This window comes from Lycium barbarum, chromosome 9 (genome assembly GCF_019175385.1).
Source record: "Lycium barbarum isolate Lr01 chromosome 9, ASM1917538v2, whole genome shotgun sequence".
NCBI classification, from domain to species: domain Eukaryota; kingdom Viridiplantae; phylum Streptophyta; class Magnoliopsida; order Solanales; family Solanaceae; genus Lycium; species Lycium barbarum.
This window is the reverse complement of record NC_083345.1, coordinates 28658560-28730648: the sequence shown is the minus strand read 5'-3', so window position 1 is coordinate 28730648 and position 72089 is coordinate 28658560. Positions and strand designations below refer to the sequence as shown.

General features: G+C 36.3%; 2 protein-coding genes across 7 annotated transcripts; both read right to left on the bottom strand.

Annotated features, from left to right (window-relative positions):
* Positions 1-18108: 18108 nt before the first annotated feature.
* On the bottom strand, positions 18109-29755 carry LOC132610855 (uncharacterized). 3 transcript variants are annotated; one of them, XM_060325260.1, is made up of 3 exons: positions 29541-29755; positions 29038-29090; positions 18109-20976 (listed from the first exon to the last, which is right to left on the bottom strand). In XM_060325260.1, exon 3 carries the CDS (start codon positions 19369-19371, stop codon positions 18217-18219), a length of 1155 nt encoding a protein of 384 aa, XP_060181243.1. In that variant the 5' UTR covers positions 19372-20976; positions 29038-29090; positions 29541-29755; the 3' UTR covers positions 18109-18216. The 3 variants fall into 3 exon arrangements, with proteins under 3 accessions (XP_060181243.1, XP_060181242.1, XP_060181241.1); XM_060325259.1 differs by having other exon boundaries at positions 29038-29081; XM_060325258.1 differs by lacking the exon at positions 29038-29090.
* Positions 29756-54108: 24353 nt separating this feature from the next.
* Positions 54109-58976, bottom strand: LOC132610875 (type I inositol polyphosphate 5-phosphatase 4). 4 transcript variants are annotated; one of them, XM_060325275.1, is made up of 14 exons: positions 58254-58976; positions 58065-58152; positions 57663-57737; positions 57425-57512; positions 57210-57314; positions 56482-57121; positions 56203-56396; positions 55981-56089; positions 55726-55874; positions 55356-55618; positions 55188-55269; positions 55031-55108; positions 54759-54918; positions 54109-54642 (listed from the first exon to the last, which is right to left on the bottom strand). In XM_060325275.1, exons 1-10 carry the CDS (start codon positions 58281-58283, stop codon positions 55396-55398), a joined length of 1701 nt encoding a protein of 566 aa, XP_060181258.1. In that variant the 5' UTR covers positions 58284-58976; the 3' UTR covers positions 54109-54642; positions 54759-54918; positions 55031-55108; positions 55188-55269; positions 55356-55395. The 4 variants fall into 4 exon arrangements, with proteins under 4 accessions (XP_060181258.1, XP_060181259.1, XP_060181256.1 ...); XM_060325276.1 differs by having other exon boundaries at positions 54759-54925; positions 55188-55266; XM_060325273.1 differs by having other exon boundaries at positions 55188-55266.
* Positions 58977-72089: the final 13113 nt, after the last annotated feature.

The window sequence follows — 72089 nt, the reverse complement described above, 5'->3', positions numbered from 1 at the left end:
TTGCAATTTCAAGACCCCATGTGATTGTACTTCTACTAGTAGCATTGGTAGACTCTGTGCTAAACCAGTAGCTAGGAATGTAAGCCTTTCACCAAAACAAACATATCGTAAGAAAGAACACAATATGCATTCACAAATACTTACTTAAGTGACCTTCACTGCATATCTCAACTCTGACAAGTGAGTCTAGTACCAGTTTTTGTATTTATTACAAACACACGCTATCACACCTTCGGAAATTAGTTGTGGGGAGTTAAACGATAACACAGCATAATAATCACCGGCCTCCAAAATTAAACTATTACTAGTTACGACAAGACATACGGCTTTGGTTTTCATTTTATGTGGCGATATTTGACTAAATATGGAATTTATAAAAGAGATACTTTTCTAAAAATGGGTTTACTCTCTTCGTTTCAATTTATTTAGCTTTTGACTTGGCACGAAGTTTTAAAAAGGTAAAAAACATTTTTAAATTTTATGGTCTTAAATTAAAGTTAATGTAATAAAATGTTCTTTAAAGTCATGTTGAAAGTTGAAATTAAAGAGATGTCAAAAAAAGAAAATAACCATTTATTTTTAAACGGACTAAATAAAAAAGTACCCCCTCTGTCCCAATTTATGCGATATAGTTTGACTGGGCACGAAGTTCAAGAAATAAAAGCACACTTTTGAATCTTGTGGTCTAAAATAAGTCAAAGATATTTGTGTGGTTTAGATCATCTCGCAAAGCGTAAAAGATAAAGTTTAAAGTTAAATTGTTGCCAAATAAGGAAATGTATCATTCTTTTTGGGACAGACTAAAAAGGAAGTGTATCACATAAATTGGGACAAAGAAAGTAAGACAAATAAATTGAAACAGAGGGAATATTAAACATGCCATGAGATTTGGTGATTACAAGTTGTAGTAATTGTTCGTAAATACTTGTTAGTGCCTCGCGGTTTTTAATCCTTTAAGAGATGTAGAACTTATTATCCATGCAAACCCTAGCCATCATATTATGACAGAAAACATGTTATAATCAGAGTTTAGGAGTAGAACATGTTAATGAATCAATGGACTCATCAACACCCCTTATGGGTGGACCTGACCCAATAATTATTTACAACAAAATCATTTCATTCAGTTTATTGCATATTTTTTGTAGCATATGCCATTCTTTTTTAAATTGACAGTAAAAAAAATGTCATACAAAATAATACGATCAGAATAATTATTATTTTCACCTATGTGAATGGTTTAAACTTTTCAATGCAAATAATTTTATTATTACAGGGGTTGATCAATTTGCGCTCAACTCGATTGTTTTATTTAATATTCTTTTATCAATACAAGTACTGGAAAATTGTATCCGCTAAAATTAAGATATATGAAAGAAATTACTTAGAGCCCGTTTGGATTGGCTTATAAGTTGGCTTATAAGCTGTTTTCAGCTTTTTTGAGTGTTTGGCTGGCCAGATTAAAGTCATTTTATGCTTAAAATAAGCTCAAAAAAATAATTGGACCCATTTGACTTAGTTTATCTAAAGCAGCTTATAAGCTGAAAACAGCTTATAAGCCAAAAAAAATAAGTTGGACTACCCCAACTTATTTTTTTCAGCTTATAAGCTGCAAACAGCTTTAAGCTGTAAGCCAATCCAAACGGGCTCTTAGACAATTTACTTTTTTTCATGAATTTGAAGTGATGTTGTGTGATTGTTTTTTATTTAGAGACGATACTGCAGAATATGACAAGTGGACAGTAAGAGAAATTATAGGTTGACCAAAGTAGAAATATTTGTAGTGTTGTGGTAATTGACAAAGGGGAATCGTAGAGTCTAGTGTCTGCGTCAATGATGCTCGCTCGTGTGCAAAACGTTATTAGTGACGATATGGAGTGACTGAACTGAGTCAGTCACTGATTCGTAAAAGAATCAGAGTACGTACGAGCCTTTTAGACTAGTTGCTCTCAACATATCTCATCACTCATCACACACGTCTGACGTTTCTACTTGCTTAACAAGATATCCAACCCTTTATTAACCTTCTAAACTCTTGCAGTATTGAGTAAATATTACTACCTCCATTTCAAATTATTTATGGTTTTTATTTTTATTTTATACGCTCCTTAAAAAATACTAATTAAAATGAGTATTTGACTAACTTTAATCTTATTTATCTCTAAGTTACAATTTCTCTCTATTAAATGTTTATTTTAATTATGTGTCATCTCCATTAATGACAAAATTCTACTAAGGATAAAACGGAAGAAAAAAATTGATTGTGCCTTAAACTTCTAAAACGACAAAGAAGTTGAGACAACTATATTTTAGTAATCACGACAAATAATTTGAGACGGAGAGAGCACTAAAATTTTGCACTATTGAGTAAAAACTACTTTCTCCATTCCAATTTAGTAATGGTATTTGATTTGACATTAAAATTAAAAATTAAAAGAATTTTTTAAAAATTCGTGATCTTTAGTGGCTGTAAATTATCTCATTAAGAATAAAATGAAAAACTTAAAATTAAATTGTTACTAATTATAAAAAGATGTATTGCCATGTCATTCTTTTTTTTTCTTGGACTGACGAAATAAAATAGTATCATATAAATTGAGATTGAGATAGAGGGAATCTCTTTTCGTTTCAGTTGATACATGACACAGTGTTCTTTATATTTTGTTTCATAAAAGAATAATACACTTTTAAATTTAAAAATAATTAATTTTATTTCTAATGAAAAAAAAAATTATAGTCACACAAATGTTATGACAAATTTAAAACACGGGGCTGATATTTGGCACAAATATCTATATTTCGTGTCATTTCCCCTCGGTTTCGTAGTACTTTCATCGTACCTTTGCATTGGATTTGGTATATTTGAGCTTATGTTGAGGTATTTGTGTTGTTCAGGTCCCACAAGGAAGATTGGATGAATCCCGAGCAGTTTGGCGAAGATTTAGAAAAGTTCGCGCGGAACTGAAGAGGCTCGCGATGGGCTAGCATCACTGCCCAAGAGCTGGTGTACTTAGTGAAAGAAGAGGAAGAACTGGGCAAACCTGCGGAACCCTCGCGTCGCAGGGGTGCCGCACTCAGAACGGCCCTCTAACAGAATTTTGCTCATCCACGGCTCCCTCGCTATGCAGGGGTGCCACACGTCGGCTGTTTTCGTGTTTTGATCGACATTTGAATTTTATTATTTTAGCTTTTAACCTAGACTATAAATACATGTTTTGTAAGTTATGAATGGTGTGTTGGGATTCTCTTAAGACTTGTAAGCTGTCGTTCTTATTCTCTCTCTTATGTTTTATTTTATTTTCTTCAGTCAACCCTATATTACTCATGAATTCTTGTTCTTCATCTCAAATCATGAGTAGCTAAGTTCTTTTATTCTAGGGTTGTGGCAAAGATATGATAGTTGGTTTGACGATAATTATTATCTATTAAATTTTCATCTTTTGAGTTGCTTATTTATTCTTGTGTTTAATTGTTTAATTACTTGATCACTAATTAGACACTATCTGTGGTGCGTGAGTTGGACTTGACAGAGGGCATTCAAGTACGTAATAAGAATAAATAGAGTTTGCTCGATTTAATCAATTCGCTACTGGGGATAGACATATATCCTTTAGCCTTACTTAGTTGGATACGGAGATATAAATGGGTTCCTGTTACTTCTTGCGATCATAGAAATATAGACGTTAAGAGTAGCATCTATAGGCTTGTGAGTAGTTCGAAAGAATATCATAAAGTTAACATCAACTCATCAACTAGTAACCCAAGAAATAAGATAGGTAGAATTGTCTGAAGACTAACTGGATTGTCGAAAGTCATGACCCTGGAACTCTTTCTCATCTGATAAACCTTACAGTCTTCGTCACCATTATCTCAGCCACAAAATACTCATATTTATTTGTTACTTTTAGTCATATTTTAGTTACAACAAACATCTTGATTTTCACCTTCTTGAATAGTTACGACGGAATTTGAATTAGTTGAACATTATAAAATCTAAGTTTCTATGGGTACGATAACTGAACTTTAATCCTATATTACTTGTACGACCGCATGTACTTACGTGTGCGTTTGGGAGCAACAAGTTTTTGGCGCCTTTGCCGGGGACTTAGAAAATTACTGTTTTTCTAGTTTGAATTTTAAATTTCTATTCAAGTTTTTACTCTGGTTCTTTGGTTGACTTGTGCTCCTTAGGTGAATTCTCTCGTTTATCCCAAATACTCGAAGTCAAGGAAAAGCTTAGCTGACTTTGACCCAGAAATTGAACGGACGTTACACAAGAGAAAAAGCTGGCAAACAACCAGCTTAATCTCGAGTTGGTTGACAACATCGAAGTTGAGAACAGGGTAGTTGAATGAGTTGCTGAAAGAGTTATTGAGATGGCACAACAAAACTGATTTCCAGTGCCAGATTTTGCTAGACCTAGTCTGGCGAATGCTGCTAAGGCTATCGTAAAGCCTGATATCAATGGAAACTTTGAGCTGAAAGAAGGACTAGTGTGGCTGGTGCATAATGCGTGCCAGCATATGGGCAAACCTCATCAAGACCCGCAAAAGCACTTGATGACATTCGTGGAGTTGAGCGAAATTTTTTAATATCATGTCTCCGATGATTATGTGAAGTTAACCTTGTTTCCATTCTCATTGATTGGTGAAGCAAGGTATTGGTTGCAGAATCTTCCTGCAGGATCTATTACTTCGTGGCAGATATTATCAAGCAAATTCATCGAGAAATTCTTTTCATCTAGGAAAACGAAGGAACTGAGAGGAAAAATTTCCAACTTCACTCAGAAAGACTCTGAATCTCTACCACAAGCTTGGGAGAGGTACAAAGGTTATTTATGAGATTATCCACATCACATGCAGCCGAAGGAGATCATTGGGCACTATTTTGTGGAAGGGTTAAGGCATGATTCGAGATATATATGCTTTTGACAAGATCTGTCCCTGGGCTAAAGCATTATATATCTAATGTCTGAAGGTACTCAAGAGTACCAAGAAACAAGCCGCTCCGTGATGCCACAGAAAATCGCTGGGGTACTTCTGTTAGATAATGTTGCAGCTATTCATGCAAATATTGGGACACTTTGTAATGTTATTACAAGGGCGTTTCTGAATGTCTAACAGGTCCGACCAGTTCAACATATTCAGCAAGCAACATACGAATGTTGTAGTGAGAGTCATGATTATTCTAATTGTCCTATGAATCCAGAAACAATTTATTATGTGGGGCAGCACAATCGTGGTGGTGGAAATCAGGGAAATTACTTCGGAAATAATTATAATCCTCACTTTGAGAAGAAAAACTTTCACAAGCAGAACAATTATTAGAAGCCTCAGGCTCAGCAAACTAGCAACAATACTATGGAAGATATGATGAAGCAATTATTGGCTCAACAGCAGGTGATGCAGCAGCAGAATCAGAAAGCTATGAGTGAGATGCAGTAGCAGAGTCAGAAAGTTATAAGTGAGATGCAGAAATCCATTCATGAGCTCGAACATCAAGTCAGGCAAATTGCTATAACTCAAAATGTCAGACCACAGGGTGCTCTTCCTAGTGATACCGAAAAGAATCCTAGAGAACCATGTAAAGTAGTTACCTTGAGGAATGGCAGAGAACTTGAAGAAGTGCCACCGAAGAAAAAAAAGAAGTCGGAAGCTGAACTTATTCCGCCAACAAAGCCGAAAGTCGCAGAGCAACAACCAAAGGTAGTGGCTAGGCCACCACCACCATTTCAACAGAGACTCCAGAAGCAAAAGGCAGATTCAGCTTGTATGAAATTTCTTGAAGTTTTGAAGCATGTACATATCAACATTTCTTTGGTGGAGCTCTTGCAAGAGGTTCCAAAATATGCTAAGTACATCAAGGATGTTATTGCAAATAAGAGGTGCTACGGTTCACATTTCGCGGGCGGGGTTAGCGCTCAGAAAGTTACTAAGAACTTGTTGGTGCTCTTTTGGACTTGTTTTGAAAAAGAGTCGCCACCTAATTTTTAGGAAATTAGGAAAATTGGGTTGAAGGATTTATTCAAATACAGTTAAAAAACCTTCTTAACCCAAAGTTCTAGGTAAGAGTTCTGGTGATCCCCTAGGGAAGGTGTTAGGCACCCTAGTATTAAGGATTCATACTATACGATTGACCTTCGAATTCCAGTGTGTGATTATTTGCTTAAAATGTTTACTTAGTGTTTATTTTCCGCGTTTATAAAAGGTTGTCATTGTTTGCATATCATTTAATTTTTGAGAAGAACTAAATATATTCCCTTTACATATAGGGTACTTTAGATTTGGATTTAGGATATCCGAATAGTAATAGCCTCCTCTTATATACAAGGATAGTGTATTTTTATTTGTAAAAAGTATATATATAAACGTGTTTTTGGATTTTGGAATATGTATATATATATGGGTGTATTTATATTCTTTGCTTAATCCCACACTTTTCCTGGGGTCGATCCGTATAATACGTCGGAACATCTTATTAGGAAAATTTTAAATTACGGACGCATTTAGCTTATATGAATGAATTTGAAAAAATGGTTTAACTCTTTATTATCCGTGTAAATGAATGAGAACTATTCTTATTAGCCTTTGCGCTATTGAGCTTTAAAACAACAAGTTTAAATAAAAGATATTCAGTGGGCTTTGGCCCAAGTCTTTTAATTTTACCTTTTTCTAAAACTAAGTGGGCCTCGACCCATTTTTATGTCGGACCTGGTCCTAGAATCATTTAGCTTGATATCAGTTTTAACCAAAACTTGCTTCATTTTGTAAAATATAATCCTTTGTTTGAAGAACTGATCAGGTTTAGAGAGAATGCCATTGTACTTGTGACTTTGAAATCTTTTTAGCTTTTCCATTCAGACTTACACCAAAATCGTTTTGTTATTCTTTTAAAATCTTGAAATCATTATACTTAAGCAGGGTTTTTTTTAAATCGTTTGGGGACTTAAAGTCTACTAAACGACATATGTACCGTTATCCTAAGACGACTAGTTCTAAAATAAAGATTCCAATATAATGTGAATGTTTACAAGTTTACATGAATATAATACAACAGTTCAAAAAAAAAATAAGAGGATATAATAAATAAAAGAGAAGGGGTAGGCTAGGGGCGTACCAAGCCCCTAGTTGGCCATTTTTACCCATGGTTGGGCCTTTATGCACATCCACAATATTTGCTTCCCTTTCTCTTTGTTAGACTCATCTATATTATGAAAGAATTGGTCTGTTGGGCCTCAGCCCAAAAGCCTTGGTTTTGACCCGGCCCAAGTGGCCCATGCAGTGAAGAGGAAAAATAAGAAAGGGAAAACCGGTTAGAAACTATACTACTGAACTTAGCACAAGTTTATACCTACACTATATATATATATATATATATATATATATATATATATGTTGACACCCAATTTTGTCCTTCCTTTATTCCAATTTATTTCCTTGGGCCTTAAATTTATTAACGAGTTAAATAATTTGTTTTTACTACTATTTATTTTTAGTATTAACATCGTTATTTTCATTACTTTATCACAAATTTTAAATGATTCGTCATCGTTTCATTTTAGGATTTGTACTCGTTAAATTAATTTTACTTTATTAAATCCTTTACTTTCTACATACTAATTATTAATTGTCTTCACATAATATATTTTGTACTAGTTATTAAGTTAAAAGCCCCAAAAAAAAATTAAAATAGGGGAGAAAAGATCAATAGTTTTTTAGCCAAAACAGGCCCAATTCATGACTAGCCCATAACAATCCGTAGCCCATTACCCATTTCCCCTCCTACCCAAACTAACCAGCCCAACACCTTATCCGATCCAGCCCACACCGCAACCCATTACCCGACCCGGTCCGCTCATCCTTAAAAATTACCTAAACCTAATCGAAACACAGCCGCACACACACGCGCCTCCTCTCTCCTCTCTCCCTCATCCCTTTCCTTTCTCAGCAAAATCCAAACTTTGCTCAGCCATGGCAGACCTTGCCATACTATTTTCGCACAAGCTTCCTCTCCTCTCCTTGTCGTCTTCTCCACTCACTCTTTTCGTCCCTCTCCTCTCTCCACTTCCAGCAAAACCAAACCCTCTTTTAACCTTATACAAGCTTATATAACCATTTCTATACAAAAATCGTCTCCATCGTTCTGTCGTTCTGAACAAAAGAGAATTTCCCCTTTCTACCATTTTGCTTTGGTCTTTCGATGGCAACAGATTTGTTGCGCCATTTGGGTGAAAAACGGCCACCCACAAATCTCTGCTATGTTATTCCAATCCGTGACCCCTTTTTGGATTTTTGTTGAATTTGAATTTTGAATACCCAAAACCCTAACCTTGGTCCCCTATATATATCATCTTATGCCTCAGCCGAAAAGGGGGGACGGACGATACAGACCCTTGCCCTCTATCCATTTACAATTTCTCAATCGATTTATCCCATAAAAAGATTAAAACTTTAGCTGGCTAGAACTTTCAATAGTTCGTTCGAACTCATTCGGCTTGAGATTCGGATCTACTCGTAACGAGAGGGTAGATTCGAGACCCGACGCCCCATTTCACTGTACACAAAACAGGTCAATAACTCTCCTTCTCTTTTTTACTTCAATTATGTTCGTTGCGTTTGATTTGTTAGTTTGTTTTATGTAGATTCCGGAATGTTGGTTAAGATTTAGTTTGTCTAACTTCAATAGGAATATGAGTTAGTCGTAGTTTCGTTTCGATTTTATGTGAATGCATATATCTTGTGTGCCTTTATTGAGTTTATTTCTCTTTTCATCGAACTTGTGAGGTATGAACCATTTACAGCTGTGTTACAGCTGTGTTACACTGTCTATTCAAAAAATGAATTAGTTTAGGAGGATTAATTCAAAGTATGGGCTAAGTTTTATTTGAATCATATCTTCAAAGACTTTCTCCTCTTCGGTTTTTTTTTTTTTTTTTTAAATATTTTAGTTTCCCTAGTTTTTCTTAACATCTTCATTTTTGTTTTGCGGGTTTTGTTGTCACTTCATACTATCGATCAATTTCTTGACTCTGTTTTTATATGTATTTAAGTCCATGTATGAGTTAGTTAATTAAATTTAGGATTGCTTCAGGTTCGTTTGGGCTGTTGGTGATATTTGTTTATGTTCTTTCCCTCTTTTAGTAACTATATGCATGAATTGATTTGGTTCATTGGTGCAGCTTCTGTGCCTATCTAACAAGTTAGTTAGTAAACTCATTTAAGATATTCTTATTTAAAATGACCAAAACAGGTTAACATGATTTCATAAGATCTAGCTTTTCTTTCAGCGATTGTCAATTTGTGTTCAGATTTCAATATATGTTAAGTTGGCCTGCTGTCTCTTGTTTTTCACCTCGTTACATAAGGTTATCATTCACCAATAATCATCTAATGGGCAGATTTTCCTTGTCAAATAAGGATTAACAAATCTGCCTTGCATCCTTGTATCGTCTACTGCCCTTCCCCGAGACTGTCTACAGAAACTTTCAAAGGATTTTTCTTCTACTGGTTTCCTCTTTCATTTTATTTATAGATAGCATATGATACGTGAGAAACTCGAACATGATTTGGCTTGAATGTTTTCTTTCTTCTAAATCCCCTGTATTAATTTCTCCGCTACTGTTGCATCTTTGTGATGCCTTACCTGTGGTTGAATTGGCTACTGTGTGGTACATGTTGCTGTCTCTGTTTGGTTTCTTTATATCCAGTCGCTACATTCCAGTTCCTTTTCTTTGTTTCCTCTCTTATTCTCTCGAATGCGATGTGTTGATTATATGTACGTTCCTCTTGGAAGTAACATCTGAACCTGGCATGATTCCTCTGCTTCCAGCCCCTTTAACCGAATGAATAACCTTGATTTTGTCCAATAATTGTTCAGTTAGGGGTGGCTAAATAAATGTATTCAATTTTGATACATACAGAATGTCACCATGTATAGCTTTCTTCCTGTAAGCAAATTTAATACTCTACATGGGCATGTGTGATTGAAGATGTGAAATACATTCTGTGTGTAATCAAGTCTCCTGTAGGCTAGCTATTTTTTTCCTTATTCATCAGGTGCTTTGAGTAGCTAAAATATTGACCTTCTATACACCTCATGAGTGTGTATATATAAGGTATACTTAAGATATGCATAGAATATACACAATCTGCTGGTTTGTTTGAGTTTATATTTCATATGTTTAATATAATTCATTGATCGTATACTAATCGCTTCTTTCATTTTTTTGCATGAACCTCGCATACGAGTCCGAGGACTCGCCATCTCCCGTATTCGGTGTTGGGTCATAGCCCAACGTGATTTTCTCCTCTCTTGTCTAGCCTGCCCACAACAACAAAATAAAAAAAAAAAGAAGGACTTTCTGGGCCAATGCTCAATAACAAAATAGGCTGCAGCAGCAGTCCTAAAAAATGGACTGATCCATTTGCTCTTCTTTCCTTCTATCTTATCTTTTGTTGTGTATTTTTTATTTACCTTGTGTGACTAACACTTTATTTTTGCCTCTTAGCTTATACGAATTATAGAGAATTAGTACGGGTAGTTGTAGAAACAATAAGTAGTCATCTTAAGGGAAAAACTATTAGTAATTCCACCGGATTTATTTTTTTATTTATTTATTTTGTCTATTTCTAAAATTGTTTATAGTACTTATAGTATTCACTTATATTACACAATTGATCTTCAAAGACGTGAAATCGTGAACATCTATTTTGAATTAAGAGTACGTCCTATTCTTATTATCTTAGAAAATTTTGAAATATCACTAAGACGTAAGTACGAACTCACGTATACTTTATCAACAACTCTTCAAGTTTGAATCTATCATGTACACTTTTAGTTAGGCATAGTTAATAAACATAATAAAAAGGAGAAGGAAAAATCTCATCTTATCTGTACTTTTAAAACAAAAATCAGTTAATGTCTCCCCTTTTGAGTTATTTTTCGAACACGTTTAAAACGTTACATATTCCGCGCTCTTTCAGTTTATAACTAAACTCTTTTATGTATATTATTATAACTAAACTCTTTTATGTATATTATTATTGTTATACCCTATTTTAACCGGGGTCAAAATAGTTTACAACATCCCGGTAATTCCGGGGTTAATTAAAGTTAGGAGTCGCCACCTAATTATTTATGGTGAATTAGGACACCTACAGTTCATTAAAGTTATTTTCAAAAGTCTAACTCCGTTTTAAAGTCTACGAAACCAAAATTCGAGGTAAGGGTTCAACTAATCTAGAGGGAAGGTATTAGGCATCCTCTAAGATCCATTTACAAATGGTTAACCGACCGGACTTATAATTAATTAGGTTAAGTGTAAATGTAATATTATAGAATTTTTTTTTTTTTTGTAAGTATTGCTAAAGTTATAGATAGACATGTAAGAAAGCTATTAAAATAGGGCTTGTGAAAATAATAGTTTGTATAAAAGAGTTTAGTTATAAACTAAAAGAGCGCGGGATATGTAACGTTTAAACATAGTTGAAAATAACTCAAAAGGAGAGGCCTTAACTAATTTTTGTTTTAAGGGTACGAAAAGATATGATTTTTCTTTCTCCTTTTTATTATGTTTATTAACTACGCCTAGCTAAAAGGTGTACGTGATTGATTCAAGCTTGAAGAGTTGTTTGTAAAATATACTTGAGTTCATATTTATATATCAGTAACCTTGAGATTTCCAATATAGTAGAATGAAAACATAATTCAAAAATATGTATTCATGGATTTGCGCCCTTGAAAAACAATTGCTATAATATAGATAAATATTATAGGTACTATATATAATTTAATATAAAAGAAGAAAATGGAACTATGAAATTAATTATTGGTTCTTCCTACCCATTTACTAAAAATCCAACCCCTCTAATTCCGCTAAGGTTCATTTTAGCTAAGAAAACAAGCAAGTAAAGCATTAGTTGTGCAACATAAGTTAAATGCACAAAATAGGGAGCAAATATAATTAAATGGGCTTAGTCCATTTAAAAAAAAAACTGCTGCAATCCACTGCTGTTCGCTGCCAATGTTATGGGCCTCGGCCCAGAACTCTTTTTTTTTTTTTTTTTTTTGCTGCGGGTGGGCTGACTCGAAAGGAGGATTTTGTTGGGCTTTTATCCCAACACCAACACCGAATGCGGAGGAGGACGAGTCCCTCGGACTCGTATGCGGAGGTCATGCATAAACGAAAGGAAAGAAAGATTAGTACATGATCAATAAATAAAGCCACATAATGTATAATCCAAACAAGCAAATCAACGGCTTCATTGTTTAAAACACTTAATAAGTGATTAAGACTAGACCAACCATTTACTCAATATCTAAACAACCAACGTGACTTAAACTACCCACTGCCAAACAAGTAAAGGAACAAAGACCCACGCAAGCGTGGGGGCAAACCAGTTCAGTAAACATTTTTCAATTGAACCAAATATGCATTCTTCTATAGCCAGGTAAAGCACTATCATCAAGAGGCTGTCGTACATGGTTTTGAAACAAGGTAACTTCCTATATTCGTGTTCTCTATCATAAGTGCAAAGTATACCATAAACAAGCATATGATGATATTTAGCTTGATTAGATTCATGGCTCAACCGATCACACAGATCTTGGTAGCCAGATTCGAAGAAACCCAATATGTTAAGTTCAAGAAATTAGACAGCCTTAGAGTCACAGCCTCAGGAATTCGAATCTGGTCTTAAGTAATATAAAGCTTTAACATGCTTAAATGGATGAGAACAACCAACAAGTTAAAAAATAGCTTCTTCTTTTAACCAATCTTTAGCACTTCCTTAATAAACAAAGACCAAGAACCTCGAATAAGGACCTTACAACCACCATCTATAAGCATGAAGCAGGACCTGATTTTTTGAAGTTAGTGAATCCAAATTCGAATCATTCTGTCGAATTAAATTCGTACGACAAACATTAAGACCATTCAAGGAAAATCAACGAAACATAGAGAAGGTAATGTTCCGAAATATTCTGATGCTTTAGTCCTAAAGATATTGTTGAGGCTAAAACAAACGCGAAACTTAAAATTCATGCATAATGGAAATAACTTATTAGTAGGTCTGGATCAGATTAAAATTCTCACAGAAAGTTTATACTACAGCAACTCATTTCAGACCTGAATCCATTCAAAACAAAAGAAAATAGCACCTTCAAACTCCAAGCTTCAACACCATATCCAAAAAGGAGAAGGGGAAGGGTAGAAAGGGATCCACACAATCTTTGGATCTTTCAACAAGTATTCAAACCAGTAGGTTTATTTTCAAACGACAAACCAAACGTCATTTAACAGAACTAAGTGATATATCAGACTCTAACATGGATGCTTATGGACAAAGTGACATGGAGCCACCACACTTACAGTCATATCTAACATTTTTTCAGAGTTAAACATCTATCCAGGCTTAGCATATAGTGATTCAACACAAACCACGAGTGAGCAGCATGAATGCACTGGATCATGCAAAATTAATAACGAATTTTAATCAACAAGTTCATCTCTTCAAACTATACCATCTTAACAGCTACACTATACCAAAACTCTTAACACTAGTCACATAGTCTTGTTAATTTTAATTAAGCAGAAATAGGGCTACAACACTAATATAACAGAACTAAACCAAATTAAACAGAAGCAGAACTACAACACTAATGTAACAAAACTAGAGAAATGTAGACTAAGACGAGGAATATTACCTTTTAATGGTGCAGTGAACGGGTGCGGGAGTCTCGAGTCTACTCTCTCGTATTGACAGATTCGAGATTCAAGTCAAAATTAAAGTATCTCTGTCGTAGTTGGAATTCCTTCGCCGAACAGCGATGAAAGTTAAACGAATCGTCAAGAGTTTAATCCTTCGTCACAATTCTCATATTTCAACAAAAAGTGTTTTTCTGATTTTTTTAAAGTTCAAGACCAGATAAAAAAAGACTCGAGACTCTGTGACAGAAAATGCTCGCGTATCCAATCCCCCTCCTTTCGGCTGAGAACTTAGAGACCATTTATAGGAAAAGGTTAGGGTTTTCTAGGTTCGAAATTGGGCGGGATTTGAAATCAAATTGCTTCAAAAATCAGAACGTTAGGGGGATTATTCTGATCAGAAACAACAGAAGAAGGAGACAAAGCTCCATTAAAACTTGTACTTGGAGAATAAAAAAAAACTGATAAGGCGAGATTCGGACTTACAACAGACAAGAAATTCATTAAAGTTCGGATTGAAACAAAACACAAAAAGATAAGAAAAAGGATGAAAACCTTTCTTCAATATTGAACCCGTGACAACCCATTAATGATCCCTCCCGATTTAGCCATGCAAGGTCTGTTTTTGGTTAAAGATGCTTTGGTTCTTTGCTGGAAATGGAGGGGAGAGGAAAGGTAGAGAGAAAGGCTTAGCAGAGGGGTGAAGAAGAGATGCAGAGGAAAGGGAAGTGTTGCACGAGAATGGGGTGGCAGAGTCTGTGGGGGCGAAAGGGGCGGAGCAGGCATCTGAAAATGGAAGGGAGAAGATGAAGTGTCGGCGTGTGTTTGTGTTAGTGTCTTGATTAGGGTAGATGAAGTTTCAACTGATTAAGAAAAATAAATGGGCCGGTCGGGTAATAGATGTGGGCTGGACGGGTGAAAGGTGGACTGATCTGTTTTTAATGGATATTGGGCTTGATCACTTGGGCTGGTCTGAAATGGGTTGATGGCCGTTTGGGCTAATAATTTGGCTGAAATTGTTGATCCTTCCTCCTCTATTTAATTATTCTTGGGCCTTTAACTTAATAACTAGTACAAAATATATTATGTGAAGACAAATAGTAATTAGTGTATATAAAGTAAAAATTAATTTAACGAGTACAAATTCTAAAATGAAACGATGACGAACCATTTAAGATTTGTGATAAAGTAATGATGTTAATAGTAATAAAAATAGTAGTGAAAACAAAGTATTTAGCTCGTTAATAAATTTAAAAGCCCAAGGAAATAAACTGGAATAAAGGAAGAATAAAATCGGGTGTCAACAGATGCCCTTCTTCGACCGGAGACGATGCAAGAGTTTTCGGGCAAAGAAGTTGACGTAGAAGCCGATTTTGTTCCGACCAACAACCGTGAAACTGGAAGAAACTTGAGGAAATGGAATTAGGAGAATTGGTATAAAATATTATAGGGGCAGAAGGAATTATGGCCGAACCCGTTCCGAGTTGCCTATATATTTTGGGTTCTATAAGAATCAAGTTGTATGTGGTTTGAAAGAAACGGATCGATACCTACGCTACGCTTTTGCGCCAGTGTTGAATTATGGTGAGACTGGATATAGAAAAGGCTTACAAGATTGTGAAAGGAGTTGATTGAGTAGAGTTTTAGCGGTGGATATGAAAGAGAAATTAACCTACGTATCACGTGTTTGTGGACGTAGGCGGAGTTGAGTTCGAGAGTAGATCCGTGATCCTTGCTTGTGAGTTTGATATTCCTCTTCAGCAAATTTGCCCCAGTTCACTGCGTAAGATAAAGTTCCACGTTGTGTTGTGTCTCTGTAGACTGTATTTTCTGCCAAAACTGAAATTCATGTCAAAATCAGTAATAAAATCCGGGGTAAAGTTGAAAATGTAAAGTAAATATGAGTGTGAGAATGAAGATGAAGCCGTGTGGCTTATAATGAGGTCATGTGTCCAAATGTTGTCTCTGGTTGTCTTCAGGGACTTGAATGAATGCGTGATGTTTATGCTGAAGATGTAATAATATCTCCAGTTGTATTTGGAGATTTTAATGATAGTAATAAGGCCTCCGGCTGTCTTTCGGGACTCGATGATAAATGATGTCTGTGTAATTTGAGGTAAAGTCGTTAAAGTAAGTAAAGTGGATGATAAAGTAAAGTAATAAAACAGAGAGTAAAGTAAAAGTGTAGCCGTTTGTCTTGTGCAGATGAGGTCGTGTATCCATGTGATGTTTTCGGTAGTCATCGGGGACTTGATGGTAAATGATATGCTGATGAGGCCGTACAACCAAACGATGTCTCCGATTGTTTCGGGGACTCGATGATATCTGTGAAATTAAGGTAAAGTTATTAAAGTGACTGATAAGGTAATTGATGAAGTAGAAAGTGAAACAAGAGTGCAGTCGTCTAGTTTATAAAAATGAGGGTGTATGGCCGTATGATATCTCCGGTTGTCTTCGGAGACTTGATGAAGATTCCCGTAAAGTCCAGGTAAAGTCGTTAAAGTAGGTAAAGTGAATGATGTCTCCGGTTGTCTTCGGAGGCTTTGATGCAAATTCCCGTAAAGTCCGGGGTAAAGTCGTAAAGTGGATGATGTCTCCGGTTGTCTTCGGAGACTTAATGATAATTCCTGTAGAGTTCAGGGTAAAGTCGTTAAAGTTGGTAAAGTGAATGATAGAGTAGAGAGTAAAGTCATAGTGTAGCCGTCTGGCTTATGCATATGAGGCTGTATAGCCGAATGATGCCCCCGGTTGTCTTCGGAGACTTAATGATAATCCCTGTAAAGTTCAAGATAAAGTCGTTAAAGTAGGTAAAGTAAATGATAAAGTAATTGGTAAAGTAAAGTGATGGTGTAGCCGTTTGGCTAATGCGCAAGAGGCTGAATAGCCAAATGATGCCTCCAGTTGTCTTCGGAGACTTAATGTTGATTCCTGTAAAGTTCAGGATAAAGTCGTTAAAGTTGGTAAAGTATATGATAAAGTAATTGATAAAGTATGGAGTAAAGTGATAGAATAGCCGTTTGGCTTATGATGTTGATGGTATCGTGACAGGCCAAACTAATGACACGTAATCCTGATTTAATTCGTCTTCAATCTTGACAAACTGCAAAACGGGTATATTTTTTAATAAAGTCATAAAGTTATTGTGATAAAAATAAAATTAAAGATAAAGTTGGAAATAAACCCATTTGGCTTTTGAGGCGAGGCCATAATGAGCCAAATGATGCTTTTCGGCCATGATTGATAGACTTGACTGTTGATCTCGCGGTTTTAGGTTCCTGCACTCAAAGAAAGAATTCTTAGTTTGGGAGGGGGAAGTTGATTCGTGTTGACTCGAATCTTGATGTTGTTGACGCTCCATTCGTCTTGTTTGTTTGGACCTATTGATCTCCGTTCAAGCCTCGGTAGATGAACAGTAGTGAAACAATTGAAAGAAAGTATTTCATTTGAAAGGTAGGTATGTAAGTATATGTATAAGGAAATGTAACTATATGTATATAAGTTGTGAAATATATATATGTAAATGTATGTATGTAAGGAAAGATATATATGTAAATATATGTATGTAAGTTGTAAAATATTTCTGCCAACTTCATATTGTGACACTTCTGAAACAATTGAACGTCATTTGTCTATAATACTTCCTGTCTAGTAGCCTTAATATTGTCGATGTCTAACTCTAATCTTTCAAAATATGCCCCAGTTTTGACCTCGTGAGAGTATACTAAACTTACGTTGCGGTGTGACCGAACCTTATATAGGTTGCCTACGTATCCCGCCAAGGGAATCAGGTCAGAACATAGTTCGTAAGACACATAAAAATGGTTGGAAATTTTCTAATAAAGGGACCGAACCCGATGTGGATTGCCTACGTATCCCACCAAGGGAATCAGGTCAGCGTAGTTCTGTTATGTAAATGGTAAAATGTTTGTTGGATTTCTAACTAAATACGACTGTCCCGTATGTTGATAGTCTACGAATCCCACCGAGGGAATCAGGCCCTGTGTAGTTCTCAAATAATAAGGCTTTTTTGGATTTTTTGTTGTAATGCAACCGAACCCTATGTGGGCTGCCTACGTATCCTACCACGGGAATCAGGTCAGCGTAGTTCGTACGTGTATTAAGGAAAGGTTGCAAACTAAGTTGTCTAACCTAATGTCGTCCTTTGATTTCTTCTTGAATTGTTAGCTTTCAGGTTTATGTCATCACCTATCGGCTATTTCGTCTTCTTTCAAATGGAATCTTATCTTATCCTCTAATTTCTTTATTATTCTCTCGAGGTGTACTTGGTTCATTCGTTCATTTTATGTCACAATCATAGAGTTTGCAGATTTGACAAATAAAGTAGAAAATAATAATAATAGATGATTAAGGAAAATTAGAAATGCTTTTATAGTTTTTGCAATTTAAGCTTCCAAAAAAAAATGAGGCAAAACAATAAAAGTTTTGGGGCACGATTTAAGCCTCAATTTTAAAATCGTGTTATCACAAAAAGTTTACTACATGTTCATCTATCAAGACTCCCGGCGAACCAGGGACAGAGTACAAGCCCAATTCTTCAAAGTTTCTCCTGGTTCGGCACCCCAGAAGGTCGGTGTCTCGGTGTTGTGAGAAGTTGTAGAAGTAATCTCCATTGTTGCTCGTCTTTGGACTGTTTCCATGGGAGTGATAAAGGTTGATGGCATGATGACTTTCACATCTCCGTCTTTCTCAACAGTGATCATGTTCACGTTGGCATTTTCATGAGTGGGTAAAGGGTTGTTGTCCACATTGGGCCGAGCTCCAGTAAGTTGGATTGCTCCTTCTTTAATCAAGGCTTCAATCTTGTTTTTGAGGCCATAGCAATCCTCAGTGTCATGCCCAGCGACTCCAGAATGGTAAGCACAGCGCTTGGAACCATCAAACCATCTTGGAATGGGATCAGGAATTTTCCCTTCAATTGGCTGTATCACGCCGGCTGCTTTCATTCTTTCAAACAATTGAGCCAAAGGTTCAGCGAACCGAGTGTTATTACGGGTGTTTTTGATGTCAGGATTTGGATGAGCTTTAGGTGTGGTGTGTGGTCGATTTTGGTAAGTGGGAGCTTGAACAGATTGGTATGGACGTGGGTTTTGAGGGTGAGGTCCTCGGGGTTGGTAGTGATTTGCTTGGGCGTTGTAGACAGGGTAAGGAGATAGTGGAGCTTGGTAGGGTTCAACATAGTGGTAAGGGTAGAAAGGTTGTTGTGGATGGTTGAAGTATGTGATCGCTTGGCTTGGCTTATGTCCTTGGACATTCATGACCGTAGCAACATCTTCTTTCTTCTTTTTAAGCCCGTTGATAGAACCAGATTGAATGGCTTTGTTTACAGCTTGCAAAGCCGTAAGATCCTGAATTTTTCCAGATTTGATTCCTTCTTCCAAGGCTTCACCCATTCGGACAACTTCTGTGAATTTTTGTCCCATCATACCTATCATTTTCTCATAAAATATGCCGGCCTGGCATTCAATGAAGGTAGCAGTCATTTCTCTGTCATTCATCGGGGGTTGTACCCTGGCTGCTTCTGACCTCCAACGCAGTGCATATTCACGAAACGATTCAGTTGACTTCTTAGTTAACTTAGTCATGTAGACTCTGTCCGGTGTGATGTCGGTGTTGAAACTGAATCGGTCCATAAAGTCTTGGGCCATGTCGCTCTAACAATGCCACTTGCGGACGTCTTGTTGTGTATACCAGTAAGAGCTTCACCAGAAAAGCTTCTTATGAATAACTTCATTCTTATGTTCTGATCTCTACCTACTCCAACCAGTTTGTCGCAATAAGCCCTTAAGTGTGTATGAGGATCGCCGGTTCCATTGAAAGTATCAAACTTCGGCGGTTTGTAGCCTACGAGCAAATCGACATCAGGCTGCACACACAGATCTTCGTATTCTACGCTTTTAGTTCCCCTAGCAACTTGCAGGTTTCTCATTGCCTCCTTGAGACTGTGGATATCTTTTAACAGCATATCATCTGCCCTTACTTTTGCCTCTTTCTCCATTTCCTCGTATTGATCTACCTCGGGTTGGAACCTGACCGTTACTGGGTTGGTATAGGCTTGTGTTTCCGCTGCATATACATTAGGAGTGACAAAATGCGCCCCTTGTATATGCTAGGTTGGATAAGTTTGGACGGTGGGAATATTTTGGACTGGAGGTGGTGTGTTATAAGTGGTGTTTGTAGGTAGTTTGTTTGGTGGGTTTAGAGGAGTAGTTGTAGGTGGTGGATTAGTGTTGGTAGGTAAAGGAATGTAAGAAGAGTGAACTTGTGATTGATTTAGTGGGTTGACGGGTGGTGGATTAGGAGTAGCATAGGTAGTGTAGGTGGGTGGTTGACTTTGTGGAGGAGTATAGACGTATGATGGATTTGGTGGATTTGTGAGGATGATAGGAAGAAAGTTGTTGTTGGTAGGTGCATTGTTTTGTGAAGGAAAATGTTCAGGAATTGGAGATTCGAGTGATGGAAAATGAGGTGGGTTTGGTGCAACAGTTCTAGGTTCAGGAGGTGGACTTTGGAGTGTAACAGATAAATTGGTCAGGTCCCTAACCCGATTTAGTTCACCACGTAGGTCCTGAATCTCTTGAGTCAGGCGGGCGATATGTTTGTCATGTTGCATAGTATTTCTATGTTCAGAAGTCTCGGGAGGATCGTTAGAGATCACAATGTTTTCCAAACCAGTTGAAACGGATGTGGCTGGATCAGTCATGATAATTTCTTTTCCTTGCACAACCCAGGTACGTCGAGATAGTGATGACGTCTTCGACCTTGTGAGGTAAGGGTGGCCGGCCAGCTCGAGTGTCAACACGAATCAACTCTTTTAATAAAAATAAAAAGAAACATAAAGTGCAAATGATGTCAGTCTAGGCAAAGCCATGATCACTTAAAGTCAAGTAAGTCATGTAGCAAATAATTCATCAAATAAAATCAAACAAGTAGTCAAACAAATGTACATGGGTATATCAAACAATAACGCGTCCTAATATGCATATGACCTCTTTGTGCCAGAGGTAGGCCTAACGCTTATTTGAAGGGTAAAGTGTGCCATAATACGTCATTCCATTGCTTTAATTAATTAAACAAATTCTATTTCCCAAAATAAAGTACAAAAGAAACGTAATATTTATTACATATCAAATGAATACAACATAAAGTGTTTCCTAATATAAGTAAATACAATTTCCTATGTCTAACTTCTAGCTCCGATTTGTGATGTCCTTAATCTTCGTCATTTATTGTACTCCAATGCAAATCCGTACCTATCACAGAAGCGTTAGTCATTCCTTCCCTCCTAAAGTTTAATTAATTAAAGCAGGTAGTCAATATTTAGGCACAATTACCTTCAAACATGCACATAAAGTATGATCATTGTCACTTGGGGTCGTGAACCCACTTGGACATTTGGGTAAAGTCATCTAATGAGTTTAATACACCAAGGGTATTAAACCTCCTAGGTCATGAAATGTATGCTCTTAATAAAGGGGTTGGTTTAGCTCTACCCTAGGTTGACTAAGAGCGGGTTTACTAGACGCAAGGTTCCCGAGTGGACTACTCGAGTGAGAAGGCTACGCGGTCACCAGTATTCGGACACCCCGCGCATACGCCAACTCTACTAAAATTTGGGTTTTTGAAAGAAATTTGCGAGTGCGCAAAACACACCTCGCGTGTACGTGTGATAGTGTGAATTTTCAAATGTGGAGAAAAGTGATACGGAATGACAGTATGTCAAAGCAATAACAGTTAAACAGTTTATATCAAACAAACAATTAATAGCATGTACAAACAGTTAACAACAAATAAAATAATTCAGACAAGCACACAAAGCCTAATTAAACTAAGTCCGTTATGGTTAGAACCTAAGTAGTCCCCAGCAGAGTCGCCAAGCTGTTATACCCTATTTTAACTGGGGTCAAAATAGTTTACAACATCCCGGTAATTTCGGGGTTAATTAAAGTTAGGAGTCGCCACCTAATTATTTATGGTGAATTAGGACACCTACAGTTCATTAAAGTTATTTTCTAAAGTCTAACTCCGTTTTAAAGTCTACGAAACCAAAATTTTAGGTAAGGGTTCAACTAATCTAGAGGGAAGATATTAGGCATCCTCTAAGATCCATTTACAAATGGTTAACCGACCGGACTTATAATTAATTAGGTTAAGTGTAAATGTAATATTATAGAAAAAAAATAATTTTGTAAGTATTGCTAAAGTTATAGATAGACATGTAAGAATGCTATTAAAATAGGGCTTGTGAAAATAATAGTTTGTATAAAAGAGTTTAGTTATAAACTAAAAGAGCGCGGGATATGTAACGTTTAAACATAGTTGAAAATAACTCAAAAGGAGAGGCCTTAACTAATTTTTGTTTTAAGGGTACGAAAAGATATGATTTTTCTTTCTCCTTTTTATTATGTTTATTAACTACGCCTAGCTAAAAGGTGTACGTGATTGATTCAAAGCTTGAAGAGTTGTTTGTAAAATATACTTGAGTTCATATTTATATATCAGTAACCTTGAGATTTCAAATATAGTAGAATGAAAACATAATTCAAAAATATGTATTCATGGATTTACGCCCTTGAAAAACAATTGCTTTAATATAGATAAATATTATAGGTACTATATATAATTTAATATAAAAGAAGAAAATGGAACTATAGAATTAATTATTGGTTCTTCCTACCCATTTACTAAAAATCCGACCCCTCTAATTCCGCTAAGGTTCATTTTAGCTAAGAAAACAAGCAAGTAAAGCATTAGTTGTGCAACATAAGTTAAATGCACAAAATAGGGAGCAAATATAATTAAATGGGCTTAGTCCATTTAAAAAAAAAACTGCTGCAATCCACTGCTGTTCGCTGCCAATGTTATGGGCCTCGGCCCAGAACTCTTTTTTTTTTTTTTTTTTTTTGCTGCGGGTGGGCTGACTCGAAAGGAGGATTTTGTTGGGCTTTTATCCCAACACCAACACCGAATGCGGAGGAGGACGAGTCCCTCGGACTCGTATGCGGAGGTCATGCATAAACGAAAGGAAAGAAAGATTAGTACATGATCAATAAATAAAGCCACATAATGTATAATCCAAACAAGCAAATCAACGGCTTCATTGTTTAAAACACTTAATAAGTGTTTAAGACTAGACCAACCATTTACTCAATATCTAAACAACCAACGTGACTTAAACTACCCACTGCCAAACAAGTAAAGGAACAAAGACCCACGCAAGCGTGGGGGCAAACCAGTTCAGTAAACATTTTTCAATTGAACCAAATATGCATTCTTCTATAGCCAGGTAAAGCACTATCATCAAGAGGCTGTCGTACATGGTTTTGAAACAAGGTAACTTCCTATATTCGTGTTCTCTATCATAAGTGCAAAGTATACCATAAACAAGCATATGATGATATTTAGCTTGATTAGATTCATGGCTCAACCGATCACACAGATCTTGGTAGCCAGATTCGAAGAAACCCAATATGTTAAGTTCAAGAAATTAGACAGCCTTAGAGTCACAGCCTCAGGAATTCGAATCTGGTCTTAAGTAATATAAAGCTTTAACATGCTTAAATGGATGAGAACAACCAACAAGTTAAAAAATAGCTTCTTCTTTTAACCAATCTTTAGCACTTCCTCTTAATAAACAAAGACCAAGAACCTCGAATAAGGACCTTACAACCACCATCTATAAGCATGAAGCAGGACCTGATTTTTTGAAGTTAGTGAATCCAAATTCGAATCATTCTGTCGAATTAAATTCGTACGACAAACATTAAGACCATTCAAGGAAAATCAACTAAACATAGAGAAGGTAATGTTCCGAAATATTCTGATGCTTTAGTCCTAAAGATATTGTTGAGGCTAAAACAAACGCGAAACTTAAAATTCATGCATAATGGAAATAACTTATTAGTAGGTCTGGATCAGATTAAAATTCTCACAGAAAGTTTATACTACAGCAACTCATTTCAGACCTGAATCCATTCAAAACAAAAGAAAATAGCACCTTCAAACTCCAAGCTTCAACACCATATCCAAAAAGGAGAAGGGGAAGGGTAGAAAGGGATCCACACCATCTTTGGATCTTTTAACAAGTATTCAAACCAGTAGGTTTATTTTCAAACGACAAACCAAACGTCATTTAACAGAACTAAGTGATATATCAGACTCTAACATGGATGCTTATGGACAAAGTGACATGGAACCACCACACTTACAGTCATATCTAACATTTTTTCAGAGTTAAACATCTATCCAGGCTTAGCATATAGTGATTCAACACAAACCACGAGTGAGCAGCATGAATGCACTGGATCATGCAAAATTAATAACGAATTTTAATCAACAAGTTCATCTCTTCAAACTATACCATCTTAACAGCTACACTATACCAAAACTCTTAACACTAGTCACATAGTCTTGTTAATTTTAATTAAGCAGAAATAGGGCTACAACACTAATATAACAGAACTAAACCAAATTAAACAGAAGCAGAACTACAACACTAATGTAACAAAACTAGAGAAATGTAGACTAAGACGAGGAATATTACCTATTAATGGTGCAGTGAACGGGTGAGGGAGTCTCGAATCTACTCGCTCGTATTGACAGATTCGAGATTCGAGTCAAAATTAAAGTATCTCTGTCGTAGGTGGAATTCTTTCGCCGAACAGCGATGAAAGTTAAACGAATCGTCAAGAGTTTAATCCTTCGTCACAATTCTTATATTTCAACAAAAAGTGTTTTTCTGATTTTTTAAAGTTCAAGACCAGATAAAAAAAGACTCGAGACTCTGTGACAGAAAATGCTCGCGTATCCAATCCCCCTCCTTTCGGCTGAGAACTTAGAGACCATTTATAGGAAAAGGTTAGGGTTTTCTAGGTTCGAAATTGGGCGGGATTTGAAATCAAATTGTTTCAAAAATCAGAACGTTAGGGGGATTATTCTGATCAGAAACAACAGAAGAAGGAGACAAAGCTCCATTAAAACTTGTACTTGGAGAATAAAAAAAACTGATAAGGCGAGATTCGGACTTACAACAGACAAGAAATTCATAAAAGTTCGGATTGAAACAAAACACAAAAAGACAAGAAAAAGGATGAAAACATTTCTTCAATATTGAACCCGTGACAGCCCATTAATGATCCCTCCCGATTTAGCCATGCAAGGTCTGTTTATGGTTAAAGATGCTTTGGTTCTTTGCTGGAAATGGAGGGGAGAGGAAAGGTAGAGAGAAAGGCTTAGCAGAGGGGTGAAGAAGAGATGCAGAGGAAAGGGAAGTGTTGCACGAGAATGGGGTGGCAGAGTCTGTGGGGGCGAAAGGGGCGGATCAGGCATCTGAAAATGGAAGGGAGAAGATGAAGTGTCGGCGTGTGTTTGTGTTAGTGTGTTGATTAGGGTAGATGAAGTTTCAACTGATTAAGAAAAATAAATGGGCCGGTCGGGTAATAGATGTGGGCTGGACGGGTGAAAGGTGGACTGATCTGTTTTTAATGGATAATGGGCTTGATCACTTGGGCTGGTCTGAAATGGGTTGATGGCCGTTTGGGCTAATAATTTGGCTGAAATTGTTGATCCTTCCTCCTCTATTTAATTATTCTTGGGCCTTTAACTTAATAACTAGTACAAAATATATTATGTGAAGACAAATAGTAATTAGTGTATATAAAGTAAAAATTAATTTAACGAGTACAAATTCTAAAATGAAACGATGACGAACCATTTAAGATTTGTGATAAAGTAATGATGTTAATAGTAATAAAAATAGTAGTGAAAACAAAGTATTTAGCTCGTTAATAAATTTAAAAGCCCAAGGAAATAAACTGGAATAAAGGAGGAATAAAATTGGGTGTCAACAATTATTTCCTACAAGTCCTATTTTAAACAACATTCTTATATATCTATCTATAACTTTAGCAATACTTACAAAGCTATTTTCTTCTCTATAATATTATACTTACACTTAGCCTAATTAAATTTGAGTCCGGTCGGATTAACCATTATTAATGGAATTTAGAGGATGCCTAATACCTTCCCTCTAGGTTAGTTGAACCCGTACCTAGAATCATTTGGTTTCGGAGACTTTAAAATAGAGTCAACTTTAGATAATTACTTTAATAAACTTTAGGTGCCCTAATTCGCCGTAAATAATTAGGTGGCGACTCTTAACTTTAAATAACCCCGGAATTACCGGAATGTTATAAACTATTTTGACTCCGGTTAAAATAGGGTATAACAATATATATATATATATATATATATATATATATATATATATATATATATATATATATATATATATATATATGGACACACCAAACACATACATACACATTCAGTTTAGATTAGTGGGCCTAAAGGCCTATTAGCTCACTCCCAAGATTCTGCTATGTCTCATTTTGACTTAGTTAAACTGTGGGCTACCTTAGTATTTATCTGAAATGGGCCAGGCCTATATGATTTCTAAATTTGAATTTAAACTGAGTATTCATGCCTAAGAGAACCCTATCCTTTGGTTCGTTAATATACACCACATATACAGCTAAATTGTTCATAAATACATATGATATACCAATGATCTACACATTTGATACGTATATCAGGCGTACTCCTTATGTATGCTCCCACTTTCTTTGGCCAATTCATATATGTTTCAAGTCTAGCTCCTCCACAAACTTAAACCGTGAAGTCATTGGTCAATTAGCATACTTAATTATTTTTCCTATTTTTCAAAGCAGTAATCAACCTAGACTAAGGCCACTGTTGAACTCAACTTAGGACCCCCCCCCCCCCCCCCCCCCAATGTAAGCAGTTCACACTAATTCCACTCCTAGTCTCAAATGATCAGTAATTATCATAGCACCTATACATTTCATGTCTCGCAAAGGATCAGACAACATCAGAATACAACAAGAGCCTCTAGGTTAAAGATCAAACACATTGCAATTATAATCATAGAAGGGTTTGGGAACAAGGAAATCAAAGCATAAGATAGCGTTAAACTAGGAAATCAGAGCACAAGATAGCTTTAAACTTACACAACTTGAATGAGAAAGAATAGCGTAAGGGAGGCAGAGTTTAACAAATTTATGCGAGTAAAATGGCACAAGAAGAATTCATATCTTGACAGATTCAGGCAGACTTGACCAGAACATAAGAGACCATTTGCACCTTTTTCTTAACTCAATCCAGGAAAATACATTGGGAAAGTACAAGAACTTTTTTAGAAAAGGTTTCCTAGTTTCACTGTCTTGACACCCGCTCTCAGGGACAAAGATCACCTCATAAGACTTTTATCCTAACCAAATCATTCCCTGTTCCCAGAAATCAACAACCTCAGCATGGACAGTTTCCTCTTTTAACTTTAATCGCTTGTTTAGACTCTTAACAAATGTACTTTATTTCAATCCTTTGATATAATGATAGGGTTCAAGAAGTAAAGTGAATTCATGTGGCAAACACACACCCTATAGACTTATAGAGTATGCCATGACACTTTTTATTTGGAAGAAGATACTATAAACTAAGTTGGACTTGGTTCTTCCCGATCCTCTCTCTAAGATGCCTTTAAAAGGTTCCTCTATTATCAAGTGGTTTATAGCTCACCCATGAACACTTATAACCCCACAAACACTATCATTGAACCAATTCCCAACCAAACAATTGACTAATATGATCTCAGACAAATGCTTTAAATTACTTAGCCTAGTGTTCTATTCACAAAGTAGACTTAACTCTCTTTATATCCTAGCAGGGAATTTTCAGGCAAACACATTCTTAGTTTAGACTAACTTACACATATCAAAGTAAGACAGGGTTAAGGGTAATACTTCAAATCTTAGAAGAGGCCAAGCATCTCCACATGTCTCATTTTTAGACTAAGGCATTTCTTATTGTATATCTAAGCTATAACTTCAAACAATAATATAAGCAGCTTATTTAGGTGAGACCTAGACATATTTAGACCTAAACTTCTCAACTCCTTTTACCCTTTTTACCTCTTTTACTTTTAAAACTGACAGATTAAATTTCATGAAGTCACTGAAGCTTTGTGATAAGTTCCAGGCTCAGACTACTGAGAAGGATGTTGATTGATTCATGTTTTGTCCTACTATAACTAAGTGGGGCATTCAAGGTCAAAGCAAACTCCAACTTACTTAAACTTAACACATAAATGGACTATTTAAATCATGATTTTCATATGTTCAGGTAAAACAACCTTGCACATAGGATCATAGTACTTTTCATTCCCAAAATTTATTTAGTTTCAAACAAAGACCATTACTAGTTAGTTTTCAGCATTATATAGCTAACTCTGATAATTGCACTTAAACTGAGGACAAGTTGATACCATTAAGATCCTTTATTTCACTTCTTGCCTTATCTGACCTTTCAAACTAAGTGATTAGTATGAATGAACATCATTAGCCCAATATTACATCAACACCCTAGGACAGTCTATTCTGACTTTCAAATACATGTTTTAAGCCCAAAAGGAAACTTTGACATCACAGAATTCCTATTATCAAATCAAATACAACATCACAAGCCTTTTATAGATCATTCTATTGATTAATCAGAGTCATTTGGATCCTATCTTAACAATTAGAGATCAGGTTTGAGTTTCAAAATTCATCTTCTTAATTTTCAAAACAAAGTGATCCTCTTTAGAACTTCAAACACAAACAAGTTCCCATAACACAAGGGTTGTAGGATCAGAAAGGTCCAATACAAGTCAATTAGAAAACACATATTCAAACTAAAGTCTTAAAGAGGGATTCAGACCCATATGGCACTAAGCAATCAGAATGACTCCATGTTTCAACCTAACTACCATTTAAGGTTATTAAGCTATGTATTTAAAGTAGGTGAACAATACTATCATTTCACTTTTCTGGTTCACAAATTAACAGGTCCAATTAATGCATATATAGCAAAAACACAGTACCAACATTTCCCCTTTTAACTTGCACTAAATAGTTTTCAGATTTCCTTTACTTAAGGTGATCAATCGCCAAGACTTAATTAAACCAGTCATAATAAATTCCTATCTGGCTTAGACTGTTGAGAACATTAAGATTCAAAACAAGATACACAAGTACATCAATGATCTAAATGGATAATCAATAACCAAGGCATTTTTTAGAAGCAAGTTAGTCTAAGCAGAACCATAGAACTAATGAACTAAGACTAACACTTATAGCATAATAAACAAACCAACATCTAAATCAAAGAGCACAATATTAAACTAAGCAGCACATAACTAAATTAACATCTAAACTAAGCAAAATTAAATAAAAAGTAATAAAATGACAAGCGATTACTTTTTTGTCGCGCAGCCAAGACAAGAATGAATCTGAAGCCTTGTCTTTCAAATCTCGAACGCAGCCACCCAAAAAAAAAAACAAGTAAGAAGCAAATTTTAAGACTAGATACCTAACTTTTGTAGCTAAGTATACTTTTTTTTTTTTTACTAATAGCCTTAATTTCGAGTTAAAGGCTCAAAATCCAGGCTTTGTAGGTATCCAGGTCTGTCAAACTTTGAGGTTTGGGGTTCTATTTATAGAACCCAAAAAAATGAGAGAATCCCTAACTTTTGATATGGGACTTGTGCGTTTTTGGGATGCAAACCTTTGATTTTTGAAGTCTACGGCTAGGATTTGAAGAAATATAAGCATACACGGTCAGATTCGACCTATTCCAGGTCGATCCAACCCAAGACCTCATGGACCAATAAGAATAGATCTTTGATAAGTCAAATACAACATCAATCTGCGAAAATACGTAATGTTTGACTCAGAAAAGGTGAAAAGGGGATGTGTATTACCTTGCTTAGGCGTCATTTGGTAGAGAGAATGTGGTGAATTGTTGAAACAATTAATGCTTTTCCAAAATAAAATATGGCGAGCACTAAACGAACTGTGGCTCTCTGAAAATTTGCAAAAAATGTCCGGTTGATGAGGAGAGAGAATGGAGTAAGGGGTGACGACACGCTAGGGTTAGGGAATGGGAGAAGGGGAGGCGCAAAAGGTGTGTTTGGTGTGGAATAAGAAATGAGAAAGGGGTTTACCCCTTTAATAGGAAAGGTGGGCCGGGTCAGGTGTCTTTGGGCCTGCTCGGTCCGATTTTTTTAAAGGGAAAGGGGCCTAGGCCATTACACATATATGTATATACATGTGATATACATGTAGACACATGTATATCCGTGTATATATGCGTATATGCATGAGAGCTTGGCGCTTATTTTACTAAATGACCACGATTAGGAAAAGATCAATTAATTTGAATATTATAATTGTGGTCAAAACATGATTAAACATGGTTAATGGACTCAAATCGCAAGTATAGCCTCAATTGACCTTAACCTTAAAGATAAATTATTTCAATTGTAGCCCAATTTGGTCCAATTAGCCAACTTAAAGTAACATTTGCAAAAATGACCTTAATTAATCAAACCAATGAGTTTGGCCTCTTCATATAAGGTCACAATTAAACTATCCAAACAATTAAAAGGCTGTTTTTTGAAATAATGACCTCAATTGGGTCAAACCACAAAAATTGGATTTCAATTAAGATCAGAATTGACCATTTCAATTGTAACCACTATCAATTTTATAATAAACAATTTTAGGGAATTAAACACAATTAAGCATTTAATTAATTATAGTAAAATCCTAATAAATGGGGAAATCAACAGTTGAGGGAGGGGGGGGGGGGGGGGTAGAATGATTAATTCTTTTAATTAATCAAATTCCTTGAATTAAACATAGTAAAGTATTTGCTAATTGATTTTGGTAATTTAAACAATCAAATAAATAATTATTTAAAATCGCTTTCTCTTGGTTAAATCTAGCTAATATATCATAATTTTTACAAAATATGTAAAAATATGTAAATAAATTTCTAAATGATTTATAATATTATAGAAATTATTTTACCAAATAATAATGGTAAAATATTATCTAAATAATTTTATAAAATAATTTTGACTTCTAAAAATACATATTTCACTCTGTTTATAATCCAAGGACTCTGGGTAATTAAAATAAATTGTGGGAGGTAAAAAATTAGGTGTCAACAAGGGGCACTGGATAAAGTTTGAGACTGTAGCACATACTGAGGAGTGTAGTTCTAGAGTGAGGATAAAGATTCCACCAAAGCTAAAAGATCCGGGCAGCTTCACTATCTCTATCACCATTGATAACATTGAGGTTGGGCTCACGTTGTGTGATTTGGGTGCTAGTATTAATCTGATTCTCACCTCTGTGTTCCGAATGGTGGGGTTGGGTGAGCCAAGGCCAACAACAGTCACTTTGCAGTTAGCAAATAGATCTCTAGCATATCCCGACGGTATAATTGAAGATGTTCTTGTTAGGGTGGCTCTATTCATTCTGCTAGTTGATTTCATCATTCTTGATTATGAGGCCGATAAGAATGTCCCTCTCATCATGGGAAGGGGATTCTTAGCTACTGTTGATGTGGTCATCCAAGTTAGAGATGGGAAGATGTCCATGACAATAGATAGGCAAGAGGCTACTTTTGATGTATTTAAAGCAACCAAGTTGTCGCCCAATTATGAAGATGCTCACCGTGGTAGAGCCCGAGCTAACGAATGCAGAACTAGATCACTTTCTAGCTTCTTGAGACCCTTTAGAAATGGCATTGGTAAATGGTGAGGACTTGATGGAACATGAAAAAGTCGAGGAGTGCCTTCAGATTCTTGACACTTCTTGTGCATATTTACGAGTCAATACGCCATTCGAAGAGTTGGAAAGACCGAAATTATGGAAGAAGCCAAACCATCTATTGAGAAGGCCCCTGTTCTTGAGCTGAAGCCATTACCATCTCATCTCTATGCTTTTTTAGGCAGCGGTAACACACTGCCCGTATTCCTCTGTGCTTATTTGTCTGATGTGCAAGTTAAACGTGTGTTGCGAGTACTGAGAGATAGAATCCGAGCCCTTGGATGGACTATATGTCACGACCCAAGCCAATGAGCCGTGACGACTACCCCAACCACCACTGACCAAGCACCCCTAAACTTGTACTTGCATCTTACTGAGCAATATGGTGGCCTATATCTAGCTTATAACTGAGCTATACTAACTCATGTATGCATTAAGAACTCGCAACCAGAATATATATATATATATATACACATACATACTGAGAATAACAATGCAAGCCGACTAGACCACTACATATGCTGTATAATAAAAATAAGAGCCGATAAGGATACATAACATCCCAACTACATACAACAGTCTACAGACCTCTATGGAGCACGAGTTGTAGAAAGGACGGGACAAGGCCCCGTCATAACCATATATACATGTCAAGATAGCATACCAAAAGGGACTGCAGCTCCAAGCCAAGTGGAGCACACTGTCTGCAGCTGAGTGGAAAACCTACTGAGTTGGATCGCATGTCTGGCTACCTGAACCTACAGGCATGAACACCCCCCCCCCCCCCCCGGCAAAAGGGATGTCAGTACGAAATAATGTATTGAGTATGCAAGAGAATGATAACTGAAACTGAATTGAAACAATACAATTTGGAGGCCAAAGAATGCCCTGAATATCTCACTGACCAAGTGGCCAGGGAACTGTAAAAATCTCATTGACCCGTCGGCCAGGCAATCTGTCTCACTGACCCGTCGACCAGGCAATCTGTCTCACTGACCCGTAGGCCAGGCATATCTGTCTCACTGACCAAATGGCCAGGCTAAATAAAATGTCTCACTGACCAAGTGGCCAGGCTAAATAAAATATATGTATATGGTGCATGTGCTGAAAGATACCGATACTGTAACATATCTTTTCTGCCTCTCTATGAACTCAAGGACATAGGGACGGGATATGACCCCTTGATGTGCTGCGGATTTGTGGCACATTCGACGCCTTTTTAATATGAATTTTGGTTGTTTTCAAGTAAGTCTGGGTCATTTCAATGTGTTTTTGTTGTGTTTTAGGAAGATGATGGCCCAAAAGAAAAAACAAAGAAAAAAGGAAAAATTGCCCAGGAAAGAAAATTCGACGGTCCGCTGATCAATCGACGGACAGTCCTTTGAAGCGTCGATAAGTTCAATTTTCCAGTGATGGCCTAAGTTGAAGAGGAAAAAGGACGGAACCATCGACGAAGCGTCGACCTGATCAACGTTTCGTCGTTTGTGTCGCCAAACAAAATTGTCTACCAGAAGACAGAAAGACGGAAGAATCAACGGAGGGTCGAACTGGTCGACGGCACCGTCGAATGGACCATAGAACTGAAGAACTAAAAGACGAAGGCATCGACGGACCGTCGAACTGATCGAAGGCCCATCGATCATGCTACGAGGGGCAGTTTTGCCAATTGCTGATGTGCGTTTTTGGAGCCTATTTAAAGAACATTTTAGGTTTTTGTACACATCAGATTTTTCTCCAACATTTAACACTTTTTCCATTGGTGGGTGATTATTGAATACTCCACTTTTGGAGCTTAGTGAAGACGAAAAGATTCCATTCCCACCATCTTTACTACACTTTGTAAGTTTTATGTCTCTATTATTGCTTACTACTTTCGTGACCAATATGTGTGAGTAGTTTCTTTAATCAAAATTGTGGACCCAAATGATGAGTGTTATGTAATGGGTGTCTAACATTGTATATATATATATATATATATATATATATAATGGGTTGTGGCGTGTTTTATTATTTCTCATATTCATTGTTAGTTAGTGGTTGCAAACACTTACTTATGCACAAATCCTTATTTTGTTTGGAAAGATGTACTAGGGTTTGAGTTGAAATAATATAACAAGGACTCGGGGCTCTAACCCTCGTTTAATGAACTCACTTAGGGATAAGATGAGTTCTACATGACATATTTAATTGGTTTTACTTGCAACTTTTCTATATTTGGGAAAATCATGAAAAGAAATACTTTCTAACTATTGAAAAATATTAGGAAGTCCATTAGAGATTAAGTGCATACGAAACCTCAACCCATTAGAAATATATCATATTGATACCCATAGCATAACATCTAATCACAGCGGAGACACAACTTTGGTTCTTTTAATCCAAACAAATTCTAAATACCTCAAAATATTTAATACAAACCAAAACCCTTTTTTGTACTAGTCGGAATAAAACTAAAGTCTTTAGAGTTTAGTAACATATATAATTAGTACTTATTTCACACTTTATTCCCTGTGGGATTCGACCCCAACCTAGTTGGTTTACTATATTTGACACCGACCGCCTTACGCCATAATTTAGGTGTAATTTGAGCGTATCACCCCTCAGAAAGAATAACATAACATTCGGCAACTATGCATCAATATGACAAGCTCTACTTTGACAAATCTCTAGTCACAAGGTTCATTAACAGCCTTAACATACCTTTTTGGTCTCCTACTACTTAACGCTTATCCTCCCAAGCTCGTAAATCTAAATTCAAGAGAATTCATGTTATTTTTAGGCTTATCATTATATGCTTGTCTTAAGGCTTCAAATTAAATCCTGTTCAAATCTGCCGAAATTTGGGCAGCATCTCCCCTATTTATATCCCTAGCCCGAAATCACAGTACCAACAAAACAACAACAATAGCAATACCGAAATCAACAACATCATCATCCATACCAACATACTCAATGAAACATCCCACACGATGTTTATTCAATTTCTCAACTAATCAATCGACTTCACGAAGCTTTACCTACTAAATCTCCGTAATACGATTCATAATACCAATAGTAAAGAGTATTTTTACCTCAATCAAGGTTGGAAGAGCTTGAAATCTTGTTTATCTTCGATAGATTCCTTCGTCCAGTCAAAATTTGATGTTTAGAACAAGAACTACAAAAATCCTATACGCTTCCCGAGCCTCGTTAATGGCTAACTTCAACACTTTATGACCAAAATTGGCAAATGGACTTGAAGGAACATGAATATATATTGTGGAATGGTCTAGAGTTGAGAAATGACCAGAAAAATAACCCAAAGGGTTCTTTTATACTTGCCAAGGTCGGTGGAACAAACCTAGGAATTAACCCTTCGTGTTCGCGCTGGAAGTGGCGCATTCGAGATGGGTTATCTGAGCCCCTTTTGTGCGTTCACGCCTAGGGTGGCGCGTTCGCGATGGCCAAATCTCTGGCCTGCTAGCCAAACTTGCAACGTCCATAACTCTAAAATTTGATACGCTCAAATTACACCTATTAATGGTATAATGCGGACGTTGTCAAATATAGTAACCCAACAAGGTTGGGGTCGAATCCCACAGAGAACAATATGTAGGCGATTTAAGCAGATTAGGAATTATCACTAACAATAGCTAGACCGAACGCATCAATGGTGATTTTTGATAAGGTTTTGATAAAATACGAAAATGTAAATTCTAATCTAGAAAGCAAGAAAATTGATCAATGGCAACAAGAATGGGATAAAGGAAACTACTTCTCAAGTAACGATCCAATATATTTTACGAATTATAAATAATAGCAAGTTTATGTTATTTAGCCTCGGATAATGACTCTAAATTAACTTCTTCCGAAGATTAACTAGACTACCCAATTGAAGATCCCTCAAAAAATTAGGAGCATTAAGAACACCCGAATATAGCTACAAGTGGTATTGCCTATTCCTAGGTCAATTTCCATTAGATGAGGGTTAATGCCCCAAATTCATGTTAATTATTCTATCCCAACTCTGTTCTTCCTCTTCCGAGTTTCAAACAAAGTAAATGGGCGAGCTCAAGGGTTAGCTAATCCATTGAGAAACATTCAAGTACAAGAATAATTAAAATAACAAGAACTTACTTGATTAAGAATAATGCAGATGAATAAATAAGCATAACAAGAGTATCAATCTTAATTGTCACCAAGAGATTTCCATCAACAAGGATTAAATAAAAGAAAGAACATTTTTGTAGAAACCCTAGCCTCCAAACTTGTGAAAACTGCCAAAGATATGTTTAGAAAACCCTAGTTGGCTTTTTATAGGTACTGGAATGGCAGAAATCGTCAAAGCCCAAGTTCTGGTCGAACTGGGCAAACAATCCTTCTGCGCGTACGTGCCACGTTTCTGCGCGAACGCGTGGAATCACGCTCTTCCTTAAGCGCGGTCGCGTGTCATTCTTGCGCGAACGCATGGACTTAATAACGCGCGTGGGCGCGAACGCACAGAGTAATTTTTCGCGAAATTTTCCAGAATGTCCAATTGTTTCCAGTTTTGCAGCTTTTTTGCTTGTTTTCCACACTTTGGCTCTAGGGACCCCGTATTACCTGAAACATACTAAAATCCATGTAAAATAACATAGACTTGCTTAAAAACAAGTAAAACTTATAGCTGAAAAGCATCGATTGTGGCGTAAAATCACGCCACATCACTTCCCGAGCCTCGTTAATGGCTAACTTCAACACTTTATGACCAAAATTGGCAAATGGACTTGTAGGAACATGAATATATATTGTGGAATGGTCTAGAGTTGAGAAATGACCAGAAAAATAACCCAAAGGGTCCTTTTATACTTGCCAAGGTCGGTGGAACCGACCTAGGAATTAATCCTTCGTGTTCGCGCTGGAAGTGGCGCATTCGAGATGGGTTATCTGAGCCCCTTTTGTGCGTTCACGCCTAGGGTGGCGCGTTCGCGATGGCCAAATCTCTGGCCTGCTAGCCAAACTTGTAACGTCCATAACTCTTTAAATATTCAAGAACAAGAATAATTAAAATAACAAGAACTTACTTGATTAAGAATAATGCAGATGAATAAATAAGCATAACAAGAGTATCAATCTTAATTGTCACCAAGAGATTTCCATCAACAAGGATTAAATAAAAGAAAGAACATTTTTTTAGAAACCCTAGCCTCCAATCTTGTGAAAACTGCCAAAGATATGTTTGGAAAACCCTAGTTGGCTTTTTATAGGAACTGGAATGGCAGAAATCGTCAAAGCCCAAGTTCTGGTCGAACTGGGCAGAAAATCCTTCTACGCGAACGCGCCACGTTTCTGCGCGAACGCGTGGAATCACGCTCTTCCTTAAGCGCGGTCGCGTGTCGTTCTTGCGCGAACACGTGGACTTAATAATGCGCGTGGACGCGAACGCGCAGAGTAATTTTTCGCGAAATTTTCCAGAATGTCCAATTGTTTCCAGTTTTGCAGCTTTTTTGCTTGTTTTCCACACTTTGGCTCTAGGGACCGCGTATTACCTGAAACATACTAAAAACCACATAAATTAACATAGACTTGCTTAAAAACAAGTAAAACTTATAGCCAAAAAGCGTTGATTGTGGCGTAAAATCACGCCACATCAACACCCCCAACTTAAAGTATTTGCTTGTCCTCAAGCAAGCCATACAAAACAACGACTCAATCTAACACCTAGATATCATAGAGTAACAATGTCTACATTGGTTTTGACTCTGAACTACCGGCATGCATGTTTTCCTTTAAACGACCACCCCAACTTTCTACTTTAAAGCAATATGCACAACTCAAGAACACTACGACTAACAATGAAGCTTCAATGAATGACATTACATTATCGAACATATTATGGTGCCCTCAAACGCTACTTTAGGCGGTCACTTTATTTTGTTCAATTCTCATCCTTATGCCCTCACATAGACCAAAGAATGTCCAACACACATATATACGACAAGAATGGGACGAAGACAAAAGAGGAGAGAAAAACACTCACACTCACAAAGAAATTCATATCTACACATGCAAATACCATAGGCTTGCCCTTATTTTCTATGTTCTCATCCTAGGCTCGTTCGGTTGTGATCACATTAGGACTTGTTTCGGCTTGTAATGTAGGTTTAGGGACGGGTCGGATACTTTTTGGATATTAGTGACTCACCCTCCTTGAACACTACAACATCTTGTCACCTTAATTCGCCTCTTTTCTTTCCACCCCTTTATTTTCTTTCAGTTTTCGACCTCGATGTGGTTTTACTCCTAACCAACTTACAACTCTTTTTGTGTTACAATTTTTTGATTTTTTTTTATTTTTTATATATATATACGCAACTACCACATCGAATCTCCACTAGCAAACTCCACCACCCCCAACTTATGTTTTTAACATGTACTCCACATTTAATTCACCCCCAACTTAGGCATTTTGCCTCATCTAACTAGTAGCATCAAGGAGGGAACGGGTGCGAAGATGGATTAATTGCACAAAGGGTAAGTTTTCATAATTGGCTAGCCAAGAAAAAAGTCAAAAGGCTCAAAAAGGGAAACTAGGGGTATTTAAAACTTTTGGTAACGCTTATTTAGGCAAAGTGACTATTTCAACAAAGAAAGCCTAAGATCATCTCACAACCAAACTAACTTTTGGATTTCATACAAGACCAACCGGGCAAGTTCTAGATTATACATGCATAAACAGAATCAAACTAACAGCTCACACACACATTGGCTTAAGGAAAATTATTTTTACACTTGTGACCTCCTAAGTAGTCATTTATCACACACAATACCCCAATAATAATAATGTCATATAAAGAATCAATCATGTTAATCAATCCTGTTCTAAGTATGCATTTTTCAAAATTTCGAGGGGTCCAAAATTTCCAACAAACCACAATACATGCCATTAGTTACCAAGTAGTACCAAATACGACAAAATTACTCTACTCAACCTAAGTAACATCCTAAACATGCCAGTTCAACAAAATAAAACCCCCCTCAGGAAAAGAACTCTGGCAAAGAAAAGCTGAAGGGGTTCCTAAACACATATTTACGATACAACAATACCAAATAGCCACCCCCAACTAAAAAATTTGCAGTGTCCTCACTGCATCCCATAAGCATACAAAAAACAAAAAAATAAAAACAATAAAAATCCTAGGCATACCTACTAGCACTGAGTGCTATGGTCATCTCTGCTCACCCTCGGAACTGGAGCTGCTGGGCTCTGGCAGGACAAAATCTTCCTCATTTTCCTCCTCTTCATGCTGTGCTCCGCATACACTCCTCAGAATACTCATCATTTTGTTCAAAAACTTGTTTTGCTTTTTGGCGTGCTCTCTTGCCTTTTTCTGCCTCCTCTCTATCTTACCCTACTTTTCCTTTATATGCTTCATGTCCTCCACCACACCTGCTAATGTTGGACTACCAGGACCAGAGGGAGCTGTAGATGTGCCCTCTCCATGTGGGCCCGAAGGGAGACTAGCCACTAGCTGCTGAATCCGATTGTCCACCCCATGGACCTGGGTGGAGATCTACTGAAAAGGCCTGGCGGCTTCTTGCAGTGGTGGCAAGATTGGTATACCCATGGGAGGAGCAGGTGCCCCACCAGTCGAATCTGATGCAGTAGAGGTGAACTGCCCAAATCACGGGGCTGCTACATCAATCCTCCTTTTCTTCTGCACATTCCCGGGCCCTCTCTTCTTCAATGGATGAATCGGTCCACCGGGGCCCTTTTCTTTGTCACCTGGACTTGTGGGCACCCCATCAGTGGTGCACAAATAAGTGATCAACGACGGGAAGAATAGACTCTTAGTCCTTTCAAGCACCACCTCCCGTATTTCTCGCATAATAAGCCTTCCCACATCAACCGGCAACCCTTCCATCACAGCACAAATTAACTTAGCCCTCTCAAGGGGCACCTCTGAATCATGTTTAGAAGGCAGCACCCTGGATGTCACAATATCTAGCCAAGTTTTGGCCTCAGCAGTGAATTCTGTGGAGTCAATCTTCCTTTGCATTGTGGTCAACCACTTTGGTTGCTCCCCACCATGAAGGTGGGTCACAAACCATTGTTGCCTCATTTGTTCATACCTCTGTGCAATCTCACTGTTGTCACCATCTTGCAGATTGTAGTAGGCATTGATTCGAGAAGCATTGCACAGGACATCTACACCTCTGACTTTGACAATTGCCCTATATGTAATGTCTGCCTCTGCAGCATTTGCGTAGAATTCCCACACAAGGGTATAATTTGCCTTGATTGATTCATCCGCAAAGCGTATCCATCCGCTTGTTACCAGCCTTTCGTAGAATTCGGGCATCTTTTCTTCCAAATTTTCTGTTACGATGCCCCTTTCTTCGATGAAGCTCTTTCCCAGCAGTCTATCATAGAGCTTCGAACATTTTGCTGACTGAAAGGTGGTGGTGTCGAAGTATTCAATCAAGGGCACTTGGGGAACATTGGATGTTGAAGCCATTTTTCAAGCTTAAGTACCTACAAAACAAAAGTAATACATATGAATACCTAGAACGATGTATAATGAGGAAATTAGGGCAAGGAAATTGGTCACAGAAGTTTTGAGCAGCTCTGTGCAAGCATTCTGATTGTGAGCTACCATTTTTTCTTCAGCGCGTTCGCGCAATAAGGCGGAGCGTTCGCGCTGTTTCACCTCTGTTTTTCAGCGCTTTCGCGCAAAGAATGGGCGCGTTCGCGCTACATTAATTTTTCATTTTCTGTGCGTTCGCGTCAGGTGTCAGCGCGATCGCGCTGAGTCGTTTCAGATTTTCAGAAGCATTTTCACAAACAGGTTATGGGCATGAGTTTTGGGGCTTCGATTCAATGATTTTAAGCACGTAATTTGCCCCATTTTTTCACATATCAACACCCAACTCTCAACTCACATCACTCAACAACAAACAACAATTTACATGACAAGAAATTCAACAATTTCATCAAATATTTATGCTTAAACAAGTGAGAGGCAAAAAAAATTTTCACAATTTCTAACATGAAAAGATGATAAAAACAACCCTATGAACAAGAAAATGAGAGAATCACATACCTTGTGGTTGCAAGTTGAAGAACTTTTCTTAAACTTTGAAATTGGATTTGAGAGAAAAGTGAGAGAAAATTGAGAAAAGTGAGGGAAATGGCGGGAAATGGGGTTATACCCCTTTTTGTTCTGTTTTGTACCTGGGAGATCCGTATTGGCGCGTTCGCGCTGAACAATTTTTTTTTTTATTTTGTTTTGTTAAGCGCGTTCGCGTCCAGTGTGGCGCGTTCGCGCAAAGGTATTTCATAAGGCATTTTTCCAGATTTTGTTTTTCAGTTTAATAAAAAATAATGAAATAAACCATTCTAAAAAATTTATAGATGATGGGTTGCCTCCCACCAAGCGCTTGATTTAACGTCGCAGCACGACGATTACCAACTTTACCGCTTTTCTCGCCATTTGGAGCTTATGAATTGGGCACCCAACTTGGACTCAAGTTTGTGACCACGAGCGGTGGGGGGTGGTAGGTAGATGAACAAGTCAAACGTTAACTTCTTCATTTTGAATTTCTTGGCTTTCAAATGAGGAATGTCATTTTGCCTTCTTACTCTTTCGAATTGCAAGATGTAAGGCACTTGTCTTTCTTCTTCACCATCATCTTCTTCACCATCCAACATGGATGTATGTGGCTCAATTTCCATATCACCATACAAATCCAATGTTTAAAAATGCTTAGAGTGAGACTTCAACCTCCCAGTTTGCAATTTTTTTCGGATTTTGACATTCTCATTTTCCTCCAACCTAGAGTCAACTTCCACCATTTTTCTCAAGACAATGGTTGACTCTAGTTTCTTTTCTTCTTTGGCATCTTTAATGAAAATGGATTCTTCTTGATTTTGTTCAAATGCCCATGGAAGATTTTTGTGCTCATTCATCAAGCCATGTTGGAGACTAGTTTCCAAGTACTCCTCCAAGGCTTTTTGCTTTTCATTTCCTCCTTCAAGTATGCATTCCATCATGAGCTTGAACTCTTCATTTTTACCAATCTCAACTTCTTCCACTTCCATATCCCTATCAATGTCACAACACAAAGTAGAATCGCCATAGTGGGGGTTCGGGGAAGGGAAGGACACATAAGCACAATTAGCCAAATGACCATTTTGACCTCCACATCTATCACATATCCTCCACTCAAGAGTTCGAGATTGTGCGCACAATCCTCCCCCGGGAGACTTTAAACAAGTTTGCCAAGAGTGGGGTCCTCCACAGTAAGGACAAGGGTCATCAAAGTATGAACAACTTCTATCCGATCCATTCTCATGGAATGATGCCTTTTTTTTTCTTTTTGTATAATAAAATCAAGCAAATAAAACAACTACACAAATATTTACTGATTCGGTTCAAAGCAAGTTAGCTTATTTCCTAGATTAGCCAAAATACACCAATTGTTCCCCGGCAATGGCGCCAAAATTTGATACGCTAAAATTACATATATTAATGGTATAATGCGGACGTTGTCAAATATAGTAACCCAACAAGGTTGGGGTCGAATCCCACAGAGAACAATATGTAGGCGATTTAAGCAGATTAGGAATTATCACTAACAATAGCTAGACCGAACGCATCAATGGTGATTTTTGATAAGGTTTTGATAAAATACGAAAATGTAAATTCTAATCTAGAAAGCAAGAAAATTGATCAATGGCAACAAGAATGGGATAAAGGAAACTACTTCTCAAGTAACGATCCAATATATTTTACGAATTATAAATAATAGCAAGTTTATGTTATTTAGCCTCGGATAATGACTCTAAATTAACTTCTTCCGAAGATTAACTAGACTACCCAATTGAAGATCCCTCAAACAATTAGGAGCATTAAGAACACCCGAATATAGCTACAAGTGGTATTGCCTATTCCTAGGTCAATTTCCATTAGATGAGGGTTAATGCCCCAAATTCATGTTAATTATTCTATCCCAACTTTGTTCTTCCTCTTCCGAGTTTCAAACAAAGTAAATGGGCGAGCTCAAGGGTTAGCTAATCCATTGAGAAACATTCAAGAACAAGAATAATTAAAATAACAAGAACTTACTTGATTAAGAATAATGCAGATGAATAAATAAGCATAACAAGAGTATCAATCTTAATTGTCACCAAGAGATTTCCATCAACAAGGATTAAATAAAAGAAAGAACATTTTTGTAGAAACCCTAGCCTCCAAACTTGTGAAAACTGCCAAAGATATGTTTAGAAAACCCTAGTTGGCTTTTTATAGGAACTGGAATGGCAGAAATCGTCAAAGCCCAAGTTCTGGTCGAACTGGGCAAACAATCCTTCTACGCGTACGCGCCACGTTTCTGCGCGAACGCGTGGAATCACGCTCTTCCTTAAGCGCGGTCGCGTGTCATTCTTGCGCGAACGCGTGGACTTAATAACGCGCGTGGGCGCGAACGCGTGGATTACCTGCGCGAACGCGCAGAGTAATTTTTCGCGAAATTTTCCAGAATGTCCAATTGTTTTTCCAGTTTTGCAGTTTTTTTGCTTGTTTTCCACACTTTGGCTCTAGGGACCCCGTATTACCTGAAACATACTAAAATCCATGTAAAATAACATAGACTTGCTTAAAAACAAGTAAAACTTATAGCCGAAAAGCATCGATTGTGGCGTAAAATCACGCCACATCACTTCCCGAGCCTCGTTAATGGCTAACTTCAACACTTTATGACCAAAATTGGCAAATGGACTTGTAGGAACATGAATATATATTGTGGAATGGTCTAGAGTTGAGAAATGACCAGAAAAATAACCTAAAGGGTCCTTTTATACTTGCCAAGGTCGGTGGAACCGACCTAGGAATTAATCCTTCATGTTCGCGCTGGAAGTGGCGCATTCGAGATGGGTTATCTGAGCCCCTTTTGTGCGTTCACGCCTAGGGTGGCGCGTTCGCGATGACCAAATCTCTGGCCTGCTAGCCAAACTTGTAACGTCCATAACTCTTTACTCCGATGTCGTATCGTCGAGCGGTTTGTTACGTTGGAAACTAGACTTCATGAACTTCAATTTAGGATTTTGTTTCACTTCAAAGCTTATCATATTCTAGAAGATATTCGTTACCCAAGTTGGCTCTTTGTCGTTCAAAATAGCACTCATCTTCTTCCCAAGCTATACTAACTCAACTTCTTCAACTTGTTTCCTTAAAGGACCTCCCGATATTCCTTATATGCATCCTTTATTTCTAGAATATACTCAATAATACTCCGCTCCTTATATTCCCAAGTTGTGTTTACTTAGCCATCGCTCAACCTACTTACGTTAGAATTTGATAAGTACTTCTCTAAAAGTACAGGGTGTAACACTATAGCTGACATTCGAGGCTTCAGCAGCTCATTTTGTAGGCATAGGATATTGTTGGAGGAAGATAGCAATCCCAGTGTTGAAAGTAAGAGAAGGTTAAACCCAATTATGAAAGTGGTGGTGAAGAAACGAAGTGATCAAGTGGCTTGATAGTCGCATTGTTTACTCCATCTCAGATAGCAAATGGCTGAGTCCTATTCAATGTGTCCCAAAAAATGGGGGGCATGACTAATGTGAACAAACGAATCTAGTACTTAATTAGGAAAAATGCCACTTTATGGTTCGAGATGGCATTGTTCTCGGACATAAGGTGTCAAGCAAGGGCATTAAAGTTAACGGGGCTAAAATACAAGCGATCGAGAAACTGCCACCTCTCATATCTGTTAGAGGGGTCCGTAGTTTTCTTATACATGCAGGCTTTTATAGGAAATTTATCAAGGACTTCTCCAAGATCGTGAACCCGATGTGCAAGCTGCTAGAAAAATATATGAAGTTCGTATTCAATGGAGTCTGTCTGAAGGCTTTTGATGAGCTCAAATTGAGGTTAGTGACTGCACCTATTATCATTGCACCAGATTGGACTCTGTCATTCGTGTTGATGTGTGATGCAAGTGATTTTGCTATGGGGGCTGTTCTCGGTCAAAAAATAGACAAGATCTTTCATCCCATTTATTATGCCAGCAAGACACTTGATGCAACCTAGATGAACTATACTCTTAGCCTACATTACAACACTTTAAGTCCTACTTGATCCTAGGTTCAATATACTTATATTAGTGAAGCAATTACACTACGGGCAAACTTATGGTTCGTCGTATTTGGCACGTGATATTCGTTGTGATAGAGAGCGTCTTTGTTGATTTTTATGTCCATTGAAATAAACATGAATGACTCTTGTGAGGTATATGGACAACTCTCTTTCGGTGAGGGCACATAGTTGACAATAGATTGGTGAAATGTTAGATTCTTGTTTGAGTAGCATGATTGTTTTGCTTTGAGTGGTGTCCTTGAGTCTTGTGTTCTTGAAAGTGAATGGTTTTTTAGTAGGTTGCTTTTTGATGTTTTAAATGAAATTTGAATTGATTGGCATGGCTGTCGTAAGATTGGCTCATTGTTTTGAATGGAGTTTTGAACTTGGTCGTATTTCCCGAAACCCGAGCAGACCTGCTTGAATGGTAAGGTTGTGAAATTGTGGTAGGATGATATTAGTAAGTGTTTGCTCGAGGGCGAGCAAAGTCTAAGAGGGGATGGTGATATTTGGCACAAATATCTGTATTTTGTGTCATTTCTCCTCGGTTTCTTAGTACTTTAATCATACCTTTGCATTGGATTTGGTATATTTGAGTTTATTTTGCGGTATTTGTGTTTTCAGGTCCCACAAGGAAGATTGGATGAATCCCGAGTAGTTTGACGAAGATTTGGAAAAGTTCATGCAGAAAAGATAGAAGCACCGAGGAGGCTCACGATGGGCTCGCATCGCAGCAAGAGCTGGTGTACTTAGTGTGAAAAAAAAAAAAACTGGGCCAACCTGTGGCACCCCCGCGACGCAGGGGTGCCGCAAGTCGGCTGTTTTCCTGTTTTTATCGAGATTTGGTTTTAATTATTTTAGCTTTTAACCTAGACTATAAATACACATTTTGTAAGTTATGAACGGTGTGTTGGGATTTTCTTAAGACTTGTAAGTCGTTATTCTTATTCTCTCTCTTAGGTTTTATTTTCTTCACTCAACCCTAGATTACTCATGAATTCTTATTCTTCATCTCAAATCATGAGTAGCTAAGTTCTTTTATTCTAGGGTTGGGGCAAAGACATGATAGTTGGTTTGACGACAATTATTATCTATTAAATTTCCATCTTTTGGGTTGCTTATTTATTCTTGTGTTTAATTGTTTAATTACTTGATTACTAATTAGACACTATCTGTGGTGCGTGAGTTGGACTTGACAGAGGGAATTCACGTACGTAATAAGAATAAATAGAGTTGGATCGATTTAATTGTTTCGCTACTGAGGATAGAAATATATCATTTAGCCCTACTTAGTTGGATACAGAGATATAAATGGGTTTGTTTTACTTCTTGCGATCATAGAAATATAGACGTTAAGAGTAACATCTACAGGCTTGTGAGTAGTTCGAAAGAATATCATAAAGTTAACATCTACCCATCAACTAGTAACCTAAGAAATAAGATAGGTAGAATTGTCTGAAGACTAACTGGATTGTCGAAAGTCATGACCCTGGAATTCTTTCTCATCTAATAAACCTTACAGTCTTCGTCACAATTTTCTCAGTCACAAAATTTATTTGTTACTTTCGGTCATATTTTAGTTACAACAAACATCTTGATTTTCACCTTCTTTAATAGTTCCAACAGAATTTGAATTAGTTGAACTGTATAAAATCTAAGTCTCTGTGAGTACGATATATGGACTTTAATCCTATATTACTTGTACGACCGCGTATACTTGCGTGTGCTTTTGAGAGCAACAGGGGCACAACCACAATGGTAGCTAGGAGCTCGACAGAACTCAATAATTTTTGCTCAATCAAGTATGTCTTAAAAAATATTTAATATGTAAAAATAATATAATCTATTCAAAATTCAATAAACAAAAAGAATTGTGATTTAAAACCCATAAAAAAACACCCCAAAATTTAAAAGACTTTATTTCTTTATTAAAATTCGTGTGTGGTCAAACTATGTCACACAAATTGAAATAGATGGAGTATTAAAAGTAGTGAAAAAGTAAGTAACAAATTGAATGACAAAAAGATGACGACATGTGCGTATAATGCAGGGTTTGCAGATGAAAGAATTCAATCTCCATGACTATCTTCATGATCACTAGAGCACGTTGCATGGTTGCTCTAATTGATCGATTACTTCACTTGAACTATCTAGAATTAGACGTAGCTCCTATTGTACTCATGTACTGTCAATTCTTGGGGTCTCTTCTCCAAGCTGATGTAATTTAGTTGTGTAGATGTGCTAGTGCTATGCTACTATATCTTGTTTCGTACACCTGAATTCCACTTCCCCTTAATTTTTGCTTCTAATATTTAAACAAGACTTTCAACCAGAAAAGAAAATTCAATTACCGCTTTTTACCGGAACACCAAGAAAGAAAAACTTTGAAACTTTACTCAAGATAAATTTTGAAAAAAAAAAAAATCCTTTTTTGGTGTTTGACAGAAAACAACTTTTGAAAAAGAAAATTAAAAAAAAAAAAAAACTATTTTCCCCCTGAATGTTGAAGCAAATGCCAACTAATTTCTTTAAAACTTAATCCATGTTTTGGTGAATTAATAAAAAATTATAATTATGAATAATTTAGAGGTACATAGTATTTAAATTGTAATATTGTCACAAGATACGTAAATGATAACCCAGTCCATATTTTAATTTCCCGTTATCTATCAATAATATAGGTGATCATGAGGCATTTGAAATTCAAACTCGCGTATTTCTTTATCTTAATTATTGAACTCTCTGTGGTGACAGTCCGCAATGAGTTTTACATGTTAAAAATCTGAGTTTTACATGTTAAAAATCAGGATTGTTTCTAAATATTTTGGCAAATACCAAGGGACATGGATTCATGTTAGCATGTGAGAACTAAGATATCCCAGCAAGTGAAATCTTTGTGTAATGAATACTGTAATGGCAAATGGGAAGACAATTTATCTTCCAAAATATGGCACTCTTACAAATGGACCATCAAATTCAATTATATATAGGGAATTCTACCTAGCATAACTAACTCTACCACATATTTATATATAGTAGCTATAGTTTAAAATAATTACATCCCATAGCTAATAATAATATGTTAAATACAACTTATAGCTATATATATATATACAAAGTGGAATACCCCATCATCACATTATGCACTTCCAACCCAACCCTTCCATCTCTCTCTCTCTCGCTCTCTCCCATCTCCGCCCCAATGTGATGCCGCCGGCCACCACGATCTTTCTCCGGCGAATTTTGACGGTCAGATCCGGTCATATCTTGGCCGGATTTGATCGGATATACATCAGATCTTCACCGATTGGCCTTTCATCCTTCTCCGGCGAACTTTGATGGTTAGATTCGGTCAAGATCTGACCAGATCTGATGGATATACATCAGATCTTCAATGATTGGCCTTCCATCCTTCTCTGACGAACTTTGACGGTCAGATCTTGGCCGGATCTGACCGGATATACATGAGATCTTCACCGTCGACAAATGTTGCTTTGTCGGAGTCTGGCCGACGGTGGCTTTTTCCGGTCAGATTTCGGTGCCGGATCTGAAAAATCGTGTTTCTTTTTCAATGTATTCATTAATTTTTTAGCATACAATTCAGTGTATTCTTTAATTTTTTTAGCATACAATTTAGTGTTTGGGTGTATTTTATTTCTTGTATTCTGTATTTGAGTATATTCGTTAATTTTATTTCTTGTATACAAAGGAATACACTGAATTTTGAAGTGTATACAAATAAATAGAGTGAAATTTATTTCTTTGTATTCAGTTTTTGAGTGTATTTGTTAACTTTTTTAGTGCCAAATTCTGTGTTTTGTATACAACCGATTAAATATAATAAAGTGAATACAATATAAAAGTAGCTACAATGAATACAATTGAGTTTGAATTCATTTAAATTGAATACAAAATTCAGCAAATTTTAATGACTGTATTCATGAATACAGCGACGCGAATACAATAAGTAACAAGTGCTGAGTTTTGCTATAGGTTTGCTACATCATGTAAATAGGTAAAATGTAGCTAAAATGCATAAATAAGGCCTTCCAAGTTAGTCATTTATGAAAATTTCCCTTATATATATTAGGCACAATACATAAACAAGCCCTTTAACTTGGCGCGAGTTGGCAACTATGACCTTAAACTTTACTAGTGCACAAGTAGGCACTTAGAGCCCGTTTGGATTGGCTTATAAGTTGTTTTAAGCTTTTTGAGTGTTTGGCTGGCCAGCTTAAAGTCATTTTGTGCTTAAAATAAGCTGAAAAAAATAAATGAGCCCATTTGACTTAGCTTATCTAAAGCATCTTATAAGCTGTTAAACAGCTTATAAGCCAAAAAAAATAAGTTAGACTACCCCAACTAATTTTTTTTAGCTTATAAGCTGCAAACAGCTTATAAACATAAGCCCATCCAAACAGGCTCTTAAACTTCCTAAAAGTTGAACATATGAACACAAATGCTGATGTGACACTGACGTGGCAGTGACATAACACTGAACAAAATTATGTGCCACGTCAGCGCCACATCAGCATTTGTGTTTACATATTTGACTTTTGGCAAGTTTAAGTGCTTACTTATGCACTAGCAAAGTTTAAGGTCATAGTTGTCAACTCGCGCCAAGTTAAAGGGCGTGTCTATGTGTTTTGCCTATATATTATGTGTCCACCTACTCAGTTAATTTGCCCATTCCATGTTTTTCTCTTAAACCCTGAGAACTCTGAAAGTTACATGCCTTGATGAGAGTTGTGTCTTCCTAACTCTTAACACAACTTTACACCTAATAAGAACAATAATATTTTTGTCTTTACTAAATAGTCAACTTTGATATTTGAAATAATGGATCTTACTGACATATTTTCAACTTTTTTCCCAAAAACATTAATGTCCATATATAACTAATTGATAACTTTCATGTACGCTTTTCCAATTCAACTTCATTTATATATTTTTTCAATTGCAACCAAATATTTTCCAGGGTCTACTTGATTGCTTACCGGGTCATACTAGCTATTCGCTTCTCTTCGTACAATCAACTTATGGCTTTCACTAATCCGTTTCTATTATTATTGACTTGACTTATTATTACAAAAGTTACTTACTCATTATCTAAATGAAAGAAGGTCGATTACTGACATAATAAAAAAGGTAACAAATAGAGTTGAACCAAATAACATTGCAAATGCATGATGATTGTAGGGTCGGAATTTAATGTTCTCTCTATTCAATATTTAGATGTTTTGGTTTTCTATTCTGACGTCATTCCTGTACGTGGAACATAACAAGGGCGTTTTCGTCTCCACTGTTTCTTTAAAATGGCAAAGGTGTAAATATACCTCTCAACTTTGCGATTTAGAGCATATATACCCCTCGTTAAAAAAGTGGTGCATATATACCCCTGCCATTACACAAATGGTGCAAATATATTCTTTAAGCAAATATATCATTTAGCTTATTTATTCATTAAGAAAATGTCACGTGATTTTAAAAATATAAGTCTACCCATTTTTTTAGTAGACTTATTTTTTATAGCCACGAGGAAATTTCTTTTTTCTAGTGGGTTGTGTGGTTGTTTAAAAAAATATCTCCTTGACTTTAAAAAATAAAAATAAAATAAGCCTATCCATTTTTTTAAATGAACCAGATCCGACTTACCAGAAAAAAAATTACCACGTGGCTGAAAAAAATAAGTCTACTAAAATAATGGGTAGACTTATTATTCTTAAAGATACGTGACATTTTTTTAATAAAAAAAAACAAGCTAAATGATTTTTTAAAATAATTCTGTTAGCAAAAAGGGTATATTTGCACCATTTATGTAACGACAAGGGTATATATGCACCGCTTTTTAACGAGGGATATATCTGCTCTAAATCACACAATTGGGGGTATATTTGCACCGTTTCCCTTTTTAATGGGGAAATTATTTTGTTCTATAAATACTTTATTTGTGATATATTATATACTCCTGAAGTCTATTTTGGAATCATTTAGAATTCCCTTTACAGAAAGACATAGCATATTTTCGAAAGCATTAAACTAAAAAAAAATTAGTTTATGAATAAGAAATAAGAAAAGTATCCATAATATTTGTATATGATATATGACCAGAAAAGGTGTTGTAAGTAAAATAATCCAAAAAAAAAAAAAAAAAAAAAGAGAAACAATCTGTAGGCAAATAAATCTGATGCTGGGAAAAACGGAACAAAAGGATACTGCTTGGACATCCCTCCACTTTCTTTCTTCGGATTCTGTCTCTCTCTTTTTGTTTAATAATCTGAAAAAAGTTTATCTGCGTTTCAGAATGCACATGTCTCTACTCACATTATTATTATTGTTATAATTATGATACATGTACTTTGTAGCCTCCTGATTACTGAGTTAGCAACCGTGCCATGATGACTCAGAATTATCGAAAGGAAAACATAGTTAAATGTGAATTAACTTCAATTGAGTATAGTAACCTAGAAAATGTAGGAGTTTAAATTCTGCTTTCCCCATCGCAACAACTATTCATGTTTCGCTTTTGATAATCAATTTGAGTAATCTTTGAAGCTAAATTAGATAAAATTAACTTAATATTTTAAAATTAAAATTTAGAAATTCGAAAACTATACGAAAAGTACTATAAGTAACGATTTTTCTCATATTATTATAGCAAAAAAATACATATTAAAATATTGACCAAAGTTTACGTGTAGTTTGAATATCTGAGAAATAAAAAATGACATCACTATTTTGGATTGTACTCCTCTGTTTTCCTTTCTTTTTTTCTTTTTTTTTTTTTTTTTTTTTGGCTTTCCTTGTGCTTGAAATATTTTTCTGAAAATAACCTTTTAATTTGTTTTCCTATTCTTCATAGAAAAAATATATAGTTATTAGGAAAATGTATAGCATGTTCTACGCTGATTTATTTCCTAAAACTAGATATTAATTCTTGAACTTCTTTGGAGAACTTCATTTGGTTTTTTGGAAAGTATATTTGCTCTATAGTTTCGATTCTAGAGCAAGGTACGTAATCTTCAAATCATCTTCTTTCTTTGGGTTTTGGTCCGGTATATGCAGGGTTCGAAAGGTCCCAATTCTAAAGGCTCGAATCCAACAGTTCTAGTAAAGGACAGAGGGATATACTATACCCCATGCACGCAATGGACATATTTGAAAAAATAGCTAGGAATGCTGTTGAGAGGGGGGAAAATGGCGAAAATGCCTCTTGCAGAAATGTCTCTTAATTAAACGCTAAAGGCAGGATAAAAGCTTTTCAATAGGTACGGGTTTAATTCTAACTATCTATACTTTAGTTATCTATCTTTTTTCATGATCACTCAATGTAATAAAAAGACTTTGAAATTAAAGAAAAGGGAAAAGGGCCTGATTTACCCCTCTACTTAGGGAAAATGTTCATATTTACCCTCCGTTATACTATCAGCCCACTTATACCCCTATCGTTATAATAGTTGAAATATTTGCCCCTATTTTTAACCCCTGTCTACCGTGGCCAATGGCTTGTCCACTGTGTCCATTAAAAAGCCACATAAGAGGTCATGTCAGCAATTTAATTAAATGACTCCTAAAATTAAAGGGAAAGGGCCTGATTTACCCCTCTACTTAGGGAAAAGGTTCATATTTACCTTCCGTTATACTATCAGCCCACTTATATCCCTACCGTTATAATAGTTGAAATATTTGTCCCTATTTTTAACCCCTGTCCACCGTGGCCAATGGCTTGGGCTAGGCTTGTCCACTGTGTCCATTAAAATGCCACATAAGAGGCCATGTCAGCAATTTAATTAAATGACTCCTAAAATTAAAAGACCAAAACAATGCTTTCTTCTTCAATATCAAACTAAAAAGTGCAGACAAATGGACCCCACCCAAGGTACACTTAGACCATATGTTCAAAGCTCATCTGAGAATTTTTGGCTGGGACTAGTGGTATGCTTTCTTTTTTCTTTTTCCTTTTTTCTCTGGTTTTTGCTTCTTCCTCTCCTCCTTCGCTAGTTTCGGCTCTTATCCTTCACAAAAGTACTCTGAGTTGTGATTCCATGTACCGTGTTCTTGTCTCTTCGATTTCTATCTTACTGCTGGTAAGTTCATTTTTTAGTTGCTAATTTTTCATAGCCAAAGATGGGAATCTTTTTTATGGAATGATTTCTGGGGTGTTCTTTTTTTCCTTTGTTAATACTTGAGTTTTGAAACTATTTTAGCTGACAATTGTCCTGAAAATACTTAGTGGTTTTTAGTACTATGTACTAGCAACAGTGGAAAACATACACAGTCTAGCAACAGTGGAAATTAATTTGATATGGAAGAAGAAAGCATCGTTTTGGTCTTTTAATTTTAGGAATCATTTAATTAAATTGCTGACATGGCCTCTTACGTGGCATTTTAATGGACACAGTGGACAAGCCTGGCCCAAGCCATTGGCTACGGTGGATAGGGGTTAAAAATAGGAACACATATTTAAATAATTATAACGGTAGGAGTATAAGCGTGCTGATAATATAACGGGGGATAAATATGAACCTTTTTCCGAAGTAGAGGGTAAATCAGGCCCTTTTCCCTAAAGAAAAAGAGAGGGAGAAAGGGGTAACAAAGGAACAAGAGAATTCACAATTTCCCATGCAAAGAGAAAAGTGAAAATTGACTATAATGTGACGTCCGTCTCTGCATGAAGGGGTATATATATATATATATATATTTTTATTTTTTTATTTTTTTATTTTTTTTAGTGAAGGGGTCCATTGTTGGACCCTGGCTTTTTGGAAGGATTCTTACACACTACTCAAACACTTTCAAACCAAGAATGATCCAAACATACATTAAAGTAAGAAACTTACATAAAGTAAAGACAAATTAAAGAAAGTACTATATTTAGGTTTCAATTGGGACTTAGAAAACCGCTCTGATGGGAAGATTTTGCTCTGCATGTACACTTTTTTCCAAAATTCGGGCTTGCAATTTTGTTATGTTGTATTTAAGTTTGTTAATATATTAGTGTTAGGAGACTTACGAGCTTTTCTCAATAGAAGCAGATCTGCAGTAATTACGAGTCGTGTCACCGATCATCCGGAATACTTACGCAGCGGATGAATTGTATTTGTCCATAACCTAGATATTCTCTAATAGATGTAGAGTATTTTCTTTGTAAACCCTAACCATCATATTACAGGGAAAAAATATGTTTTTCAACACCCACAATGGTGTATTTATATGTTATAGGTAGGGGTTAGGAAGAGGATAAGCTAATGAGCTGACAAACTAATTAGCACCCCTTATGAATAAACTCGACCCAATAACTATTTCCAGCATGTTAGTTGCCCCGTGTTAGGAGAAAAATTGAGTAAACATTTTCAGATGACAATAGAAACAGTTGAACACTTCAATATATTATCAGACTCGCACACAAGAGACGTTTTAAAAACATAATTAAATAAATATATGATCTATCTTATAATTGAACTTTTAGATTAAATGATCGTGCAAGAAGGTGGTACCACAGATTTATACAGACATGGACATGTCTTTTGAGAGTGCCCCAATTCCATATGTACTAATTACTACATTCCTTTATATGATGACATTCCAATAAAGAAGCTGACAACAATGCATATATGTGAGAGAAAGCACAATCCCTACTTTGTGCTTTCCACAGAATTTCAATAGTACACTGGTTAAGTTGTAATAAACACTTGCTACCATTTTTCAGTTTGCCTTGAGGACCATCCACAAACATACAAACTCATCAATTGAACAAGAAAAAAGAGAACAGTAAAAAGATCATGTAGAGCAATAGAAATAAGCATCCAAGCAAACTGTGATTCCTTTTTCTTTTCAGGAAAACGTTGCTTTTCAGTAATGTCATTGATTCCCCCTAACATATCTTCATCTCTCCTTATTTGTCTGTGGCAATAAGTACACGCCAAAGTTTCTTTTTCTTCAAATAGAATGAAGGACAAAAACAACCTATCACTCCCCACCACACAAAAAATAAAAAGTGGAAGGACTCTCTATGCATCAACTTTCATCATACATTTTTTATCAGGATGTTCTTTTTTAAATCCTCAAAAGAGCTGAAGAACCCTGAGAAAGTTGATATGCATCCGAGCTAATTCTTCGCTTAGGCCATAGCACTTCTCAAGAGTCTCTGATGAATTGAGAGAAGAGTGAATAACGATAAATCTTTTGATGGGTAAATCGAAATAATGAGAACTATTGAAACATATTATTCACCTATTCATCCATTTATTGCAGAATTATTACCTGAAACAACTAATATCTCTTGCATTCAGAGGTATAACAATTGATCGATGTTGCATTTCTGAATCTGTGTAATTACTTCTTGCTTGTCTGTAACCATATCCAAATAAACAAATTCCAGCAAGAATCTTCTTATATCTGGCAGAACTGCTCTGCTCCACTCCTGAAATCTTTCTAAGCATATTAATCTAGGGTCCTTAGGATCAGTTAAATTTTACTCATATGCAGCAGCACAAATGTAACATTTTCTCAGCACGAGCAGGGATGAGTTTTACCTGATTCGAGGTAGAACAAATGCAGATTTATCAGATAGCAAACTCATCCCTTCTGAAGTCCTCTCATTTTGCAGAGTCCTGCTCGGAAGTGTTGAACGTCAATTTTAAGCAATTAAACAGAAATTATCTCCATGGGAACTCATTTAAACAAACTCACTTGCTAATAATTTTCCTCTAAATTCTGCAGCATTAGGTCCAAAACTGCATGTCTTGACTTACTGGCCTAAAAGCATCTGCTGCTTCAGAAAGAGTAGTTATGTTAGCTATAAGAAAATAGTATTAAGTATGAAATCAAACAATCAGAATCCGAAATACAGAAGCATACCTGAATATGGAGTTCTGAAATAGGATACTTCATTTGAACATTAGTAATAATATCCTCCATATCCATATGAATGCGGTAATAACTCTTCAACTTCAACCCTAGAGCCAGCGCAACTCAAATTTTTCTTTATACGATGGCGGTTGATGGACTCGACCTCAACCAAGAATATACTATAAACTGGTCTATGGTCTGAGAATCTGGACTCTCCACGAACATATGATATTTGATATAAGCCTTGACCATACCATAATATTCGATCACACCTTCATTCACAAGTCATAAGTTTTAGATGTCTAACTATTAATATGAACAAGATATCTGTGCATTATGCACTTAAAAAAACACAAAATGATATTGTTAAAAGGATTACCAAGCAGGGGTTCTTCGTTTCTCTTTTGGGTGTGTGTCCTCTCCTGCATATCTGTCTGAATTACTTGAATACTTGTATGTCGGGGGGAAGTATATTCTTCCTTCACTCCATCCATTAAAAACGCGTCCCATCCTCTGCTCTATCCGTAGCTGTGACAATACAATTGATAAGCTGGTTGATTGTGTGACTTTAAAATCTGGTAAATAATAAAATGAAGGAAAAAGGAAAACTGCTTGCGGAATATGAATAACATACCTGATCATTTGCTAACAGCACCCTCCAATTATGCATCTCCACAAGTGCCTTGGCAGTTCGGTAAGACAAGGCAATCCGATAGTTCAAATCCCCAAGCCATATAATCCGACTTCAGAAACACAAAACCAAAGTTAGGACATAAAACGAGACAAGAACCAACTTGTAGATTATGGCCGATATCAAAATTAATGTAGACTTGACTAGATAAAAGCAAGGGCTTACTCATGCTCGAGGATTGTTTGAGGAGAGTTGTCATCTCCTATGCCATGAACCCTTGGAAACCTTGTTTTCTTAAGAATCTCCAAGACATCAGAGTTTCTCCGCAGCTCGTCTCCCTCTTTTTGTCCAGATGTTAAATGACTACAAATAAAGCAGAAGCTTGTTTGGTGCAGTGACATGCTAACTGAGATTGAGCCCTACAAATACAGTGGATTAGCATTTCTGCAAATATGCAATTAAGCAATCAAGACTTTTTACAAGATACCTTAGAAGGAAAAATACCTTGTTCCCAAGATAACCCATCAATCCTCTGCCAACACAAGATACTTTCAGGTTGCGAACATCGTCTCTTAAATCACTTCTAATCCAAATAGTTAGAAATATCCCGACCATTTGCTTACTCGCAACAAGACAGTATCTTGATTGCAATGGTTGTCTGTCTCTGTCCTCTAAAGAAACGGAACCACTATATGAAATTGGGGAATAGTGGGTTGTAACCGGTGAATCATCTGGACCATTTTCATTTTCATCATCAGAGGAACCACCCCATTGGGCATATGGATCATAATCACTTGGCCTTCCCCCAAAGACACCTCTATCACAAACACTAAATCGCCTATCAAGTTGAGCCTCCCGTGGCATTGACATTTCACTCTCCACTGCTCTCATGCTACGGCTTAGTGTCTGAAATGAGCGGCGATGGAAGAAATTAGACGGGGCGACTTCTTCTCTTATCGATCCCTCAAAGTCAGCATCTAGCTCAACGACAGGATTCGGAACCGGAGATGGGGTACGATAACCACCACTTGTTTCGGGAAGACTGTTCAGAGTTTTTCGGATGAGTGCTAGCCATTTTCTAGCTGGGCCATTATCTTCTGTGCCCAAAACATTACCAGCGTTCAAAGGAACAATTTCTTGAAACCTAGTAACTCACCAAATAAGACTCATAAGTATAGTCATTCTCTACTTAAAAGGATTTGGTCTAAAAATGACAATCAGTTGTTACTCACCCGAGAACATAGATGTCAGCAGGAGGTGATGTATGAAGCCAATCATCAAGACTTAAATTACTAGGTGGAGATTTTCCAGCCACATTCCATGTCGCTACAAAGATCCTGTGCCAGAAAAAATAAACATACATAAAGAAATAAGCATACTTCATAAAAATACAGCTCTAAATTTGAGCAGAATCTGATTACATTAGAAAAAAAAAAAAAAAACTCACCGGTAATTATTCACATCTGTAACCTCTGAAGTGTCAAGGTCAATCTTCCTTCGATGAAAACGATCAGCATTCCTTCTGTTCGACTTGTCTATTAAAAAAAATAAAAAAAAAATATGCAGATTTAGAAGTGGGGGAAACCAGTTAAAAGAGAAAAATAAAATTATTGATTCCTTGCTTATGTTGTGCATAAACAAGTGGTTCGAAGAGTATAGTGGTCCAAAGGGAAATTCTACTGAACCTGTTTTGCTTTTCTTGATAGTGGGTGCCTGTGCCTGCCTCTCTGAGAAGTTGTTCCTCCATTCATCATCAGCACCTGAAAAAGCATGGTGACATAAAGTGTTTAAAGCCGTGTCATTTTTCTGTTACGACATATAACCTACATATTGGAAAAAAATGAAAAGAATACAACCTAAAACCTAGGAAAATAAATTAAGAAAACAACAAAAGAACAAAGAATAGATCTCAACAGAAGCACATGAAAATGGCAGACTTATTAGATTCCAAAGACTACCATACAAAAGCATGCACTGATTGACAAGTCAGTGAAAGTTATTTAAAACTTCCATAACTTTGCTTGTTAATGAGAAAGTAAAAAATCGAAGAACCTCAAACTCAAAATGCAATTTTCTGAATCAATTACCTCCATTGACAATATCATCAGCTTGGAAATCATCAGCTTTGTTCTTTATATTGAACCATTTCTTTACCAGACTCTTGGGCCACGAAAGCTTCATAAACAAAACACACACAAAAAAAAAATAGTAACTTTGGAAACAAATTAAAAAAACAAATGCAAGAAAACAGCACTACATTCTTGAAAAAAACTAACCTTGGTTTTCTTAGAGCTCCCATCTCTCATTGTATCACAACTTCATACGATGAGAATGTACAATAATTGTGGGGATAAAGATCGAATCTTTCTAGTCCTTGTTACTCTACAGATTGAAATTTCTTGATTTTATTCCCAAAATGGATTTGAATAAGATCAACGAGTAAACAAATTTGGGATTTTCTTTTCAATTCAATGAAGTTTAAAGATCAAGAATCAAGAAAAACACAGAACATTAGGTGATTATACTCAAATAGGTCCCAGAGTTTCATTCAAGTAATGAAAAGAAAGTAATTCTGGATAAGGAAGATGTGACAGTTGGTATACATTGTATATGCTTGTGTATAGAAACACAGAGTAGAAATTGAGACAACCCTTGTTGGGATTTACTTGTTTGGCTAGTCCAAATACATATAGAGGAAATAATAAAGGAACCAAGAACCCAAAAGAGGAAGACAGAATTTAATGACTGTTGGATTCAAGAATTGTAGAAGAAGAAGAAGAAGACAATGTTACAGAGAGAGAGAGAGAGAGAGAGAGAGAGAGAGAGCTTTGTGGGGACTAAGTAAATGTTGTTATTTTCAATACCTTGTTCTGGTTAACAAGGCAAAGTAGTAGTAGTGGTAGTAGTATATCAAATTTGAAGGGGAATAAAGTACAGGGGAGCAAAAAACTCTCTCACATAGGCTATTTGCCTCAAAACAAACACTCTTTTCTTACCAGTCTCGCACTTTAATATATATCCAGGGAAATAACAGTATAGCTACAGATTAAAAAGAAATGCCAGTTGGGGTGAAATAGAATGCAGTCCTATAATTTACTCCCTCATTCCCATTTTATACGGTATTTGACAGGGCATGGAGTTTAAAAAATATAAAATACTTTTAAAATTTGCGGTCTAGTTATAGATATATGTGTGGCTAGAAATCATCTTATTAAGGGAGAAATTTAAAGTTAAATTGTTATCAAATTTAAAAATGCGTCATTCTTTTCACTTTATTTGAAATTTATGAAATTGAAGTTGAAGATGGAGTTGTGTTTAATTATACTTTTTGTAAGGAATGTTTGGAATAAGGTTTGAATGTACTTAACTATAACTTCATAAGTGAAGTGAGTTGAAAACAAGTTATAAGCTATTTTCCAAATTTGAAATACAATTTCAAGTTGAATTTGGAATTTTCATAGTGAAACACTGATTTTAAAATAAAGTGAAAAAATTATTCCGGAAAAATTAAATATATTTTATGGTCCTTAGTTGGGGTCAAATAGTATGTAGTCCTATGAGTTAAAATAGTATTTTTCAACAGCATACAAAGGGCTCTTTAATTTATTGGGTTTTGGAGAAGCTACGATAGGCCTTTTCTAGTGTTGGATACTAATACTGGAATAGTTTGAGTCTTCAATGTTGATTTTTGGGTTTTAGGAAAAATGAAGAATGTATTCTTTTCTCTCTCTCAAATTTCGGAGCAGTCTCTCTTAACTCTCTTCTTTGGTTTATGTTACAACTCAAAACAAAAGAACAATGTGTTGGTTTGTTGGTTTGTTTAACAAAACCAGAGTGGTTTGTATTAGCTCAAACTAAACTTTGTGTCTTGAGAAGCCAATACATTTGTCCCTATTTCAGGGTCTTTGTTCTTCAAAACATCTCATTGATGTAATTCCAAATATTTTCTGTTTCTTTTTCTTGTCATTAGATGCATGGACTCGGTAATTTAGAAGAGTTTTTGTCCAAATGGTCCATCAATTCTAAGTGATTTATTTTTGTCCACTTTCAGCCATTTGACTATCTTTTATATTGTTATGTAGAGTGACAGCAAGAGCAACTTAAGTGTTAACTTTTCTACTAAAAATTAAACTGTCTTATGTAAAGTTGCTAGAATATGATAAATCTTTGAATTTGAATTCACTGATTATATACCGGATATTGGTCATAATTCAGAAGAACAATTTGTAATCTTAGTGAGAGGGAAGGATTAATGATTTACCCGGTGTGAGAGTCATTCTCTACCTAACAAAAGATATATTTTACATTCCTTTGAAATCCATTAAGCTCCCGTTTAGACATAGATGTTTTTTAAAAAAAAAATCAATTAACTTTTCAAAAAAGTTCTAAAAACATTGCTAGTTCATGGAATTTCATTAAGCTCCTGTTTAGACATAGATTTTTTTATAAAAAAAAAAAACAATTCAAAAAAGTTTTTGCTTGTTCGTAGAATTTGATTAGTTTTTGAAAACTTTTGAAGAAAAATTTTCATGTTCCAAATACTGTGCCAATTTTTTGGCGAAATTCTTTCATTCACAAAACTTCAACGTTTTTTAAAGTAAAAATACATGTTTAAACACAATTTCAACTTTTTTCAACATAACTCCAAAAACTTCCATTTTCAAGTTTCAATTAAGTATATGTCCAAAGGCAGCTAAAACTCTTGTTTAGACGAGTGAGGCTTGATAGTGATAAAGTACTAACTTCAGAGAATTTAAAAAAAAATTAAAAAAATAGAGTACTAACTTCAAAATTATATAGAATAATTAGAAATATTTGTTTTATTCTTTTGAGGTGTGATGAGAGGTTAAAATACAGACCTTAAGTCTTATACTTTTTCGTCCTCTTATAATAAAATTCGATGAATTTAGTTCAGAATTCGTTGCTAAGTCAGAACTAAGTAGTAGCAGTGTTTTAAAAGGCGTCTCGCCCCGGAGCAAGCCCTGGGGCGGGGCATACCAAAAATGTCCCAGAGCGGGGCGAAAGTCCCAAAAGGTGTACGCTCAGTAATTTGGGGTGTACGTCCGGGCGTTTGGAGCGAGTTTGTTTTGTTGGGGCATGTTGGGGCGTAAGCCCAGAAAAATTCTTCAAACTAAAATAAAATTTATTAAATAAGTCCTTAATATAATGCCCAAATTCTCAAAAGTCAACATATAATTACTCAAATGTTTTAAAAAAGAACTGAAACATTGAATTTAAAAGTCAAGACCTTTTTTTATTACTAGAATGCCTAATATATGTCTTTTCCAATTATTTATCTTGTCTTCTACTATCTCAAAAAAGTAACGAGCAGTCACTTGTACTTGTAAGTAGCGTATAATAGGTTGTTCTAATTAGTTTTTTTTGTGTATATATATATATATATATATCACTTATTTATAGTTCTCTTCAATTTTTTACGCTATTTCAACTATTTAAAAGTATTTATTATAATTATATCGTTTTATAAAATACTAAAAATTAAAATCCCATGGGGCTTACCCCTCACTGAGGCAGACGTAAAACGCCCTCGCCTTTTAAAACAGTGAGTAGTAGGTGGATTAATTGGCAAAATCTTGAAGAAAACAGTTGGTCAGTCTCTATCCAATTTAATCTTGAAAAATCATCGGAAATTTGCAAGTGATAGCGAAATTAAATGATGAAGACGAATGAGGTCCCAGCCAAAGATAAAGTCATAGTTGAAGTACAATACAAAAAGAAGTTAAGCACGTTGAGGAACGTAGGATCTTGTTGGAGGAATTTTAAAGTGGATTTTGCAATACTAGCTTGGACAGGTCAACTCTTCCACCATAACTACTTTATCCGACTCGTGATTGTTTATATATTTATATTTAAAGTCAGGGGTATATTTGCATCATTTGTATAACGGCAGTCGACAGTGGTTTATATGCATTACTTTTTTAACGAGGGATATATCAGCTCTAAATTGCAAAGTTAAGGGGTATATTTGCACATTTGCCCTAAAAGAAAAGATCCATATATAGGTGATATCTATTAATTGGTAACAAGTTTTAGACTTGTTAAAGAACTTCAATTATTTTTATTTTTATTTTTATTATTATTATTGTTAAAACTTTTAGTGTTTTTTTTTTTTTGGTATGATGATGACTTGAGTTGAGATTAAATGAAATAGTGAGGATTTATATAGTCGATCGCAACTTGCTTGGTACTAAAATGTAATTATTTTATTTGTTGAAATCAAATCTGGATAGAAAATTCATCTCCGCCAGCAAAAGGGATGCCATAAGTCCAATCCCTAGCAGGGTTTGTAACGATCCGTTTGGTCGTTATTGCACTTTTCACCTATTTACCCTCGTTGACCTTTCCCCGAGCCCTGTTAGTATGATTTTGACCCCGGGGATGGGCTACACGGTTCCCGAGGTAAACAAGCGAACTTTATTGTGACTTATGAGAATTAGAGCCTTAGAGTGAAAAACTTTTAACCAATAGTTGACTTTTGGGTAAACATGTCTTTTTGGAAAATTTGTCAATTTCGTGAGGTTCGGAGGGTCGATTATGACTTGGTGGGGTATTCGGTTTGGTTCCCGAAGCATTTGGGAGTGTTTTGTACTAATGGTTGCAAAGTTGGTTTTGGCCGCTGGGGGTCGACCCGGTCAAATAGACATCCATTGGAAATTCAGAGGCCACGAGTGAGTTCGTAACATGTTTTTACGTATGTGTGAATATCTGTTTTGTGTCTTAAGGTCTCGGGTGGATGTCGGGATTTGGAGTGAAACTTGGTGAAAAATCAGAATTCTACTAGTTCTGGTGTCTCGGCACAGCGAAGCTGGTGTACCCCAGTGGACCCGCCTTGGCGAGGCTTGATCCACAGACGCGAATGTCTGCCATTTTACTGAGACTCGCCTCAGCAGATGGTTCTCCGCCGAGGCGATTTTGTGGAAGCAGAACCTCTTTCACTGGAGCGCAAGTCATTGAACCAAAATCATTAAATGTCCTAATTCGAACCATTTTTTTCCGATTCCTAAAATTAACTCTCCAAGTGATACAAGGGCGATTTGAAGTGTATTCAGAGTTGATTCATCTTGGGGTAAGTTCCCTTCACCTTGTTCTTGTTTATTTACCTTCCTAAACTAGAAATCTATAGTGGAATCTAGAAAAGGTAGTTGGAGAAAATGAGTCTTAACCTTAAGTTTAATATTTGAATCTTGGGTTTTGAATGTGAGTTTAATTGATGGATTTAGCTAATCTAAGCATGAAATTTCATGAATTAGTAGTAATAAGCTTGAATCTTTAATTTGGGTTGATGATTTGATTATGGGAAAACTAGGGTTCATGCCTAAATTTAGGGTTTCATTTTGAATGATGAAATTGATCAATAATTGAGCTTAATTAGCAATTGGAGAGTAGAATTGAACTTCTAGAACGTTGGGTTACCAATTCCACTCTTGTAATACTTGTTTTACCCTTATGGGTCCGATTTCCCTCTTGTCTATAGTTGATTTCCGATTCGAACGAATGTATAGCAATATGGGTATCGATAATCCCCATTTCTAACTTAGATTTCGATAATGACTAGACTTTGAGTATTCGGAGGATCTTCGGAAGGTCAAGGCTCACATTTGACGGTTTGTGGCACCAGCTCGGCATCAAGATAGGTTACGACTTACCTTTCGGTTAGACTTCAATTAGTGAAACATATGTAGACGTTAGTGGTTGACGGAGAAAGCATGTAAGCCTTTGGGTATGAAATTGGGATGGATCTTCTTAGATTGGTATTATTGTTAGATTGTGGGCTTGTCGCCTTCTTTATCATGATTTGGCTTGTTGCCACTTATGAGGTGTTGGGCTTGTTGCCTATTTTCTATATGTGTGTTTGTGATGCATCCATCTCTCACTTATCATCGATAAAGGAAAGAACATTGTTTAGGATTGGTGTTGTGATGTTTGCTCATGTAAAGGCACAAATGAGATTTGATTGTGATTTACTTAATATTGACATCATGCATAGCATTCATACACATTTACATGATTCATTGATACGGACTATGACTGGTATATGGACTTCGCGGGTCCCCCATGGGTTATGAATCCGTCTGTAGCATGTGTGTACGGAGACAAACAATTGGCCAGTGCATCCTTTGCATCGCATGTGCACTCATTTACTTCATTCATCTATATCATTTACTCTGTTTTGGCATTTATATCACGTGTGTTGTTCTGATATTGGATTGTGTTATGATTGTACTCGACTGCTCGCATGCCTACCTTTCAGCCTCTTTCTTATATATATGTAGTCTAATTGTTGTCGGCCTATGATACCTACCGGTACATGGTGTTTGTACTAGTACTACCTTGTTGTACTCCTTTTCTGAGTACAGAGTTTGTAGCAGGTTCCTCCTCCGCACCTCATGAGTGGTCATGAGACTCAGATTATAGAGTGTCCAGGGTAAGCTTTTGATGGATCCCGTTATTACTCGTCTTATTTCCTATTCTGAGACAGTTTCAGTATTTCAGACTTGTAGTTCTAGACTTATGTGTTAGTAGCTCTTGTACTATTCAGACTAGATTCTGGGGATTTGTATTAGTCTTCCGCATGTTTAGTTATTTATGATTTAAGACTACTTTATCCTTTTATTTACCTTTTTATGTTTGGATTAGACGTTGAATAAGGGAAGGGTTAGCCCCCAGAGGGGTTAGTGTGGGTGCCCGCTCGATCCCACGAGTTGGGTCGTGACAGAGTTTATGAGTGATTTCTTTGTTAAAAGGAGGTAAGTTCAAGGGCTTCTTTGATCGAGTAATGCACGTATCTCTTTTGTTGTCATTAAGGTCTACTTCCCCTAAGTTCAAGATGTCTCTTCCGCTTCTCTTTCACTACTTTCCTCATTGGAATGATCAAGCTCCTTCACTTATGCTCGACCCAATCCGAAACCTATTGGAATATCACCTTTTCCTCCTATTAGTGGTTTTTCTTAATCGTTAAGTTGCCTTTGCAACGTTACTTAGTTTAACTCTATTTATGACTTTTCCTCGTATATTTTCTTCTTGATGAGATCAATATTGATGATAGTGACGATATTGATGATAGTGACAATCTTGATGCTAGTGACGATATCGATCGTGACCTTGATACGGAGCTGGAACTGCTAATAATATCATTACTCCTAATGAAACTTACAAATTCATTTTCTGCAACGTTTATCTTATTATTGAGAAGGTAAAAAGTTCTTTGGTTAGGGGATTCCATTTTCGTTCTTCTTTTGATTGTTCTTTTTGTAGTAGATTGAAGCCTTCACATGCAAAATCCTATATGAGGTCAACTTGCAGTGGAGTAATCTCCAACATGCCATCAAGTGAATCCAACTAAGCTAGCATAAAGTAGCCTATGATTTCTGAACTGTACCCTTCGTTTCTCGATGATAACACCAGTCGAGCACATCTCGCTAGCCAGTTGACTCATGTTTTGGGGGTAGCTTATACCAATCAAATTATGGACTCTTTTGTTCATACTCAAGTGTGAATTGAAAAACACCTCGAAGCCGCACTTATAGACTCTTTTGTATATACTCAAGTGTGCATTAAAAAAAACTCGAAGTCGCACTTATGAAAAGAAAGGAGCAATAATCATTTTATTATTCTATATGAAATTTTAAGTTTGGCTCATCCATGTCCTCATCGTTATAATTTTAGCTCGGAATTGTCTTTTGTAGCTAACTTTTCAATATTATATAGGGAAAACGTGCAAATTTGCCATTATGATTGTAACAGTTCGCATTTCGCGGGCGGGGTTAGCGCTCGGAAAGCTACTTTGAACTTGTTGGTGCTCTTTCGGATTTTATTTTAAAAGAGTCGCCACCTAATTTTTAGGATATTAGGAAAACCTAGCCGTGAAGGATTTATTCAAATACAGTGAAAAAATCCTTCGTAATCCAGAGTTCCAAGTAAGGGTTCTGATGATCCCCTGGGGAAGGTGTTAGGCACCCCAGTATTAAGGATCCGCTCTATACGGTTGACCTTCGAATTCCAATGTATGAGTATTTGCATGAACTGTTTATTTAGTGTTTATTCCCGCATTTAAAAATCTGTCATTCTTTGCATATCATTTTGAGAAAAAGGGTTTGAACATATTCCCTTTATATATAGGGTACTTAGATTCAGATTTATAATATCCAGATAAGAATAACCTCCCTTTATATATAAGGATGGTATATTTTGTTTGTAAAGAGAGTATAAAAGTTGTCCTCTTTTTATACATGTTATTTATAAAGAATGTAAAATTGTTATGTTTAAGTATACATAATTTTGATCCATGCTTAACTCATACTTGGTTTGGGCCGGTCCGTTTAATACGTTTAGAATGCCTTATCTAAGACTTAGCATATACAAACGCTTTTTGTTTGAAGTGTATTTGTTTTTAAGAATGTGCATTTTACTATTACAAACTTGAAGACTTGGTCTTGAATTTAATTTCAAAATTATAACATTTGCCTTATGATAACAAGAAAGTCTGTCCAGCCTTGGCCCAAAGAGAATTCTAAATTTTTCTGAAAATTTCACTTTTTAAACCAGTTTTTTTATTTAAGTGGGCCTCAGCCCAAAATCTCCTTTTATCTCTTTAAACCTGTTTTGAATTCTAAATCTTTAGTCCAATTTAAAATTCAATTTTTAAACCTTTGTAAGGTTTGTTTAAAAGGGCTGATTTGAGATAAAAGTGTCATAATACTTGTGAATATTGAAATCCCTTTTTATAAATCCTTTTCGTCCCTTTATTAGTATTTATAAAACTGTGCCTAAATTATTTTATTAATCGTCTGATCGGGTTTAGAAAACGTTATACCAATCGCGATTTAAAAGTTGTTTGGGGACCTAAAGTCATCTAAACGGCATGTGTACCGTTGTCCTAAGACGGATAGTTCATAAACATAAAGATTTCACCAGTATAATATGATTTTTTTACAAGTTTTTTGTACAAATACCACAAGGCTCAAATAAAAGAAAATGATTCAAAATAAAAAAGATAAGGGAAGGCTAGGGGTGTACCTAGCCCCTAATTGGCCATTTTCACCCATGGTTGGGCCTTCTGCGCGCACCCGCTATTTAATTCCATCTTTGCAGACTCAATGTCTTCGAAAAATAATTTTCCTATTGGGCTAGGTAGGCTGTATCTTGACTCAAGTGGTCATGCAGTGAGGAGGGGGGGGGGGGGGGGGGGGAAGAGGGACCGATACTGAACTCATCACAATTACAACTATACAAATATATATACATATATCAAACACATTCACAAGTCATGTATTTAAAGGACTCACACACATGTATTATTGGGCTTCACTGACAAGGATTCAGATAGTGAAAAGGGGAGAGTCGTCGCCACCCGTATTCCCGATGCCGCATAAGTTCCAAGGGGTTTCATGAACCGCAGGCATGGATGGACACCGGGGGAAAGGCTAAGACCAGGCCCCCAGATCACCTCTGTTTACAAACCAGCATTGCCATAATAGACAAGGTGACACAGAGAATCCACATTCATGCATAGGCATAGTATTAGATGAGTGTAAATTGGATATATATTCCACTGTTCAAACATGCAATGGGGTGCATAAGAATGAAATAAAATACAGGGCCATGGGATGAATCAGAGCACAAGTAGTAGTGTATAGACATGGGTATAAAACCAAGTGCATGATTATGGGATGACACAGAATCAGTTGCAGCACACACACACACACACACACACACACACACACACATATATATATATATATATATGGTAAACAGAAGTAAGGACCAAAAACACATGAACATGGATGAAACAAAAGGAAAATCAAGCTGCAGCATGTGAATATAGGATCAACGGAAAGCAGAAACTAATATATATAGTTAGGGTTGAACAAAGCCAACATAGCATGTAAGCATGAAGTGAACAGAGGCAAGAACCAAATCACACAGTCATGAGATGAACAAAGGCAGTTGCGACATGTAGATGAGAAGGAAGCAAAGACAAAACCAAACTCATAGTCCTGGAATGAATTAGAACAACTTCAACTTTAGATATGGCTTAGACAGAGACAAGTTACAAATGCATGGCCATGGTGATAATGAAAAGCAAAACTGAAATTATATACATAGCATGGATAAGAGCCAGTGAAGTTGTAGATATAACACCCATTATAACACAAATATGAATCCAATAGTGATCCCAATATGGGCAAGGATGCATATGATTTATACCTAGTGAAGACAAGATCACACAAGCTCATGATAGCATTCTTTGATAGTTCGATAACCATCATTCAGCAAATAACTAATGTATAGGAGAGTGTCACTTATGTTTTAAGTGGATACAGCACAAGCAGGATTACAGCTAGGGCCAAGTCCTTCTAGTTAGGCAAATCACATACAGAGCAGGTGACACACAAAGTGGACGGTTATGTCCCAGCGAATGTGATGTTCCTTCTGATATACAGAGTCAAAGTTCAAGCAGGCTTGAGCATGCAAGGGAAGTGCAGGCAGAAATGAGAAAGCTAACATAAATTTAGGGGCATAGAAATGGTATAAGAAGTGACTCTCCCGGTTAAACTTGACAACAACACATGGGCAGTAGGAAGAACTCACAAGAATCAAACATCAGATGAGAGTAAACAAAGAAACAGGAGCAGCCTGGGGGTGTCAACACCAGCAAGTTCTCTAAAATGTTACAAAGAATAGAAACAGCTTAGGTGTCTTTTATGATCCACATTTTAGTTAAGGCAGGTATCAAGATCCCAGTCTCAGATGTTTTACCAAACCAACTACCAGTTACATAATCTCTTAAATGGTGCAGTAGATCAGATAAGTTTAAATAATAGCATTAGGTCATGTGATTCAGATTGTCAAGATCCAGATTCCAATTTACTCAGATCCACAACAACAAGCATACACATAGCCATTATAAAAGAAGCAAAGAGGAAAGGGATAGAATGACATGGCTTCATTCTTCTACTAATCATGCTTCTACCTTTGCCTCTCATGGAAAGATATGGGCATACATAGAGAGACATAGTGCAAAGTAAGCAAGACAGCAAGTGCACTGGGGAAAATGAGGGGAATAACCATGGAAATGAGCTGATCATGCTTTGATTCAACCTCTCAATCACATATAAAATAATTTTAGGCAGATCAAGCCCTTAACAGGACATATATCATGCTGCAGGTTAACTCATCATTCTTAAGTGTAGAAAACTGAAGCTTCATTTAAACAACTAGACATTTTTAGATGCATTCACGACAATATTATACTGAAATTGTCATAGAACTCCACATGCTATCCATTCTAGGCATACAAATAATGTTCAAGCAAGGGAGCCAATTCTAAGGGAATAGGACATTTAGATGTCTAGTTATGGATGATACATATTCATGTGATGAACAAGATGGAGGGGGAAGGTCTCAAACATGCTGGCATACAAGGAAAATGTCACAGAAACCAAGTAAAAGCAGTAGGGCCAAAAATCATGCAACACTTAAGCATTATTTCAGACTTTCAGGAGAATTTACACCATACTTAGTATTTTCTAAGCAGATAAGCAGGTAAATAAGACCATCCTCCATAAAATGAGGCACACTTGTCATATATAAACACAGAATGGCATTTCTAGGCTAACACATGGGAAGAAGACATATGCATAATGTCATGGATGATCAGAAATGCACACGTGACTCATTCTTTACTTAAAATGAACATCATGAGGGTTTAGAGGGTTTAAAGTGCAGAAATTATATTCAGATAAAACATCCATGTCTATCATAGGTAGTTTAGGGCATCACTAGACATTACAAGTCAGATGAAGGCATTAAATAGGCATACAAATAAGTTTATGGTCCTTTTTAAAGTTAACACCCATCTATACTGTGCTTGGGATCAAATAAGCGTCAAGGCAGGTGAAGAATATTCACTTAAAGGCTGATCAAAACCATGATAACATCCACATAAGGTAATTCAAGCAAAGTTTAGTCAAGGGTAAGTAAAGGCATGCTCAAAATGACCATTCTAGTCAATCTCTAGGCACTCCAATGCTGTCTTAACATGTGGGGTTCTAACAATAGAATTCAACTCATGCTATGGCCATCTCAATATGCTACTAACCCCAACTACCAACACTAGAGACACTATAACTACCATGTGCACCTAACTAAATGAGACATGGTGACAAATGCACAAATAAAGACATGCACTTGACAGTAGAGGGCTAACAGGTTAAAAGATTGACCTGTACTTTCATCTTTTAAACACAAAGACTGATCCCAATGGACTCTATGGACTTTGAGAAGGAACATGACACCACACGATCACATATTTGCAGGTGTACAATCCAATTTAGATTATGTAATCAAAATGACACTCTCATTAATGCCTCCTCGATTTCTTAACAAACAACAAGAACAACTATTATAGTGATTAAATGTGCTAACAATCTACATTTAGATCATTCTTTCAGACTTAGAAAAGATAAACAAATTTACCATGTTCACCGATCACTGGTGACTAATAGCTAAGTGAAGCAGACATAAACATATCAACAAATCAAGCCCAGGCCTTATCAAACGATAAGCAATATATAAACATTACTAAAATCATACGAAACTAGCATATAAAGACCATTAACTATTAGACTAAGCTAACTAAACATATATAAACACATAAGTGCTATTAAACCATCCAAGCCAAGATAAAACTGAAAACTAAAGCTAACTAAAGGAGAATTATCTATTAATCTATATTGTCTAGCAGCTAAATGAAGCAGGTATAAATATGTCAACAAATCAGATCCAGGCATTATTAAGCATGAACTATATATGAATATTACTGAAATCAGACCAAACTACACTATAAACCTATAGAGATCATTAACTATCAAACTAGGCCAACTAAACATACATAAACACTGAGATGCTATTAAACCATTTAAGGTAAGATAAAACTGAATTTAAAACTAACTAAAGGAGAATTATTTACCTTTTTTTAGTGCAGCCGATATTAAGAATCGAACAAGAAGCCTCCTTGTTTCCAAATCTCGAACCCAAACCACAAGGGAAAGAAAACACAAAAGAAATATAAGCTTTTGAAACTGGAAAAAGAGTTTTAAAACAAAATTATACTTAGTTAAATCTTAGGTTTTGAGTTAACTCAAGATTAAAGCCTCTTATCTCGTTTTTCACCTCCTTCTTTATGTGAATTATGGGGTTCTATTTATAGAGCCCCAAAAATGCTACAAAACTTCAACCCACCGTTGTGGGACTTGTGAGTTTCCCACAATTTCCACTTAGATTCATCCTTATACGGTCCAGATCGAAAGGAAACTACAATCAACAACTTTGTTTACCTCTCAAACAGCTGTAAATTGAAGAAAAATAAAAGAAAAGAAAAGGATGGTACCTTTAGGGTGCGTTTGGACTATTTTTGTGAAGAAAAAGTATGGAAAAGGACGAAGCCATTAATGCTTCGTCCTCTCCTCTGATTTTCCCATGCTTTACAACACATTTTATGATGGGACGTGACGAGATTGGGGGGGGGGGGGGGGGGGGGGCTCCTTTCTTTTTTCTTTTCTCATATACCCCTAGGGTTTTGAGTTGTGAGAAATGAGGAGGGTGACCGGTGTTTTACCCTCTTTAAGCGTTACATTGGCCGGGTCGGTCCATTATGGGCTGGACCTGGTCCTCAGTTTAAAAGAAAGGAGAGGGGGGGGGGGGGGGGGGGCTCATACACGTATACTATGTGTATATATTCGCGTATATCAGGTGTATGCGTACACGTAGGGGTAAGACGGGTATTTTAGCAAAATAGATACATACTTAAAATAACTAATTATGACCTTAGTTAATCAAATCGTGGTTAGATTAGGACGTAATTAATTTAAAACACGACTAATAAATCCATATTTGCAAAGATGACCTCAATTGGTTTTTAAAATAAATGATTGTTGCAATTGTAGCCTTTTATCTAGCTGATTGCAAAAACATCCTTGGGTAATCTTAATCCAATTGATTATTTCGAATATAGCCTTATTTTGTCCTAACCAACCAATTAAAGCTAACTTTGCGCTAATATCTTCAATTGATTTGCCAATGTATTTGGT

Coding starts and splice junctions, on each gene's coding strand:
- LOC132610855 (XM_060325260.1), bottom strand. CDS start 19,371: ATGGCCCAAGACTTTATGGACCGATTCAGTTTCAACACCGACATCACA.
- LOC132610875 (XM_060325275.1), bottom strand. CDS start 58,283: ATGAGAGATGGGAGCTCTAAGAAAACCAAG. Junction 58,153..58,253: donor GGAGCTCTAAGAAAACCAAG/GTTAGTTTTTTT, acceptor TTGTTTATGAAG/CTTTCGTGGCCCAAGAGTCT. Junction 55,619..55,725: donor AAACGAAGAACCCCTGCTTG/GTAATCCTTTTA, acceptor TTGTGAATGAAG/GTGTGATCGAATATTATGGT.